Genomic DNA, 72,089 nt, shown 5'->3' on the forward strand with positions numbered 1-72,089 from the left:
GTGGGCCAAAGTTTACAAGGAAATTTCTGGTTCTTGAAAAGAAAGGGTTGATCATGTGATTATATTTAATGCAAATGTTATTTTATAATGTAGATTTCACACTGAAGATGATTGAAATCATGAATTTCAGCAAGTATGTCTTCTCTGCTATAAAGACATCACCACATTTATTTTAAAATAATGTGCTGGAATACAATCAAAAACTTCATATCTAATGTTAGAATTACACTGTCCTGGATTAATTATAGCTCCACAAAAATACCCTAAACACCCTAGCCTCCAACTGTGCCTAAAGACAAATGGTTTTAACAGAGATTATTTGGATAAAATAAAAACATTCATGGTTATTACACTTACAAACTCATAACAGCCATAATTACTTCACGAGATCTTCACAAAATGCCCCCCCCACACAGCTTTCTGTCATGGAATTGGGAGATGTTTAAAATGTTTACAATGTACCACAAAGAGACATGTTCTTCATTGATGTAGCATTGTTAAATCACCCAAGCTCCTGTAAATATTCCTCATCCTTACTCCTAATAGGATCCCTAACTCATTCTCTTTCTGTCTCTCTGTCTCTATATCTATGTCTCTGTCTCTCTCTCCTTCACTCCCTTCCTCCTTCTCTCTCACTCTTTCATATACAACTATGTGAATAGAAAGAACACTGTTTAGGAAGAAGCAGAATCTTAGTCAAAGGAGAAGGGAGACTAGAAGCATTACTTCTCCCTAGTATGAATATGATCAAAATATATCGCATACATATATGAAAATATCATAATGAAATTTACTGTTATAATTAGTATATGCTAATAAAATCAATGAAAAAATAATGGAGATTAAAAGGTACAAGAAAGAAATATCAATAATGGTTTCAGAGTGGGTCCTAAACAACACAGTTGGTATCTCTTTAAGAAGACAGCATTAGGACTCAGGATGGCAGAGGCATCATGTGAGGATCCAGAGGCAAAAAAGCTAGTTGTAAGCTAAGAGAGAGAGTCTCAAAAGAAATCGATTCTGCTAGGTCCTGGGTCTTGAATTTATAGGCTCCAGAGCTGAAAAAATAAATTTCTGTTATTTAAAGCATTCTGTCTTTGGTGCTGTCTTATGGAAGTCATGGCAACCTGATACAGACAGGAATACAAATTCAATTTGAGAGTACATTAGTTTTATTCAGGAGGATTTTCACCTAGAAAAAAATGACTTTCTTTACTAATAGCACTGTATATTGATCCTTACCAAGAAGTCAACTTTATAATGCCAGAGACACTGCATTCAACATTGAAGTGCCTGAAAATAAGACTTTCCCCATAGAATACATCGGCTATATTCTGAGCCTTACGACATGAACTTTCACCAAGGTAAAGATTTTCAGACTATCACATACTTACTGCCCATTCTTTTCATTTACATATGTCCACATATTATAGCAGATATTAAAATGATGCTAATGAAGTTACACAGTAATGCTAGTGTCTTCTGTGGTTATACTGTAGCACAAAAATGCTTGCATGTGTGAACCATATGATTGTATACTTATTATCGGTTAACTGCGCATTCCTTGCTGAACTACAATTGACACCTACTTGTTCATTTCAAAATGCCAATCCTTTTTAATCATCTTGCATTGAGCTTTAGCTGTCTAATAACTTTAAAACAGCAGCAATGAAGACACTTTATTCAAAGTATGATTGAATAAATAATTATGTTTGGTCCCAAGCATCTAGCCTTGTTTGTGATATTCTGTCATATATCTTGGTTACTGGAAATCTATGGCTTTATGTCCAACATTAATCAAGTCTTGGTGCTCACAGTCAGTATATGTATTGATAGAACGTGCTGTCTGTTCCCTGGACTGCCTGCTGCCTGATCCTGCTTGCCCACGGAATCAAAGGCACAGACTCTGGGAGAAGGTGAGAATGGCTGCTGCAAGCTCCTATGAACACTGCTGCAAGCACCTTTAATACACACCCCCTGCCCATGCCACATTGGTCCCCAGCAAGCACCTCTTTCAAACGGCAATTCCTGATTGGCTGGCATTGTCTGTGTCACCAATCCTTGGTCCCTCAGGCAGTTTTCAATTAGGTCCTCCTGCAGGAGTTACCTTTGAGGCTATGAGGCTCCTTACCATGTATGCAGAGGCAGCCATGCCATTCCTCCCAAAGCAACTGAGTCTGAAATGTTATGTGTTCTGCATTTGAGATAAATTTTTGTGTTTGTACTACTCAATCACTGTGACATGCTAAGGAAGTGGATGTTGAGAACAAAGATACTAAGTAAACCCCAAAATAACAATACAAATCAATACAATACAAACATTTTAAAACATTGACAATATAAAGTTTTTAAAACATATTCAGAAGCTGGAAAGAATCCAGATGTCCCTCAACAGAGGAATGGATACAGAAAATGTAGTACATTTACACAATTAAATACTACTGAGCTATTAAAAGCAATGGCTACATGAAATTCTTAGGCAAATGGATGGAACTAGAAAATATCCTGAGTAAGGTAACCCAGTCAAAAAAGAGCACACATGATATGTACTCACTGATAAGTGGATATTAGAATGGGGAGCAAAATACTCACAGGAGGAAATACAAAGGTAAAGTGTGGAGCAGAGACTGAAAGAAGGGATATCCAGAGGCTGCCATAAATGGGGATCCATCCCACATGCAGTCACCAAACCCAGTCACTATTGGGGAGGCAAAGAGATGCATGCTGACAAGAGCCTGATGTAGCTGTCTCCTGAGAGGCTCTGCCAGAGCCTGACAAATACAGAGGTGGATGCTCACAGTCAACCATTGGACTGAGAACTGGGTCCCCAATGGAGGAGGTAGAGAAAGCACTGAGGTAGCTGAGGGGGTTTGCAACCCCATAGGAAGAACACAGTATCAACCAGCCAGATACCCCAGAGCTCCCAGTGACTAAACCACCAACCAAAGAGTACACATGGAGGGACCCATAGCTCAAACCGCATATGTAGCAGAGTTTGGCCTTGTTTGACATCAATGAGAGGAGGCTCTCTTGGTCCTGTGAAGGCTCTATGCCCCAATATAAGGGAATGCTGGTGCAGGGAGGTGAGAGGGAGTAGATGGGTTGGGGGAGCACCCTCATGGAGGTAGGGGTGGGGGATGGAATAGGGGGGTTCTGGAGGGGAAACCTAGAAGGGGGATAATATTTGAAATGTAGATAATGAAAATGTCCAATAAAAAATGAAAAAATACTTGTATTTCCATCTCCTTTTCTACAGAGTTACAAAAGTAAGCACAATATACACAGAACTCTTGCAAACTAATGACAGGAATTTGAGCACTCTGAAAACAGAAGAACCACAAAATAAGAGTTATTTCTAGAAAATTGTGACTCCTCCTACTTTTCAGAATATCTGGTCTTTGCCTTCTGAGGAGTAATATCCATGTCAAATTTTCATTCAGTTACTCAGCTGGTAACAGTTTGATTATATCCACTTATGAGTGCCTCTCAGCTCCAAATTCCTTACCTGTAAAATGAAGATGGCCATTTATCAAGCTTCACAGTATTTTGTTCTGGAGAATAAAATATGGTCTACTTGTTATATAAACTGACAACATAATTCCTCGATGGTAGAGTTTAGGTGAAGGGTTTTATTGTAGAGAGAGAAACCAACAAGATGCATTTGGAAGAGTCCATAATAGAGAAAGAAAGAAGTATATTGAACATCACCTGCAGACTAAACTTGGCCATGAGAGGAGAGAGAACAGAGAGATAGAGAAGGGGAAGGAAAAGAAGAAGGGAGGAGAGAGAGAGAGAGAGAGAGAGAGAGAGAGAGAGAGAGAGAGAGAGAGAGAGAGCACATATTAAGAAATTAACAAAGTAATAAGGAGAATGAGTACCTGTGGGTAGGGAAACCAATGAGCTGGACAGAGTTTAGGGTACAGGAGGAGAGAAGGATAGGAAGCATATACTAGGACTAGCATGTACTTTGAAATGAAAGACAGGTACATGTGATAATTAAAGAGCATGGAGGCCAGCATGGACTTTGATATGCTAATAGGCATCACAGTGCCAGTGATAGGAAACCAACTTCTGTTGGTAAAGGGAACAAGCTTCACAAGTTCCTGAGGAATTCCATCTAACCACTGGATATCCTCCTATAGTCCAAGTTGAGCCCATTTCTGGATACTTGAACTACCCTTTGGAGTTTGCAAAACTGAGTCTTTTTTAAATCTAACACGTATACCACGTGGGTAACATTGACAATTGATGTCATTTCATAATTTCATCTTTGCACATCCTCTTAGGAATATGTAAATAAATGTACCACACCTAAGCATGATCAGGTCCTGCTTAGGCACAGCTATGTAAAAGATTTTGTTCAATCTTGGTGTCAATTCATTGGCTCAAACACTAGCAATTTCACCAAATTTAGATGACATGAGAAATTAAAAAAAGAAAACAATCTTTATATTGTGGGGTTTTAAAGGAAAATATCTATAGGAAATAAAACCATTTTGTAGACTTCAATATACTGATGAATTTCAACATAACCAACTGAAGCAGAAAGATAGAGATGCATATAACACATACAGTCATAGGATGTGGAGCTAATTGACCCATTCAGTACAGAGTGGTTTAATCATCTGTTCATCCCTGCAGTTATGTTAATAGAAAAGCCTGGCTCCTGACCAGCTATCATGTCTCTGCCTTTTGTTGCTCCTTTCTTCACTATCCTGATTCATTACAACAACCAATGGGGAGAGACCCGTGTGAATCACAGCCCTAAATGCAGACTAAGTCACCTTATAAATCAGCAATGACACATTTTTTCCAGCAAAACTATGGTTGCCAGGACTTACCTGGTACACTCATTAACACATTCATTTCTCTAGCTCTAAATTGCTACCAACTCTGTTTTATCAAGGAAGCTCCTGAGGTGGGAAAGAAAAGGCATGTATCTCTTGACCAATAAACAGTCAAGCTTGATGAAACCTACTATCTGTTGTGGATTAAGAGAAGAAAAGGAAACCTACTACTAGAAAAAATAATAAAGTTATTCTTCCTGTTCAATTTAGAAAACGAAAGGTTAACTTTGAATCTAAGAGTTGTTAGCATGTCACTGGTAAAACATGCTTTAGGGGTCCATCTTCCTCTCGTAGTTTTGAATAAAGAGCATCCATTAGCTTTTAGGTCATGGAGGTTACTACCTTTCAGCTTTCTGTAGTCTTTCACACACCAATTATTCCCGATTTCCATTTTTCTCATCTATGAGTTTTTTCTATAAATGTTAACGTAGACACATATAAGACTTAGACTATACATGTGCATACACAAACACACACACAAACACACACACACACACACACACATTCTAGAGTACTTCAGTAAGTTTTTCTGACACTCTCTAGTTATTATTTTCAAAGAACTAAGCAAGTTCCTGGATTCCCTTGCCCTATTGCAAAGAAAACCTGCAACACTGATAGTCTCCAACTACCCTTTCAATTAATGCCAACCTGATCCCAGTGAACTCAACTGGATAAAATCAGTAATTAATTTCAACAGTTTCCCTGTTGATTCCTTTAACAGAGCAGCCAGGCTATGACACAAAGCACATTCATTCTACCCTGAGTAATTGTATCACAAATGACCAAAGAGGAGGAGAAACCATTAGGAAAGTGAAAGGCCAGTTAGATCAGAACTCTGAAATTATAACCTGTACTCAAAATTGCATGTTTTCTCTCCTGTATTGACTATTTCTGTTATTTAAAATACAAGTACTTCCCAGAGTGGTTGTACCAGCTTGCAATTCTACCAGCAATAGAGGAGTGTTCCTCTTTTTCCACATCCTGGACACCATATGCCATCATTGAATATCTGATCTTAGACATTCTAATTGGTGTAAGGTGAAATATTAGGGTTGTATTGATTTGCATTTCCCTGATCAATACATGTTATTTCTTTAAGTGCTTCTTGGCCATTCTATATTCCTTTGTTGATAATTTTTCGTTTAGCTCTGTACCCCATTTTTAATTGGGTTATTTGGGAGGGTCTAACTTTTTAAAGTAGGGTTAGTGAAGATCTTCTGCCAATCTGTAGATTTTTGTTTTGTCCTATTGACTGTTTCCTTTGCCTTACAGAAGCTTTGCAGTTTCATGAGGTCTCATTTGTCAATTGTTGATCTTAGAGCCTGAGCCATTGGTGTTCTCTTCAGGAAAATTCCTCCTGTGCAAATGCGTTCTAAGCTATTTCCCACTTTCTTTTCTAGTAGATTCAGTGTATCTGCTTTCATGTTGAGATTCTTGATCCACTTGGACTTGAGCTTTGTAAAAGGTGATAAATATGGATTAATTTGCATTTACTACATGCAGAGAACCAGATACTCTAACACCATTTGTTAAATATGCTTTTTTCACAACTGTATGATTTTGACTGTGTCAAAGATCAATTGTCCCTAAGTGTGTGGGTTTATTTCTGAGTCTTCACTTCTATTCTGACTCTGTACTAATACTATGAGGGTTTTATCAATATTGCTCTGTAGTAGAGCTTGAAGTCAGGGATGATGATTCTCCTAGAAGTTCTTTTGTGGTTAAGAATTGTTTTCTTTACCCTGAGTGTTTTGTTTTTCCATATGTAGTGGAGAATTCCTCTTTCCATGTCTCTGAAAAATTGTGTTGGAATTTTGATGGGTATTATATAGACTCCTTATATTACTTTTAGTAAGATGGACATTTTCACCACGTTAATCCCACAGATCCATGATCATGGGAGATCTTTCCATCTTCTGAGGTCTTCTTCAATTTCTTTCATAGGGGACATGAGGATCTTGTCATACATACCTTTCATTTGCTTGGTTAGCATTACACTGAGATATTTCATATTATTTGTGGCTATTATAAAGGGTGTTATTTCCCTAATTTCTTTCTCAGTCCATTTATGATTTGTAAAGAGAAAGGCTACTGATTATTTTAATTAGTTTTATATCTAGTGACTTGGCAGAAATTGTTTATCAACTGTTGGAATTTTCAGGTAAAATCTTTGGGATCACTTATGTTTGCCATTGAATGATCTGCTAATAGTGATACATTGACTTCTTCCTTTCTAATTTATATCTTTTTGCTGTCTAATTAATCTAGCTAGAACTTTGAGTACTATACTGACTAGCTAGGGAGAGAGTGGGAAGCCTTGTATTGTCCCTGATTTTAGTGGGATTACTTCAAGTTTCTCTGGAAGTTTCTCAGAAAATTGAAAAACCTGCATATGTAGCTATACCACTCCTGGCCATAAACCCAAAGGATGCTCTACTATACCAAAGGACACATGCTTCACTATATTCATAGCAGCCTTATTTGTAATAGCTAGAAACTGAAAACAACCCAACCCTCAACTGAAGAATGGATACAGAAAATGTGGATCATTTACACAATGGAATACTATTCATACTAAAAATGAGTACATCATGAATTTTGCAGGCAAATGGATGGAGCTAGAAAATATCATCCTGAAGAGTAACCCAGACACAAAAGGGTATGCATAATCTGTACTCATTGAAAAGTGGATATTAGCCAAAAAGCATAATGCCCATGATACAACTCAGACTGTATGAAGTTTAACAAGAAGGAAGGTCCAAATGAGGATGTTTCAAGACCACATAAAAGGGGAAAGGAAATAATCACAGGAGGCTGAGGGAGTGAAGCATCTGGGTGGAAGAGGGTACAGGGAGGGGAAAGGGGAGCAGGATCAGGTATGTTAGGAGACAGGAGAGAGACTCAGAGGGCCAAGAGAATGAATGAAAATATGCAAATAGGAGGTGTGGGGGAACCTCTAGAAATTCCCAGAGACCTGGGTTTTGATAGGATTCCAGAAATAAATGGGGATGACCTTAAGCAAAATGTCCAAAAGAAGGGATGGGACCTAAAGATGCCCTCTGCAGTAGATAGAGCCCACATGGAGGGATGGGGCTACCCACTTACCTTAAAATTTTTTAACCCAGAATTGTTCCTGTCTAAAAAAACACAGGGACAAAAATAGAGCAGAAACTGAAGGAAAGGCTATCCAGTGACTAGCCCAACTTGGGATCCATCTCATGGGCAGGCAGCAAACCCTGACACTAATATTAATGTCACATTGTGCTTGCAGACAGGAGCCTAACATGGCTGTCCTCTGAGAGGTTCTAACAGCAGCTGACTGAGACAAATGCAGATACTTACAACCAACCATTAGACTGAGATCAAGGGACCCATATGGAAGAGTTATTAAGAGGACTGAAAAAGCTGAAGAGGATGGCAACCCCATAGCAGGAACAACAGTGTCAACTAACTCGAACCCCTCAGAGTACCCAGAGACTAAGCCACCAACCGAAGAACATTCATGGCCCCTGGCACATATATAGCAGAGGACTACCTTGTCTGGCCTGAGTGGGAGAAGATGTGTCTAATCCTGTAAAGACTAGATGCCCCAGGAAAGGGGCATGCTGGGCATTGTGACATGAGGGAGGGTGAGACAGGTGGGTGGGTGGGTGAGAGAGGACCCTCTCAGAGGCAAAGGGAGGATGGGGTTAGGAACTCTGGAAGTGGGGAGCCAGAAAGGGGGGCAACATTTGGAATATAAATAAACAAAAAAATGATATGATATAAATAAATAGATAAATAAATAAATTACAAGTAATTTGTTTTCTTAGAACAACAGAAATATCCTTTGGAAGTAAGATTTTGACATGGTTCTCACTGTGCTACCTTCGGGGTATACAGAGGACAGGTCATAGTTTAGATGTGAAATATGCATATACTGCCTACTTAGGCTCATGAGTTTAAATAATTGGTGTCCAGCTGGTGATTCTGTTTTGAGACATCAGGAACTTAAACTATCTCATAGCTAGCAGAAAGGTTCATTGCATACAGGCTGTGGAGATGAATTACAGTTCTAGTCACAGACTGAGACCTTAGCCTCTAATAGACTAAGAAGTGGAAAGTGGTACCCATAAGTGCCCACCACGATGCATTCTCTCACAAATTCCCTAAAACTGTGAGCTAAAATAAACTTCTCCTTCACCATGTCACTTCTGTCTGATGTTTTCTCACAAACACAAGACTATCTAGGTAAAGCTAACCCAGAGTAAACTCCTGGATGTTCTAGAAAGAATATGTTTCTTGTATTTCCACTGTGTAGACTATCTACATCTTTGGCTTATGCTCTCTACATCCATCATATCGTTGGTTCTGTCCCATCTGACCGCTCAACCAGTGATTCTAATTCCTTCGGTGATTTTTCTAAAGATGCTAAAATTATGTTTGAGGCCACCCACATGCAATATAGTATTTGTTATAAAAAAGATTTCCTTCTTTGTGGTCAGATGATTAGCAAGCTTGATTCTATCCCTCATATCCATTCCTTTTGTTTTTATAAACCTATTATACTCAAAACAATCTGGGGATTAAGACTGAGATATCTGTGAAGGGAAAGAAATAGACTAGCTAACTTATGCCTTGTGTGTAATCAGTTCTTCTGAAAATAAAGTTTTGACAGCCCAATTATAGGAAAAAGCTAGAACAAAGACTTTTTCCTACAATGAACAGGCTATTTTTAAAGCCTGTACAACAAGGTCTAGCTCCTTTTATAGCCAAGTCATAATTTCATTTCCTCATTAATAATGGAAGCAAGACTATAATCAGTCTCAAAAGGAGTACTAAAGAACAGATCATCACATTTTAAAAATACTTTTCCCGAAAAACATCCAGAAAGTTCAATTAACTAAGCTAATAAGAAATTTCTTATTTCTTAAGAAATACACATGTGACTTGCTTTTGCTCCATCTCATTTTTCCAAAAATAATTTTAAAGAAAGTTCATTTTTTCTATAGACAAGAGATAAGACAGAGCTTGGAAGAGACCTCAGTACAGAGAAAATGCAGATTAGTGAGGATTGTCATGCTCGTGGCTATGTAAGGAGCAAAAGTTTCAAAAAAGAAGGAAGTCTGAAAACTAATATACAAGTCACATCATATCCTAGAACCTATATTTACTAAAGAAATTTTTATGTTGAGCAGTAAAGGCAAATTGAAAAACACATTAAAGGATGAAGTGTGAGATGACTAATTCGAGCCAGAGCAAGGAAATGCAAATTCGATTATACCAATCCCTCCCCATGTGTGTGTCTGAATGTTCCAAGAGAAAGTGCATACTCTGAAGAGAAATTCTGTGTTCAAATTGGAACCAACTCATCTTGGCTTACTGGCTGTGCCTTGAAGGAGCAAAATCTGCCAGTGAATGTAGGTTAGTAGTTTAACACGCAGCAGTATTCTAAAGCAAACTAGTGATCTTACTCTCTTATCCTAAAATAATCTGGGTCTGAAGTCTGAGACAAGTATAGAAAATGTATCTGTTATCTTTCCTAGAACATTTCCTAGTTAAGTAACACCTAAGGCTATATGAGTATGTGGTCAATATATCCTTTTATTTTACTCACAATGATGAAGTGATGGAATTCTTCTCACTTATTCCTCCAAAAGATTTATAAGTGCCTAAAATTTTGCCTGGAATAAATCTTTGAGTCACTGACTGGGAGCATTTTTAAAATCAAATATTTCTGAGATTGCATTTTAGAATAATAAACCAGTGCTAAAAACAATAGCAAATGAAACAATAGAAATAGTTCCAACTCATTGGCTAAGGGGAACCATGGTAACTTAGGAATTTTTAATTTGTCTTCCACAGAACCCAAATAAAACAGTTCTTTAAGGCTTTTAAATACAAAATAATTGATTGGAATACAGAAGTACAGTTTATAAAAAACATACTCTAAGGGCAGCACAAAGTGAAATACTGAGTGAAAGACTGGAGATATGATCAGCTGGTAAATTGCTTGCCTGGCATTCATGAAACCCTGGATTCAGTCCCTAACAGTGAATAATGGTGGGATATGCCAGTAATCCCAGAACTCTGGGTTTGGAAGCAAGAAGATCAGAAGTTCAAGATCATCTTTAACTAGGTAGCAAACTTGAGGCTAAAGACCTGGAAACCCCCTGGTGCAATCCTCCATCTGATGGTGGACTGAACTTCTGATTCCCAGGAGCAGGAATAGATAACTATCCCACCTCTAGAAGCATGCAGACTCTCATAAACATCAAGGTAAGTCAAATGCAGACAACAGATCCCCCTATACACCTACTAAATTGAGCAAAGTATAACATACTGGACATATTGTCAGGAAGTTAAAATACTAGATTTTTTTGTTGCTTAGGGAATATCAAAATGGTGCATTTACTAAGAAAGAGAGTTTGCCAAATTATTCAAAAATTACCCACACTCTTACAGTAAGTATTCCAGCTATCATATCTCTTGGCCTCTTCTCAGAGACAAAATCCACACTGCCCAAACTGTGCACCTCAATATCTGTAGTGGCTTTATTTACAACGGTTGGAACTTTTAAGCAAGCATGCTCTCTTGCTCGGTATGGAGATGAATAGATGTTGATAATGTCAGACAACAGAATATACTTAGCAGTAAAAATAATTGAGAAGTGAAACCATGCAAAACACGGGAAAACTTGCATAATATGAATAATTAACCCATTTAAAATGTTATATAATATGTGTAATATATGCATATACCTATATTCATGTAACAACAATTAATGAAAAGGGAGACCATAAAATTGAGACAGGAATGTATAGGAGGTTTTAGAATGCTTGAAAGGAAGGAAAAATGTGATTATATTATGATATCAAAATTAAAAATACTTCATAATTGGAGCTGGAGAACAGTCTCAGCTGATAAAAGTGCATACTGTACTTGAAAAGGAAATAGTTTTGATTTTCAGCACATACTTTGGTTGACTCAAAATTGTCTGTATCTCTACTTTCAAGGGAGTCAGCATCCTATGCCTCTGTGGGCTCCTACAGTCAAATGCCCATTTACGTGTATTCGCTTACACACAATATGAAAAAGTCTTTTTTTAAAATGGCATATTACATAAGTAAACCGATCTAAGCCTAGAAGAATAAACATCATGTATAAGAAGTTAACAGAGAAGCTGTTTCTTTGAGAAAATCAACAAGATAGACCAACCCTTACACTAACTAAAAGGCAGACAGACATTACTCAGAGTTTTAAAAAAATCAAAAATGAAAAGGGAGACATCACAATGAATATTTCTATAACTTCAAGAGGAATCATTAGGTATTACTTCAAAAGCCTGGACTCCACAAAATTGAGAAATCTAAATGAAATGGATGTTTTTCTAGACATACACTACTCAACAAAGCTAAATTAAGATCTGGTACACCATCTAAATAGTCCTATAACAACTAAGGAAATAGAAGCAATCATTAAAAAACTATCAACCCAAAAATAACAGATCTGGGCCAGATGGTTTTAATGCAGAATTCTACCAGACTTTCAAAAAAGATCTAATGCCAATACTCCTCAAACTATTCCACAAAATAGAAACAAAAGGAACACTTCCAAACTCATTCCATGAGACGACAGTCACCCTGATACTAAAACCCACAAAGATTCAACAAAGAAAGAACTTTTCAGACCACTTTCCCTTATGAACATTGATGCAAAAATATTCAATAAAATACTCACAAACAGATTCCAAGACCACATCAAAAATGTCATCCTATAAGATCAAGGAGCCTTCATCCTTAGGATGAAGGGGTGATTCAATATACAAAAATCCATCAACAAAATCCACCATATAAACAAACTGAAATAAAAGAAAACACATGATCCTTTCATTTGATGCTGACAATGTATTTGACAACATCCAACAATCCTTGACACTATAAATGATTCTCTGTTATGTTTCCATAACAGCATAACTCTCCTTTGAGTGGCTCCACCTAACAACCAATGGAAAGAAATGCAGAGACTCACAGCCAAACACTAGATGGAGCTCAGGGAGTTAGAAGGGTTGAGGAACCCGAAGAGGACACAGACTCTACAGGAAGACCGACAGAGTCAACTAACTTGGATTCTTGGAGACTCCAAGAAACTGAATTACCAAACAAAGAGAGAGCACAGGCTGGATCTAGGTCTGCACATATTTAGCAGATGAACAGTTTTGTCTTCACACTGGTCCCCCAACAATTGAAGCAGAGGCTGTCCCTGAGCCTATTGCCTACTTGCCAGCCTGCGGATCTGCTTCCCTAAATGGACAGCCTTATCTAGCCTCAGTGGCAGAGGATGTCTCTAGTCCTGCAGCAACTTGATGTACTGCACACACATACATGGGTGTGTATATAGGTGCGGGCGTGTGTGACCCTCTCTGTTTGTGTGTGTGTGTGTGTGTGTGTGTGTGTGTAATTGGGGGGATGATACCCAGAGGGGGCTTTCCCTTCTCAAAAGAGAAGGGCAAGGTGGAATGAGGGAAGGACTTGTGTGAGGGGGTACTGGGAGGAAGGAGACTTATACTGGGATGTAAAATTAATTAATTCAGTAATAAATTAACAAAACACAGTTATTCAGAGATGAATGAGAAATATAAGTAACATATTTAATATTTTTTATTTCTTTAGTAGGAGAGATTGCAAGGATAATCAAGAGAGGAATTTGCATGGAACCAGGTAGATTAAATCCAAATCTGTTTGAAAGCACAAAGGTCCAATAGCAGTCATGACACTTTGTAACAAATAGTTGGAACATTGAACATGCAACTCCACACCACACCATTGACTCAGTTAAAATGTCTAGAAGTAATAAAACAATCCTTTTTGGGCCAAGAAATGACTTCAGCATAACATAATGAAGTACTCATAGTGTAGATTTCTGTAGTTGTTTTCCTGTGAGAAATGAAAATGGGTAAACATCTCCCACTGGTGTGGATGTACTGCAGTCTTTGTGTGAAATAAAATATAACAAATTCGTCTGTCATTTTGTGAGGAACCCTTTCTTATTTTTTTCTTAATAAAGTCATACTTATACATTAAAGTAAGATATCTTTCATGTTAAAACAGTATGAATGGACCAAATAATACATTACAAATGAGAAAATTTTATGGAATAAGGTCAGTATTTGTTTCTATGATATATCAGTAATGTTTCAAAAATCTATTTAAATCAAGTCTTATAATAAGAAAGAACACATTACCTAGCATTTATTAGAAGAAAAAAAATCAAATCCTGGATCTGGAGAGATGGTTCAACAGCTAAGAAAACTTACTTCTCTTTCTAAAGACCCAAATTTACTTCCCAGCACCCAGGCATTAGCTCTTAATCACATTTAACTGTGGCTTCTAGGAATTCAGTGATCTGTTCTATTCTCTGCAGGCACTGGAACACATGAAATTCACAAGCATACATGCACTGAAAGCATGAATCCACATAAAATTAAAATAAAAATTAATCTGGAGGAGAACCTACAACCACTACTTTACTAAACCAACACAATCCCTACAAAAATCTGAACTTTTGTCTTATACTCACAGACAAGTGTAGTCTTCACTCCTCACCAGGAGTTTTTGCAACAGGTGGAGACCACTACAGAAGACCACAAGGAGTCCAAATGCAGAGTTGGTGAACCCAGACCCAGTGGATACATCTACAAAACACTCCCACACCCAAGGCTCAGGAACCACTGTAGAAGGAGCAGGAAAAATGTGGATCAGGGGATCAGGTAGTGAGTGTACTGTGAGAGTCAACATGGCTGCCGACACATGAGCCGAATAAGGATGACAACATAGACACGACAAGGTAGTTGGGAAAAAGAGCCCAAGGCCTCAACCCTACACAAAGTTATATCGGTGACTATGAAAAGCTGGGAGTGGGAGAGGCGATCTTTCTCAGAGAAGAGCAGACCGATTTGTTGTCCAATACCAATCAGTTTTCCCTGAAAACTTACATACAAATAATGCTATGTAGAGTAAGCATGTTATACACACACACACACACACACACACACACACAAACACAAAATTAATAAAAAGAGAAGCCATGAATTTCAAAGAATAAGAAAGGGTGTATAAGCAGGTTGCTGGAAAGAAAAGGAAAGAAAGAAATGTAATTATGTTATAATTTCAAAGTTAGAAAGTTTAAAAAAAAAGGGAGCATTATCTTGGTCACTTTTCTATTACTGTGAAGAGACATCATCTCTGTGGTAAGTCTTATAAAGGAAAGCATTTAATTATTTAATTGGAGGCTGGCGCACAATTTCAGAGGCTTGGCCCATTATTAGTATAGTGAGGAAGACAGTGCCAGGAATAGCAGACATGATCTACCAGCAGAGAAAGAGCGAGAAGTGTGAGAGATCATGAAAAAAGAGAAGAGGAGAGGGAGAGGGAGGGGAAGAGGGAGAGAGGGAGAGGGAGGGGGGGTGGAGAACTGGTCCTAACTTGGTTTTTGAAACCTCAAAACCTACCCTGAGGGACAAACTTCATCCAACAAGGCCACACTTACTCCAACCAGTTAACACCTCCTAATCCTTCTCAAATAGTGCCACTTCCTAATGACCAAACAGTCAAATGTATGAGCCTTTAGGGCTATTCTTATTTAAACCACCACAAACCTTGAATCTTCAGTTATACAGTAGGAGACATACTTCAGAATTAGCTATAAAAATATAAAACATTGGCAGAATCTGGAGGGATGAGAATGCTCACTCACAACAATTTGTTGTCATTTCATAAATTTTACCACAGATATCGTCTATGTCCCTGAAACTTTATCCATAGTAAAACTGCCTATAGCAAAACCTCACAGTGTGCCTGGAGTTGCATTTTCAAGTTTGGTTTTGGATACAGCATATGTGTTTATGATATATTTAGATCGTATCCACCCCCAACCTTCTCAACTCTTTCTGAATTTTCACAACTCCTCTCAAGCTCACAAACTCTTACCCCCTACTCCTTAAGGCCCTCTGCCTTTTCTTTATAATCCACTCCCATAAGCATATTCAATGCTTCCCCTCTCTCCATGGTGGGGTTTGACTCTGATGGTTCGATGCAGGGCTTATGCAGATAACCACAGCTGCTATGATAAATCAAATGTGATAAGTGATAAGGAATATGGATTCATTGGTACATATTGATACTCAAACATAGATGGTGTTGAAAATCTTCTCAGTTGACCCAAATATACATGTTGGTTTGTCATTGCAGCATAGAGATGTAGCTCGGGTGGAGTCTACACACAGTCATTAATGTCTTAAAAATATGACCTGAGTAAAGAACCTTTAAGAGGTTTATCCTTTTAATCTATTTCCTTTATCCTTTTTAATCTATTTCCAAAAGAAAAAATCTATTATATTAGTTAAGGATAATAGCATGTGTAATAAAACTACCAAAACCAAAGGAATAATTAGTGAACTTTGTAGAGGGTACTTAGATACATAGAGAAGGTAAGTGGGAAGGAAAGTAAGTTTCTAGTTTGCAATATCCTACTCCTGAAGCTAGATAGTGTTTACAAAAATTCAAGTGAATGCTTCTTCATTATTAAATTGTAGGTTTATAGGATATCTTTAGTGCATACACTATAAAACATATACTTAAGGAAAATATGTTTAAGGTTAGATAAAAGCTTAATTAGACTCTCATAGAATCACTGGGAATGTTGACTACCAAATCTGAAATGTTCCTTAGAAACTGGAATAGTATTGAGAAAACAGAAGACTTGTAATTCATAAATGCTAGTGCAGCACAGCAGATAGGAAAGCTTGCTTTCAATGTCTTCCTCACTCTTTCACGTTCCCTCTGTCATGCTCTCTCACTTCCTCTTAACATAAACTTTCAATGTCTTCAAAACAGTAAACTTCATCTAATTCATCTAATTCTTCATATACCTATTTAGCTTAAGTGTTCAGACACAAGCTTTGTCAAAATACAACAATGTCGCTGGTTGGGTAATCCCAATTAAATGGAGAGGACTGTGGGAAACTGGAGAGTGCTTATTTGATACAGACAAGGGGTGTGGTTGAGTCAGCAGGCACCACACTTGCTCATACGTGTTGGGCATTTTTCACCACAGCTTTCTGATTTACATGCCAGGCAACAAACATTTCTTTGACTTCAGGGAACATCTTTTTATAACAGGAAAAAAATCTCTTCTTTCAGAAGCAATTTATACCCTCATGTTCAGATACACAAACTTATACATGTATATACACACCCATTATTTTGTATATGTTTTTAATGTTGTTTGATTATAAAGACACTTCTCTAATACTGTTATTTTAAAAGTTTGTTCTTTATAATTATTTTTATATGTATACATTTATTTAGAGTTTTCATAATCAGTAAAATAGTATCATTTGTGTTATATTTAATCTGATATGCACATTTAGGCATGTATGCTGAACACACACATACACTTCTTTGGGGACATGAGTGTTGTTAGGACCCACACTTGGGCAGACTTGATAATGAGTAACTTCTGTTTGAGTGTAACCTTGGTGATGGTAGTTATATGTTTTAGGCACATAATAAGGCTCTTGGAACTGATTTTTCTCCAGCTTGAGCATAACCGGGGTGTGCAAAAAGATTCAGAATACGTTATACTCCTTTTAGTGAAGAAGTGCAGCAGACCACAGACTCAGTCAGAGATCTCTGCGTCCCAGGAACGGAAGCCAATCTGCCTGACAAATGAGTTCTTAAGTCTCTTTAAAGACTCAAGTGGTATCATGGGTATTGTAGCTTTTTTCCTATTATCCACTTATCAGTGAGTACATACCATGTGTGTTCTTTTGTGATTGGGTTACCTCACTCTGGAAGATATTTTCAAGTTCCAAGTTGTTTTTAACGATTTAATGTATCCCATTATGTAAATGTACTACATTTTCTTTATCCATCCCTCTGTTGAGGGACATCTGTTTCCAGCTTCTGACAACTATAAATAAGGCTGCTATGAACATAGTGGAGCATAAGTCCTTGTTCACCTGGACCCCATTGGAGGAGTTGGGGGAAGAACTGAAAGAGCTGAAGGGTTTTTTGCAACACCATAGGAAGAACAACAATATCAACCAACCAGACCCCCCCAGAACTTCCAGGGACTAAACCACCAACCAAAGAATACACATGGAGGGACCGACAGCTCCAGCTGAATACCCAACAGAGGATAATCTTATTTGGCATCAATGGGAGGAGAGGCCCTTGGACCTGTGAAGGCTTGATGCCCCAGCATAGGGGAATGCCAGTGTGGGGAGATGGGAGTAGGTGGTGGGTAGGGGTGCACCTGCATAGAAGCAGGGGAGGGGAGTGGGATAAGGGGCTTTCAGAGGGGAAACTGAGAGGGGGGATAACATTGGAAATATAAATAAATAAAATAACCAATAAACTCTTAAAAAAGGACTCAACTGAACTCCTGGCAATGCATCAGCAAAGGCTAACATTGTATAAAGATACTAATTAATAAAATCATCATCTCAGTACAAACATCTTCCTAAGGCTAAGACAAATTAGGTAGTACAGAATGGCATCCCTTGCCCAACTGTTATATGCCACACAAAGGAGTACTTTTCACTGTATCATGGAAAGACCATGAGAGGTCTCATGAGAACCGACAGAACAGCCTCTGTGCTCTGCTCTGTGTAAAGATGGACGATAGATGACACCCGGCTCTGCTGCAGTGCTAACGGCATTGGACAGCATACAAGCACAGCTTCTTAAATGGATTTATCATATTCAATTAGATGCAGGAATAATAAATGGGCCTTTCAGATGTGAGTCAATTTGCCAATACATCTTCAGTGAGACTCTAATAGCTAACCTCTTTCAGTCACACAAAACGACATCAGGTGAAGGCAAAGCACATTCTTATTTATAATTGCTTCAGAAAGAAAAACTGTGCAGTACTAGAGTTCTATACACAAATAAATAAAGCACACTACAAACTAATATCATGGGACGTGTTTTCAAAATGAATGAGAAAATCAATAGTGGTAAAATAGTTTCTAAAAAGTCAATGTAACAGTCAGCTAGGACAAGTACATGTATTTTAGTTTATTATATTAAAAATAAAGTTTAAGCACTTGGTATTCTCTCATTGATGCGGATATTAGCCAAAAAGCTCAAATTACCAAAGATGCAATCTACAGACCACAGGAAGCTCAAGAAGAAGGATGACCAAAATGCAGATCCTCCCACTCCTTAAAAGGGGGAAAATATTCATAGGAGGGGATATGGAAGCAAAGTTTAGAGCAGCGACTCAAGGAACGGCCATTCAGAGTCTGTCCCACATCTGGCCCATATGTATACAGTCACCAAAACTAGATAAGATTGATGAAACTAAAAAAATTCATGCAGAAATGGACTGGATATAGATCACTCCTGAGAGACACATCCAGAGCATGTCCAATACAGAGGTCAATGCTAGCAGCAAAACACCGAACTGAGAATAGGACCCCCTTAGAGGGAATTAAAGGAAGTATTGAAAGGTTTGAAGGAGCTTGCAACCCCATAAAAACAACAATGCCAACCAAACAGAGCTTACAGGGACTAAACCACTACCGAAAGACTATGCATGGACTGACTCAGGGATCCAACTGCATATGTAGCAGAAAATAGCCTTGTTGGGGCACCAGTGGAAGGGAAAGCCCTTAGTCTTGCCAAGGTTGGACCCCCAGTGAAGGGGAATATGGGGGAGGGCAATACAGGGGATATATAGGGGGAATACTTGTATGGGGGAGGGGTGGGGAGGGAATTGGGGCTTATGGAGAGGAAACTGGGAAGGGGAATAACCTTTGAAATGTAAGTAAAGAAATATATAATAAAAAATTTTTAAAAAGAAAACACAAGAGACACATGTCTATGTACAAGGAAAAATAAAGTTTAAAATGTAACTATATGTGTATATGTACATTTAAAAACATATCAAATTCAAATATACATAAATGTATACATATACTGTATTGTTTTGAACAGATTGTATAAGATTGTATTTGGTTGTTAAACTCTAATTTAGTTAAAAATACACTTTATAAATAATAAAAATTTCACACCTTATTTACTTCATAAGTGCTCTTATCCCTCAGTATGTATATATATATATGCAAATCCATTGAATACAATGTTTTCCCTTAAGATGGAAACTTAGTGTGGTCTTCTTATGTTTTCAGACATGTAGGCTAGAGAGGCAATTCTATAGCACCGCACATGCTGAGCATGCATAGGACCTTGTATTCTATCCCTAGGACCATAGGGAAAATGACAGACATGAATCTTTCTCATGGTTGAGTGGTGTAAGAACAGACACAACTTTAACTCTCCTTCCACGTATGGGCCTTTATTTCAGCATGCCTCAAGGTGAGTGATCAAAAGAAATCATGGCACAGGGGAAAGCTATATGGTCACAGAGATTTGCTGGGTTGATTTGTGTAGCACTCCTGTTATATATAGGTGTGACATACCTATATATAACCTCAGCTATGTGAGTTTCTGACCCTTTCAGAGTGAGCTGTTTTCTCCTGATGGAGGTCAATTGCTCAAGAGCACAAACTCAAGTTCTTCCCCTGTGTCCTGGAGAACTAGTTAAGTAAATGTCAACGAGGGTGCTGAGGGTACCTGAAAGAGAATAGGGGACAAGAGACACAAAGAAGGACGCCAAGACAAGAGTCTGATCAAGGCAACAATTTTATTTTTTTCCCAAGGCTGAATTTATACCATAACAGGGGTAACAGAGAGAGTGAGGAAGTGGGAAACATTTACGCAGGCCAAGGACACAATATTCATGTGGTCAGCTGATGCCAACAGGATATTGGTTTCTCAGAAAGGTTACAGGTTATCATATTGGGCATCTTGACGTCAGATGTATTTCTCAGCAAGGTCACAACTTTATCATATCATTATTCATTCTGACCACCAGATTTGTATGGGTCTTCTGCAGCTGGCTGGGGATTTTCCATGAACCCAGTCATACTTAACTCTAACCATAATATTAACATCAATAATGGAGGATTTCAAGGGCATCACTCCCAACAGGTAAATGCTGATTAGATGAGTTAGGTGTGAATTGATGGACCGACTCTAAACTCTGCATTCCTCTCCACCAAGATATGAAAACCTGGCTGTTCCAATCAACCCCTTAGCTAACCTTCATCATAGTCAGTTTTAACTACCCATTTGTAACAAAAAGGTGAAGTATAATGTATTAAGACACCAAAATAGAGATATCATTCCCACATTTCCATAACTGTACTGTTAATTTCATTAGAAATTATTAACATCTTACTATCCCTAAGTTAGTATCTTAGGATTCAAGTTAAAAAAGGATATATAGGATGCTTCAATGTTTGATGTTTCAAATATCCACTGATGCTTACCACCGTATCCCTCTAATGCCAAGGACCAGCCTCAGCTTGGAGAGGGGTTCCTGAAAAAAGGGGTATTTGAGACCTGTGAAGAAATGACTCAGAGTCAAATCATGGGGTACAAGCTGACAGACTATGTTCTGCTCAAGACAGCTTTCCAAACAGCCCTCTGCTTGATGCAGCTCACTCTTGTTAGGAAAGAAAAACAAAATCTAAAATCTCTCTGGATAGCTCATCTCTTGCAGGCCAAAAGCCAAGTCTTCTATTTACATATCAATTCAATAATTCAGCCTAGGTTCACATTTCATTATTCCACAGATAAGCATCCCCTGACACCAGTCCCCTGGTTCTTAGAAAAAAAGACAGCAAACATATTGTTTTTTTTTTTTCTTTCTAACACTGCAAATGAATTCAGAGATCTGCCTGCCTTTGTAAGCACAGACAATAAGCTAGCTGGGTGGGGATCTTACTCTGAAATCACCACTCCCTATATCTCTTTATCTCCTTCCTTAATATTTTCCTGACAAGCTGATTCATAGTGCAGCTACTTCTGTTCTTTAAGGCCAGTAAAACCCTTCATATAATTCATATTGCATCCTTTTACTTCACATAGTTGAGAAATTATATATTTTGAAGTCATGTTTTAAGCTCTTTTCCACAGCTTTAAGGGCTGTCCTGAAGGTCACAGTGTTCTACAATTTTTCTGAAACATTACACATATCCTTGCTTCCCAGACTTTGTGCTGTCTCTGATTATCATGAAATGGTTAACCTTGGCAGAGAGGACATTCCTCAAAGGAAGAACACAAAAATATGTATGTATTATTGTACAAATGGGCCTTAAGCTCACAGTATCCATCAAGAATCATGGAGTATCATGCCCTCCTGGCTGTTTCAGGGGCAGGATGCACATCACTCCATCCTTTGCATGGCTATGAGCTCAACACTCTAAAATTATGAAAAGGGAAAATTACCAATACTGAGCATTTTTATACCATTGTAATATGGTCCTCAAGCAGTGACAATAATATGTCAGAAGAGAATAGGAGGTAACCAAAAATATTCATGTGGGGAAGGAAAGCCAACACTAAAGGACAGGGAGAAAGGAAAGAAAAATAATATAAAGGATAATCAATAATACTTCAGGACTCATTATTTTACATTTATGCTTCCACAAGAGGCACAGATAATCTAATAAAAATTCCATTTCCACAATAAGAAACCTCCATTCACACAGGACTTAGAAGATTCAAGCTGGATCTGATCTGATAGCCTCCTTCTTGAGGTCTGGCTTTCATGGTATCAAGTGTTATGCAAGCTACCAAGATATGGAACCAATCAATACTTCTGCCCAATTGTAACACTATATGGACTATATGATACCAATGAACTATAACAATAACAAGCATAGCAAGATATCTTTAAGAATACAATTGTGGGGGTTGGAGATTTAGCTCAGCGGTAGAGCACTTGCCTAGCAAGCGCAAGGCCCTGGGTTCGGTCTCCAGCTCCGGAAAAGAAAAAAAAAAAAAAGAATACAATTGTGGCACCCGTATCTTGGTGGTGACCAACAGCTGTCTAATTTGACTTAAGGCCAATTGAAAAGATGCTGGTATAGAAACCTATCCACCTCCCTGATGCTAATAGTTATAGGGATCCTAAAAGAAAAACTGCTACTATCAATTTAATAGACCAGCATAATTCCTAACTGTATTCTAAAATGTATCCTTATACCTACAAACACCTTATCAAAGAAACGTCTTTTGCAGTAAATGGAGACTGTTACATAGAAACCACAGGTGCTAATTCAGAAATCAACACATCATGGGGAGCCCATCCATTAACAGATACAACTAGGATACGACTGCACCCAATACTCACTGAACATTAAAGAGGGGGTGAAAAGATTGTAATAGTCAGAGGATTAAGACCTCCGCTGGGATGTTGTGTTTCCTAGAAACAACAGGTAAGGTATATGCTACTTTGAATATATGGCTACCTAAAAAGACCTGGAAAATGACAATTGGCTTACTAATGTGTAAAGAGGAAAACTCACTGGGTCCAACCTCTCGACAAAGAATTACAGACAACTAATGATGTCTGAGAGAGGGAGAATTAGCATTTCCCAGGGTTAAACCCATTAATTGTTCAGCCTGACACAAATGATACTGAATGGACTCAGGTTATAGTCATAAATTTAAACATTTATATAAATGTAACAATAATCATCAAAACTAAGCCATCAATTTGAGAGGGAGTAAGAACAAAGGTGGGAAGGGTGGGAAGAGGTTGGAGGGAAAACTGGTGTGGTGAAAATGATACAATTATACTTTAATTTTAAATTTTTAATAAAAGTAGGATTGTAACACCAAGTATAGGACACTATGGGAATGAGATAGGGATGTCTTTCTTGATACTGGGGACACTCACTACCGGTCTTGGCTGACCACTAGTGAATTCTGAAATAGGTAGGTACTGCTGCCAGTATGAGTTAACTTCTGTGAACACTGACATGGCTTAATGGAGCATGTCTTAGTGGTTCCATTGCTGTGATAAAATATGATGACCAAAATCATCATGATGAGGGAAGAGTTTATTTCATATTAGGTTGTAATCTATTATCCAGGGAAGTTAGGACAGGAATTCAGATTAAGATCCTAGAGGAGAGGCACGTATTTACTGGCTAATACCACATAGGCTTCTCATTCTGCCTTCTTATACTCCAGGACCACCCACCCACGGGTGGTGCCACTCTCTTTGAGATTGTCCCACCCACATCAATAATTGATCAAGAATATAGATCAAAGGCTTGCCCACAGTCATTCTGATGAAAGCATCTTTCCGATAGAGGCTTCCTCTTCTAAATGGTTCTAACTTGTGTCAAGTAGTTGTATTTGGTTACACTGTCTTGAAGAGAACAAAAAATAGATTCTCTAAATCTAAGAACTTGTCCTTTAGCAGTGTACCTGCCATAGACACCCAATGAGAAATATACTGAGAAGAGCTATTTGGAGGGCACTTGCCCTGGCAGAACCACTGGGTTTCTGCCTTGATACTAAGTTTGAATTAATTAATAATTTTGTATACATTAACTAGTCATTTAAGCCACTGCACAGTCTATATGGTCAAATAGCCATATGGTCAATCTATGCACAGTAATATACATTGGTGTCAATGAGGAAACATCTCTTAACAAAACTTAAGAGCAGGTATGAGAAGAATCCTACAGAGATGACTTTAATGGGATCAGAATCAGGGTCTAACCTTCTAAGGGGAATGGAAAGAACACGCATGAGTCCATGAATTCAAGGAAACATTGAAGCTTCTAGATTCTATTTCATAACAGGCTCAGTAGAAAAAAGAATTGTTAAAGAAAAAGCTGAGTGTGCCTCAGTGTGCTGTAACTTCAATAGGTAGGTAAGGTAGGAAAGCCCATTCCCTCTGGAGGTTGTGCCTTTGTGGAATCAAACCACCAGGACGGTTACAGGGAGCATGTTAACAGTTATTGTTCATGCAAACGCCTATGAAAGCAGGATGAAGAATACAAGTAGACCATTAATCAGGAAAAGGCAAGTGACAGGACAAGGAAGGGAAACATTTTGGAGGCTGTAGGTGTGAAAGAAGGAATGCTAAGCCAGCCAGGCAAAGAGAATCTTAAGATTCTGGCCCGTTGTGCCAGAGTTGTTAGGGATGTGGTGACATCCCTGTGCTCGACACAGCCTTTGTAAAGGAGACACCTATGGAGAACTGCAGTTAATCAAAAGGAAACGTCTTTGAGTGGTACTGGTTCAAGCAAAGCAGACTGTATTTAAGTTGCAGAATCCGTCCAGCTTGAGAGTCTCACACAGTCACCATTGGTTTCTTCTTCTTCTTCTTCTTCTTCTTCTTCTTCTTCTTCTTCTTCTTCTTCTTCTTCTTCTTCTTCTTCTTCTTCTTCTTCTTCTTCTTCTTCCTTCCCCTTCCCCCCTTCCCCTTCCCCCCCTTCCCCCTTCCCCTTCCCCTTCCTTCCTTCCTTCCTTCCTTCCTTCCTTCCTTCCTTCCTTCCTTCCTTCCTTCCTTCCTGCTTGTGTTTAATATTCTTACCCCATTGCTACTCTTGCTAATCTGACTTCTCTTTTTCTCTCCATTCCTATCTGATCTTCAATCTCCCGAAGGGTATGATGAAGGATGTACACTGTAGCAGGTTTTTCTTTAGATTTGCTTCTGCAGCAGTTTTTGCAGTAAGATGGTAGGCACAAGAGAGCCGCAAACACTAGATTTTCTCTCAACTGAGTCCTGAAATGATTTTTTTGAGACCGACTGCCTTTCCCATTGTAGAAAATTTAGTTTGGCTCACACACAGTGAAAAAAGGTGGCCTATATTGCCTCCTGATGGAGATTTCTTGCTAGCAGACATGAACACAGAAAAAGCAGCTGGAGACCAGTCCACAAGAAGGAAGCCAGATTGCCAAGTCAGAAAGGCTTCTTAGAGAGGGATGCTGTCCTTACCTCTTACTAGTGTAAGGAGAAGAAAATGCTGTTTATAAATTACAGAAGGCACATGGGCCTCCTGAGATTCCACACCATCCCCAGTGCTGCACAGCTAGCTGAAACGCCCAAGTCACACTGCTTTACTGCAGTGAGCCTGATGCTGCTGTCTGCAAGGACTCAAGCTTATACCATCCATGCTGGGAGTGAGATTCCTCTCTGTGTCCTCTGCAATTGCAGTTCCAAAAAGAAAGATGGTTTCTTGCTATTCAGTGCAGTCTCCTCTAAATTGAAACTTAGTCAAACATCTGTAGATGGTAGAGGCAGGCTCCCATGTAGAACACCAAAAATAGCAGAAGAGAGAGAAAATAAGGAAGTCTTCACATGCCCAAGTCTTTAAGTACTAAAACTTCAATCCTGTATCAAATGTCCACACTTAAGAGAAGAAGCAAGGAAAACCCTTTGAAATTACATAGATTCTGAAATGTGTTAATTACCAAATTGGTCATCCCAGAACTCTGGCTTCTCTGAAAGCTATGTGAAGCCAGTGCTCTGAATCAGCCACATTGACAAGTACATGGAGGATGCATGAGCTGCCAGTGATTCCCCGAGGCATCAGCAGCATAACTGGAACTACACTTATGCCTACCATATGTATGTGACCTTCATGCTTACTTTTCTTCACAAGTCATATGCTCCATAAATATTTGTATCTGTTGGGTTCTATTTTCATTCTTACCAGCTCCAGAAGTCGTAGATTCTTTGTTACTTACATGAATTTCCTCCTGGAGCCCATTTTTAGCTCCTTCATTTGGTCCTTCTATGAACAGTTGTACTTTAATTCAAAAGTGATATGTTGTTTGCATTTGTACATTTGTGATGTGTGTGTTTGAATATGGTATATATGTATATGTGTATACAAATGTGGTGTGTGTTTGTGCATGTATGTGTGCATGTGTGTGTGTAGTATGTATGTGTAATATGTGAGTATACATATGTTGGCATGAATGTCATGGATAAGTTGTTTTTGTGTGTGAGTATTGTATATATAGATGGTGTGTGTGATTGTATATGTGTGTCTGGTGTGTGTGTGTGCATGTTTATCTCTATGTGTATTGTGTTGATGTGTGTGTTGTATGTGTGTGTATGAAGGCATTGCACATGTCTCTGTGTGTATGTGTATTATATGGAGGGCCAGGTGCTTGTGCTCACACAAAGGTTAGAGAATGATGTTGGGTGTCTTTACTACTTTCTCCCTATTCCTTTAAATCAGTGTCTATATCTGAACTTGGGAGTTCAGATAATCTGGAAGCCAGGAAGCCTCATCAATCCACTTGTCTACACCCACTTCAGTGCTGAAGTTACATGCATGCCTGTGAACCATGCTCACTTTATCATATGTGTGCTGGCAGGTGAACACCCATCCTTAATCATGCCTGTGCGGCAAGTCCTCCAACCACTGAACCGTCCCTCTATATCCAAAGGTAATGCTTTAAAATAAAAGTTTTGAATTTTCCAGGGCTAAATTGAAAGTATAAAGGAAATGACTTCTATCACGCTGGTGTGAGGCTGTAAATATGTGGGTAAATAGTGAGCATCACTGTATAATGTCATAGTCCATTAACTGAGAACACTGAACTACAATATATAAGAGATAATCAAAACCCGGGGTGTGGCACAACTTTTCCTAGGGAGGCCCAACACACACATTTACTCACCGCAAATAGGGATGTCCATGACAGACCAAGGTAAGGATACCATCGAAGTCCAACATTGTGAAGCAATGAATGTCACTGTGATTATCGACAGGGATATGAGTCAGAGGTTACTTACAGGAGCAGAAATGACTCACAGACAGCAACATCTCCAAGGCCCATGCCAGCATGGGTGACAGCTCACAAAAGCTGGGAAGCCTGGAGCACACTTCACGGCAGGAAGTCATTTCAACAGTTTGAAAAGGGTCCTTTCCAAGTTATTCATCTCTAAATGAATAACATCCAGGCAGCTTGGCTGGTTTCTGCTTCTGTCAGGCAGCCTGTGTGGTCTCCTTACAGCTTGGCTTGTCTAAGACTCTCAGAATTTATTCCTTGTTCTGGTCAGTTTCAGTTTTGACCTAACTTCCTAACTAAAGAGTTTCTATGTGGGATGGAATGCTTCAATCTGAGGGCAAACTATCCCACACCAACATCCGTAGGTCAGGCCTCCTGTACAGCCACACTCACATCATCATCAACACTTGAGACAGAATTTGGAGAGTAAGAACAACTCCCATGCATTTCTCACTCCTATTAGATGACAAACCTGTGAAGGCTTTTAAGTCAAGGCTCTTGACATAAAGGTAATTGTTACAGGCTTCAATGGGGATATATAGTTAACGTCTCCGTTCATCTCACTAAAGGATTTTGTCTTTTGCAGTTAAGCAGAAACAAGAGCTGTCTGGATATTTTTAAAATACAACTTTATTTTGCCTCAGAAAGGAAGTTTCATGTTTGTAAACAATCATGCTATTTTTGCTATTTCTTCTGTTAGGAGAAGGAATGCAAAAGCTAATGGCTGAGATGCAAATCTAAATACTAATTAGCTGGCTGGAACAATACATAGAGTTCTTGTGCAGAAGCTATCATCCCCTGCTGAACTGGGAAGTTAGAAAAGCAAAGTGATAGAGGGCGTTTAAACATGTTAATCTGGGAGGCACACAAATATTTTCTATACCACTTTATGAAACAAAGGGCATGAAACATTTACTAAGCTATCTAAAAGGTTGATCAGACACACAGTAAGTCTAAGTAAGGGATGCATTAAACATATACTTCGCATTCCACACAAGCTAAAATCGACATTAATTAGATTTGAACTTTGTTGACCTCTAGAAGCAATTCATCCTGGGTTACTCCTCAGGGCTGCGGCCATACATACGAGTGTGTTGCCATGACTATTTGACCATTATTGCCTGTGAATGCTTGTAGTTCAGTTGTCAGTGTAATTTTGTCACTGTCTTTTTTTTCCTTAAAAACTTATGTGCTCTGAAATGTGGCAATAGAATTTTGTGGGATATATATCACCATTCTGGCAGAAAGGAAGAAATAAATTCAGTGACATTGGTCTTTGTGGAACTGGACAAAAAATACATGAAAATAAAGTTTGGAAAGAGTTTCTCTGTTTAAGAGCAACACCTTGTTCTTAGAGAAGACCCAAATTTAGTTCCCAGTCACCATACTTGGCAACTTCCTGTTAGCACTTTTGTCAAAGCTCCACCTCACAGTTACCTGGTATGCCAGGTATGTCTGACTCATTATAAAAGGGGCTACTTGCCTCCTTCTCTCTCTCTCCTCTCTCATTTTCTCTTTCTTGTGCCTTCCAGCTGCCACTCTCTCCCCATTCCCTTACCTCCTCTTTCCATGTCTCATGGCCAGCCTCTCTCTCTCTCTCTCTCTCTCTCTCTCTCTCTCTCTCTCTCTCTCTCTCCCCCTTTCTGCCTCTACTACTCTCTTGACTCTCCTCTCCATGCCCTGAATTAACTCTATACTACAATATACTGTAAGGCACCCTGTTCCCCTACACCTCACCACACATCCACTAAAATGTGCCCCCCCCTTTACTTTTTATAAACACATCACTTAGAATTGTTAGTAATTGCAGCTGTAGGGCAATTCAATGTCCATGGCCTCAGTGATTGATTTCACGTGTGTGTCCATACCCACACACAGACCCACAGAATTAAAAACAATAAAAATATTTAAAGGGAAATGAAAACAAATTTATGAAGTTTAAGAAACCATGAAACCAACAGGAAGATAAATGTCCTTGTCAGTAGGCAGCAGTTACTGAAAACACTCATAAATGGTCACAGTGATTGGGATAAGACATCTCTCAGCTACTCGTGAACATTAAAGAAGAGGGGCAGAAAATATCATCCTGAGTGAGGTAACCCAATCACAGAAAAACACACATGGTATGCATTCATTGATAAGTGGATATTAGCCCAAATGCTTGAATTACCCTAGATGCACAGAACACATGAAACTCAAGAAGGATGACCAAAATGCGAATGTTTCACTTCTTCTTTAAAAGGGGAACAAGAATACCCTTAGGAGGGAATAAGGAGGCAAAGTGTAGAACAGAGACTGAAGAAACACCCATTCAGAGCCTGCCCCACATGTGACCCATAAATATACAGCCACCAAACTAGATAAGATGGATGAAGCAAAGAAGTGCAGGCCGACAGGAACCGGATATAGATCTCTCCTGAGAGACACAGCCAGAATACAAATACATAGGCAAATGCCAGCAGCAAACCACTGAACTGAGAACGGGATCACCGTTGAAGGAATCAAAGAAAGGACTAAAGGAGCTGAAGAGGCTGGAGACCCCATATGAACAACAATGCCAACCAACCAGAGCTTCCAGGGACTAAGCCACTACCCAAAGACTATACATGGACTGACCCTGGGCTCCAACTGCATAGGTAGCAATGAATAGCCTAGTAAGAGCACCAGTGGAAGGGGAAGCCTTTGGTCCTACCGAGGTTGGACCCCCAGTGAACGGAATTCTTGTGGGGAGGGCGGCAATAGGGGGAGGATTGGGAGGGGAGCACCCATACAGAAGGGGAGAGGTAGGGGTTAGGGGGATGCTGGCCTGGAAACCGGGAAAGGGAATAACATTTTAAATGTAAATAAGAAATAGCCAATTTAATAAAGATGGGGGAAACAAGATGAGGGGCAGAAAGAATGTAAGAGCCAAGGCATGGCGAGAAGTGCCTGGCTTTAGGATGCAAACACAGTCATTTCACTGGTGAACTTGGAGCAGCTGCAGCTACCTGAAGCCCTTCATAAGAATAAGCTTGACAGTGGTTCATTGTGTGTAGGGAAGCTGTCCTGTGGCCCAACCTCTCCATGACGGACTATTGGAAGTCAATGATTACTAAAGAAGAGGGTGTGTCATTTTCATCTGTGATATGACCATTGACAAGTTTCCATGATCTGGTAAATACCTCCTACCCATGCTCACCATACCAACCTTTATTATATTCATTGCTTCCAAAAAAGGAGGTGGAAAGAAGAGGAAGGAGGGGGAGGGGGAAGGGAGAGGGGGAAGAGTCATGAATATAAAGTGAAGCCTGTTTGGAAGAAAGATTTCCACAAAGAGAAAGAAAGAGAGGTAAAGTGGTGAAAAATGACCAAAAGACATTATGGGTTATTGAAATTGTCAAAAAAATACTTTTTTAACATTAAAATTTTCACTGGTGTTGGTGCTATGTAGCCAAACAGAAGCTATATCTCCACACAGACCAGAACAGCATCCAATGTCCTGAGAGGATGTGACTGTCACGTACAGATGCCTTAGACATGTTCCGGGTTTCAGACTCAACGAGAAAACACTTCTGTGCAATTTAGCTGGAAGCGCTGTTTTGTCTCTGAGTGGAACAATCTCTATCCTATAACTGATGGAGGCTCAGATTCAGTGGAATGCCGAAGCGTCCATCTGAGAAAGCCAAGTAAAGTATGAGGACTAACGATACTTCATTCTGAACTTGTGGAGGCCGAAGAGCATTTTAGAATGTATTCCGTGTAATGGGCTCACCGTGAAGACTCCATCTTCTCCTACTTTGCAAACTCAGTCACGTGTCCTACCGGATCTGGCAGCGTGCTTGCTCTGTGCAGTGCACATTCTTATCCAGTATCCTCATGATGATGCCTGACTTCTAAGGCACTGAATGAACTGAGTCATGGCCAAGGACAGAAAACACTGAACCGCAAAGGTGAAGCTTCCAGCTCTACTAAACTCTGCCATCCTGAAGATGCCATAAGCAAACTCCAAGTAAGTATTATTGTTGGGCAGCAGTGTGGGACCTCTCTCTCTCTCTCTCTCTCTCTCTCTCTCTCTCTCTCTCTCTCTCTCTCACACACACACACACACACACACACACACACACACAAATGTTAGCTTTTGGTGGATGACCTAAATGTTACACTTTACCACATTTTAGAGAAATTCAGTTTTTCTCTTTCACTTCCCCAGGACCTACAATCTAGAGCCAATCATACTGGGGTTTCTTAAAGCATGGGTCATGGGTATTTTTATCTCACCGGCTTCAATGTTCATCGTCAACAAATGCTACAGTTTGTGGACGCTGATTGCCAAGAACTATCTCTATTTCCAGCAAAGGGGAGTGTTGCCATTTCTATTTTTAACTTATTTTCTTCCAGGCTTGTCTGGTAAAGTACCCGCAGGTGTTAAAATTACTTGGGATGTAGAAAAAGCCAAAATATTGCTTGTGCTCTCTGCTTGCAGATCAAGGGAATTTGCTAAGCGATCAGATGCTTGGCTGTAGAACCAGCTTTGGCACTGGCTGGCACCACACTGGAAATCAGATGTTTGCCTTCACAACCAGGCTCGCTACCTGCTAGTTCTACACCCGAACTTAATCCCACTCAATCCACTCATTAATCACTCCACAGATACTTACTTCTGACACAAAACACTGAAATGTTAATAGTCCAGTGACTCCTAAATTATATACTCCACAAACAGAAAAGAAACCCAGGAAAGAAGGAATTAAGAAATGCCTTCTTAATGATCTAAACATCTAAACAGTGATGGGATTAATTTCATTCTTGAGTAGAAGCCAAAGAACACAATCACCCAAATAAAGGAGCACCCTATATTGGTGCTGATTTTGTGCTGATGAAATTCAATATTCCAGTCAAGTAAATGCACTCTTTCTCTCCACTCTCCATTAAACAGCCTGTTCTCTCTCTATCAACACCTCTCAGGCATCACTTTGAAGTCTCTCCAGCATGATCCATAGGAAAAATTCTAAAGATTAATCTGATTCCATGAAACTTTAAATAGAAAGAACAGAAAACTAAAGGAAAATAGGGGAAAGAACACAACTTTATTTAAAAATTTGGGCCATTTCTGTTCCTTCTCTAAATTGTCCATTTGCATAGTGCCATGTCCTCTGAGCACACTGGCAAACCAGAGTTTTCCTCACTGTTCTCATTTCAATATAGATTGCTAATACAGTCAATAGTATTCTATGGTATTCTTCAGATACAATGGACTTACTTGGTTTCTTGCTGTAGGTTTTTTTTCGGTTTGAGAACATATCTACATTATATATTATGAAAAGCCACTGTGTTAGTCATATCAGATGATCCACATAGAAACGCTCCATGAATTCTGGAATATGGTACAATGAATACTCTTATGTTAAAATAAAAAGTAAAAAGAAAAAAAAAGAAAACATAAAGGTCCACAAATCTCACCCATGTAAGACTTTTCATGATTTGTTCTCATTCTGAAACTGTATTTGTGTTTAGAAACTTTATTCCCTAAAGCAAACTTCTCAGTGCCAATCGCATAATAGAATAGATAGAGATGGATGAATATCCTAATAAGTAGTCCGATGCCTCCTTTTTATAGATGTTCACAAAGATCGCTAGATGTGTAAAGTACACATGCGTGATACAACAGTGTTGACATTATGCAGGCTAACAATGTATTTATTAATACATATTCTCTCTATATTCTCATATTTAATCTGCTTATTCTTGGGGCTCCCCAATTGGGCTAGGCTGGCTGGCTAGTGAGTCTCAGGGACCCTTCTGCCTCTGTCCTCCAAAACCTGAGATTGTAAGTGTGGGCTGCTATGCCTACTTTTTTAACATGTATACTGGTGATGAAACTTAGGTCTTCATACATGCATGGCAAGCATTTTACTAAGCAATAATTTGAATCCCCCCTTTTCATTCTTTGGGAGGCTCCAACTTGCATGGTCATTTGTATGATGCACCTCACAGTCCTATTAATGGTAGTAAATATTTTCCATTTTTCTTCTTTTCACAGAACAATTCAGCAGTGGCTTGTAAGAGTCCAGTCACTTCTCTAATGCAATGAGAATGGGTTCTGGGGAACTTCCTGGAGAGCCAGAGGAGTTGTGTGTATCATTCTAACACTATGCCCTATCCTATGCATCATAGGTGGTGTCTTAGTCATGGTTTCTATTCCTGCACAAAACGTCTGACCAAGAAGCAAGGGGAAGAAGAAAGTGTTTGTTCAGCTTACACTTTTGAATTGCTGTTCATCACCAAAGAAAGTTGGGACTGGAACTCACAAAGGGTAGGAACCTGAAGACAGGAGCTAATGCAGAGGCCATGGAAGGATGCTGCTTACTGGATTGCTTCCCCTGGCTTACTCAGCTTGCTTTCCTATAAAACCCAGGACTACCAGCCCAGGGATGGAACACCACCCTTGATCACTAATTGATAAAATACCTTACAGCTGGGTGTCATGGAGGCATCCTCAAGGGAGGCTCCTTTCTCCATGATAACTTCAGCCTGTGTCAAACTGACACACAAAACCAGCCAGTACAGGTGGGAGCAACAGCTGTGCCATGAGCAGCCTGGCCACCATCTTACTCTGTGGCCCCTGCAATACGGGCTCCAACTGTATAGAGGCTGCTGTGAAACACAGAATGTGGACTCTGAGAAGAGTGAGCAGTTCACCATCTCTGAGACTGACCTGGACTTCCAGGACTTGGAACCTGTTGCAGAAGATGCATTCACACCTTTATGTCCACACTACCTTCACTAGCAACGAGAGTCACATGGATACCTTTTTTCACCCTTGGTGGTGCAAGCACATGCCTCTCACTCTCAAGAGCAACAAGAACTGCATGGACTTTATCCACATGGTGATCGGCATGCCCATGCATATCTGCCAGATGCTCAACAGCAGCCTTTGTCTATGTCAGTCCTTGCAGTGGGAACCATTCGAAGGCTGGAACATGCCCTTTGGGGAATTTAGCTACCCACATTTGGAAAAGATCCATTTGCAAAACAGTCAATGCTACAATTGGACTCTCTTGATAGGCAATCAGTGGAAAACTTTTTTTTTGAGACTGTCCATATCTACCTACATGGTCAGACACAGCTACCCACCCTACACAAGGAGACTGGCAGGGTCTGGTGGACCTGTCAGATCCCTACAAAAGGCAATTCTATGTCAAGATCTCCTATGTGCAAGTGTCTTCATACAGCCTGAGGTTCAATGGTGACCTATGAAGTGTCATGCAACAGGTGAATCAATCCTATACACAGGATGGTCAGTTCTATTTCTCCTCATCCATGATGCTTCTCATGCTGGACGTTCAGGACCAAATTAACCACCTTTCCCCAGGAAAAGCCCACATGGACTTGTTTTTGGGTATGCTGAAGCACCACCTGAACTTCTATATTCTGTCACGAAGATGGCTCTCAGAATTTTGTGAAGCTTTGAGTTGGAGGCAAGTGTTCAGAAGACATCACTTCACGGCACTTACTCCTGTCATTCATTGTGTCTCTTCTTTTGGTGTGCTCTCAGCGTCTTGATGGTGTGGTGGTCGTCCTGGTCATGGTGGTGGTTGTATGTAGAAGGGTGTGATGTGGATGTCCCATTTAAGCATGAATACTTTAGCTCTTGTTTTCAGTAATTTGGACAGCGATGATTCTTTCTGTTCACTATTTTCTACTCTACAAAGGAGCTTCTCTAACCAAACTTGAGAACATCTACATATATAAATATAAATATAAAAAGTCAATTTGACATGACCAGATACCTTACTACTTACGACTTCTCCAGCCAGCCTTTTTGACTAGTATTAAAGTGCCAGTAATGGATTTCACCCTGTGAACAGACCTCAGACCCAAAGAAAGTACTTAGTTATTCTATAGCAGGTTGGTAAAACAGCACACAGAGTTCAGTACTAGATAACAAACCATCGATGTCTTTTCCCTACCAACAGCCAACCTATCACATTCTGAGACTGGGATTGGGTATTGATTTCTCTATGTAATGTGGCCAAAATGTGTGGTAACTTACAGATCCTTTCAACCCAAAGTCTTTAGAAAATTTCTCTTAAAAATCTACCTCCTTAGTGTCTAATACATGAATGGTCAGTATTTCCTTTTCACACATTCAATGTCTCTGTTGACAGAAGTAGACCTTGGTTCAGACAAGGGAAGGAAGAAGAAAGGAAAGAATGGTCCATCTTAACATCATGAGTCTAGGTTGGCCAACGCAAAACAGACTCAATGGTACTTTTGAAGAGTTTTGTTTTCTTTTTTGTTTCCATTTCAGCTCATAATGCTTTGTATCAGTAATTTTTTTTTGACCTTACAAGGCTTTTGCTTACATGTTATGGTCTCTAACTTTGTATTTTTGGAGTATTTCTATGTGTGTCAATGTGGTGTGTGTGTGTGTGTGTGTGTGTGTGTGTGTGTGTGTGTGTGTTTCTATATGTGTTTCTTGTACTTTTCTTTGGTATTTTGTTTTCCTTTTCCTTGTTTTGTCCTATACAGGTTTGTTTGAGTTTTATTTTCCTTTATAGATGCCTATTTGTTTTCTAATGAGAGGGAACAAGAAAAATGTTCAGAATTCGATGTGTGGGGATGGCAAAAGGATCTAGAAACTATTAGGGAAGGATGAACCATAGTCAGAATACATTATATGGAAAAATCTATTTTAAAAAATCAGCCTCAGCCTCAGAAAATTCTGATGACTGTGCCAAGGTATTACCTGGAAAATAATGAACAAAGGAGTCTGTTCAGCTTGAAACATGACTTAGCTCTTTCTGTTAGAATTCCAGGAAGAGGTATTTGAGATCTTCTTCATATGATAGTCTTGCACTGTTATTCATGAGAATGACCTGGACAAGTGCTAATACAGGCAGAGTTGTGTTAGCTGATGATGACTATACCATAAACAGGAGCAAGAGGGACTTGGGCAAAAGAAGAGAGAAAAGGAGAGGAGAGGAGGAGAGGAGGAGGAGAGGAGGAGGAGAGGAGAGGAGGAGGAGAGGAGAGGAGAGGAGGAGAGAGGAGGAGGGAGGAGAGGGAGAGGAGAGGAGAGGAGAGGAGAAACAAACAAACAAACAAACCAACAACAACAAGGAGGTAAAGGGATGGAAAGAGCAAGAATTTCTACCAGTGCTTGCCAAGGACAGAGTTACGGTGTGGTTTCTAGATCTCACTGATTTAGACCAATACAACAACAGAAAAAGCTTAGAGTCAATTCACAGAAACAAACAAACAAACAAACCAACAACAACAAAAGAAAATAGAACTTTGCTGGGAATGAAACCTGTGTTGAGAATAATATCGTTAGCCTATTTCTCATTAACTTTACCTTGATTCGTGTTTCCAAGAAATAAAATAATGCCTTGAGACAAAATTTACACTTCTTTCTCAGACACCTACCAAAAAGGGAAGATTTCCACTTACAGCTTTTCGTGGAATATCTCTGTCTCATTAATAGTAGTTTTGTTTTTTTTTTGTTTTTTTTTTTTTTTGGAAAAAGAATATTCTTTAGTGTGGTGAAATGAACTACACTCGTTCATTAAAATTATAAATTAATTTTAAAAGTAAATTAAGAAATTTTTTGGTAGAATGCAAATTTGTATAATTAGTAACCTTCTAACTTCATGTAAACAATGCTCTCTCTACTGAATTCCATTCTGCACGACAGATGATTGTGTAAATTTTCTATACACATTTTAGCTGGGGCATTACTTCCATGCTGGTTGTAATGCTTTTCAATAATCAAAGAGTCAGACCAAAAGGTAAGTGACTCATTGTCCATACAAACCGATCACACAAGCTGGCTTTAACTTAGATTGAATAACATGCAGTGGCAAACTCTTAAATGTCCCTACCAAAGTGATTATTTTTTTCTCAGAAATATTGTTTTGAGAAAATCTTGGTTGTCTTATTTATAATAAACTGCATAATTTATCTGTAACCCCATACACATTGTATTTTCTAATATTTATTCTCTATTATGTATTCTCTGAGGATTCAGTCTTTGCCTAGTAGTAGACTGTCTTCTCCCTTCGTCTCCACATAGTCCCTCATAGGAACAGAATCTTCCAGCAGCCTGATCTTAGGCATACAGCCTTCAGAACAGTAGGAAAATATGTTTCTCATGTTCAAGACACCAAATGATATGTTATTACCCACCCCTAGCAAATCAATATGGTAAAAGTTATGCATGGATGTCTACAGCAGTATTCATCACAATAGCCAAAAGATAAAAATAACCCAAAATCAAGACTCAGCAAAGCACATTACATCTATACAGGGAAATGTTAGTCAACTTTAAAAATAAACTCATGCCTCTTGCAAAGTGAATCAAAGTTAAACAATTAGTACATTGAAGAAGTCAAAGAAAAAATAGTACATCATAGGTGATTCCAATTGAAGAAATTGAAGTAAGCCAGGGAATGTACATTAGATGCAAAAGAAAAATATGGCAGGAAAAATAGGATATCAGTCAATTTTTACTGCAGTAAATGAAGAGATGCGTGACAGAACTTGTCCTTAACATCAAAACACAAATCAAGTGTTTGTCTTTTCCAAACCACAGAAGTGTGGGAAGGTAGTGACTTTGGAGTTATTTATGAGACCACGATGTTGCTTCCAGATATGAAGACCTTGTCCTTAAATTCAAAGCATTTCTCTGTAAGTACTTGAATTTGGATTCCTTATGGATTGCATATGTATGGAAGATGCATTACAAACTCTAGTCTGAGAGAGATCACCAAGGAAAGAGAAAAAAATCGATAAATATATTTAATAAATCAGTCTTGATTTGGCAACTACCATAGCATGAGCATAGCCCATCCTGAGAACAGATGTCCCTGTAGCTTCTTTCTTTTGCTTCAGCTCTGACCGAAGAAGGTAGGGCTGGTCTTTTTAATTTTATAAATTTATTGAGATATAATATATATGCCTTACAATTTAATCTTTAAATTGTTTTCTTCTATGATGTACTTCTTTAGAGCTTTCCTTTTTCTTTCTTTTTTATTTTTTATTGGATATTTTTATTTATATTTTAAATGTTATTCCCTTTCCCAGTTTTCTGTCCACAAGCCCCTTATCTCCTCCCTCTCCCCAACTTCTATAAGGGTGTTCCCCTCCCCATCCACCACCCACTCCTCCCCCCCGACATTCCCTTACACTGGGGTTCCAACCTTGGCAGGACCAAGAGCTTCTCCTTCCTTTGGTGCCCTACATAGGCAGTTGGAGCCCTGGGTCAGTCCATGTATAGTCTTTGGTTAGTGGTTTAGTTCCTGAGAACTCTGGTTGGTTGGCATTGTTGTTCTTGTGGGGTTGCAAGCCCCTTCAGCTCTTACCTTTTTCATTAAAACATCTCTTTTGTAAAGAAAGACTGTTTTGGAGGGTCACTGTTGATGTTGGAAGATTACAACTGCCATCTTTGTCTTGGCTACCACCTGACTGATGCACTCTGGACTGGGACATCACATGACTGTGACTAGACTGTAAGAATAGCATTCTTTTCAGAATTAGAATCTTTCTCTGCTCTATCAGTTTTATTAATATGACCACTGGTCTCTTGGCCTTCTCTTTGTTGACATGATTAGCTCTCCCAATCACATTTAGGGTCATAAAAATATATCTCCATAAGTTAGTGATGGTAACACACTTGAAAATCATGAGAAATATGAAGATGTCTTATGAATTATAAAAGTTATTTTTCAGATATTCTTATTAAATACCACTTTTTAGAAAATGCCAATGAATATTAATTATGTGCATCAAGCATTTGTGCAAGACAAATACAGTAAGTACATCCTCTATTTTCAAGAAGTTCGTCGGATATCTTTTCTGTCACGTAGTTAAATTGCATCTGCCTTCGCTTTTGCTTTGTTATTGATTTCTATTAAAAGATGCCAAAGGGTGTTTATATAATAAGTTGCCCCATAAACAGCTTTCTCCTCAGACAATGAAATGAGATATATTCACCTATAAACAGCCCAGACGCTTCTGTGAAGATGTGGAATTTAATGCACTGAAAACTTATGGTTTCTGAAAAGAAAATAAAGCAAACTAAAGGCAGCTTCCCTTCAACTGCAACACTACAACTTACGAATCCAATGCTACTTGTATTCTAGAACCAAATCAAAATGAATGTGACAGCTGTGGGGGATGGGATCTAAGAAAGCCCTGATGTTAAGATATTGAAACTTTAAATCTTTTAGTAATTGATGGCTGAGATTAAACTCCAAATAGGATGCAGTTCCTAGATGCCAATAAAAATTCCATTCATAATGCAAAGATGCATGGAGATCTGAGTTAAGTGTTTTCTACTCCGTTCTTAACACAGAATTGGGTATATTGTTTAAGCTGAATGTTTGATGAGATTTAAAAGACTCTAGACACACAGAGAGTCTTGTAACTAAACAAACTCCACTCCAGAAAAACAATGATCTTAGCTTCAAGGACAGAAGAGCAAAACAGGTTTGTTATAAACAGGTTGCATTCATCTGTGCAAATCACTTAAAGCCGTGAACTGTGGAGTTTCTTATAAGCTATTTCATTTAAAATATGTGAAAATCCATTCTTGCTTTCTCTTTGCATGGCCCAACACGCTGAAGGAAATCTATGCCATACTCCTGAGACACTAAGATGTCGCATAGTTTCCAAACAGGTGTCAGAAACATACTAAACCCCTACTTATTTTTCAATAATTGGGAATCTTTTTATCACAGTGAACTAAATTTTTACAAATAAAGTACCAAAAAAAATCTTCTTCCTGGAGTAAGAATGGGTGGGAAGAAGATGTGTATTTATAAATGGTATGGAGAGGGTCATTCTAATAAAAATGCCAACTGTAAATAATTAAAATGTGATACAAATGAAATGTTCTTTATATAGAGATGGCTTAATAAATACATCAACTATAGCATTATCAATATTACATTCAGAATAGGAGAGAAAAAGTGAGCATGTAGAATGTTCCCCTCTTCAACTAATAAGAGCATATCTCCATAAAGCCAAGTCACAGACACACTAAGAGGTTGTGATAAGAGCTACTATGAAGTTCTCTTCTGCAGATGAAATTCCTCCACTAGAGTTTCAAGGAGACACATTAGTGGGGAATAGCATTTCAAGTCATTCAGTGAATATTCATTATCACCATATAAATGAATAGATAGATAGATAGATAGATAGATAGATAGATAGATAGATAGATAGGATTCTACAGGTTAAGAGGGTTGCCCTTAATTTCAGAATGACTCAATTTCTGAGGACATTCAAAAATACTTTGAGTTGTATCCATGGTACTTAAGAGTTATGACTGCTTCTGTCAACTATGTAACAGTCCGTGAAAACCCAAACCAAAGCACATGGTATGTGTATGTGAGTTAGAATATACTTGAATTCATGTTGTGCTGGCTGACAGGTTCTGAAGATGGTAACAGCCCAGTAGCAAAAAGCACAGCTACATCTGGACTTCAGTTCCTAATATTCCCCACCACAAAACCTATAACAAGGTGGTGAGAATGAGATAACAGTAGGAGAGATGAGTTCCATCACTGTCACAAAGTAAAGAAGTACTGAAAGTAAAGCCACACTGCTGTGGCAGAAAGATAAAGATCTAGGCTATCCTGGGCTACATAGAGAATTTCAGGCCAGGCTAGGTAAAATAGTAAGAAGCTATTTCAAAGAAAGCTTTAATTATAAAAGTAAGTAAGTAAGTAATGGTGCCTGATAAAAAGAACTCACAAAGTTAAACCTGGTATGTGGGACACAAAATGAATAGAAGAGAAGAATGAGGAGAAAATAGAAACAATCTTAAAGAAATTAATTATTCAAGCCAAAGAAAAGTAAATAACATAGTTTTACATTATAACCCAAACTATAAAATAAACAGCTATTAAGATCATATTGATACAAATAAGTGATCAAATAATGAACAATAAGAGGCTGCTGTCATGGAACACAATACCAAATAAATTACATAGATACTACGAGCTCAAAGAAGTGCAGCATATAAATCCATACTCTGCAAGTACTAGCAATGCTAAGGCTACCATAGCATGTACTACGGTGTCAGAAAACTTACTTGGCATGCTAAAAGCCCTGGTTCTAACCCCAACACTGGAAAAATCTACTTATCCTATATATTCAGAATTCTTCTTCCTGTTGTTGAACTACCATACATGGAGCAACTCAAACAGGTCCATGGAGAGAACAGGTCCATGGGGAGAATTCATGTGGAATAGTCATGTGTATACTATGACCTCTCTACTACTAAATGTACTCAGAAAGTTTTAGCCAGAATCAAGTGTTAGAGACTGTCTTCCCCTTAATAAAAAAGGAAAATTCAAGATCACATTGTTAGAAATGAGTGTGGGTAGAAGATGTCGTTAGCCCTATTTTGGAAAATCCAATCTACTATGAGTAGAAACAAAAGAGAGAGGGGGGGGTTAGAAGAGATGAATTTGTCTTAAGTGAAAATGATGTAAGCAATTTGGCGGAAGGTTTTGTTAAAATGGAAAACTTCAATATATGCTAGGTAAGATGGGTCAGTCATATAATGTCCTTGTAAAGGCTGAGAAGGGGACCATGACTATTCTTTGGAACAGAAAACAGCACCTAAGATTACTCATTTACTCTGACAGAATATAAGACTATGGGATATTGATGAAGACTGAGATGAGGTATGAAGAAGGCAAATGTTTTACATCTTTTTGAATTGTTTTATTTCTTGGATATTTTTATTTACAGCTCAAATATTGTCCCCTTTCCCAGTTTCCCGTCCATAAACCCCCTATCCTATCTCCCCCCCCCCTTCTATGAGGGTGTTCCTCCTTCCCAACCACCTTAACCCAATCACCAAAAAAAACCAAAAAAAACAAAAAAAACCAACCAAACAAAAAAAAAAAAACCACATGGTATGCACTCACTGAGAAGTGGATATTAGCCAAAAAGCTCGAATTACCCAAGATACAATCCACAGAGCACATCTTTAAGATATATAATTTTTAAAAAGTAAAGTACCAAGTATGAGGGAAGAGAGTGGGGAGGGTTTGCAGAAGAAAGCATCTGCAAGAGCCATGTAACAATGTGTTCACTGTAACAGACTGCAGGTAAAGTCCATGTTTGGGTATTCATCATAAAACCACTCCATCTCTAAGAATTCTTTCAGAAGAATGGGACTGCTGGGATGAGAAAATGTGATTGGTTTGTTCTAGAATAAGAACTTCTCTAAACAGACTAAACTAAGTTCTGACAGAAGAATGTTAACAACATTGCCAAGAATATCTTCAAAATACCAGCCTATGACATCAAATAAGTCAACTAAGGAAAATTAACAAATTGAAACAAAGCCAAGAGCCCAAATACTCAGAGTGATTGAGGGTGATGAATCAATCCCAGAGTCGGGTGAGTTGAACAAGCCAAATGGAAGAAGAGGTGGTTGTAATCAAATCATGAGATGTACTCACAATTTCAAAGATAAATTACCTGTATGGTCCAGAGTGTGATGTTGAGTGTGGCCACAGAGATGTACAGAATACAGTAGAGAAGGACTTCCTATAAACACAGAAGTCATCAAACACAACAACTAGGACTTGCAGTAGCCACCATGTAACCTCAGTTGCAGCATGGTGACAAGATTTAAGCTCAAGGTCATAAAAAATTAATAAATGTATGCCTAGGAATCGAGTAGATAGTAACAGCGCAAATTATGGGGATTGAATGGTAACATTATTGGTCTTTAAGAATTTGAAAATAAAAACCCAGTCTAAGTTTCACTGTGAGAAACATGTTCTGAAAACACATTAAGAGATAACCTAATTAAAATAGCATAGATCCTGGAGAGTCTGATTAAAGGTTGTAAGTGCTACTTTCCTTGCAGGGGACCTGGGATAGATTTTAGGACCCACATTGGCAGCTCACCTATAACTCCATCTACCAGAGTGTGCAGGCATTTGCATGCATTTGGTGTACAGACAGACAAGTGTATACACACTCACACGTACACATTTAAAGAAAGAAAAGGGGTGTGGAGAGCAAAAAATGGGCTCATCAACCAATGGGTAAGCATCAAAATTCTATTAATAAGTCCATGCATTTTATCAATTGATGCTTTCAGTATTGTATTAGGATTATTTATTAGTACCAATATTTGCATATAATGAGGCACTACATTGACCAAGCAATAAAACTTAACATTACTAATGATGGAACAAACTATCATAATGGGTTTTTCACTATCTCTCTTTTTTATTATTTCTGTGATAATGTCAAACAGTGTATTTCAATCCCACTCATTCCCCTCTTCCAATTCCTCCTAGGTCTATCCTGTTCTCTACCCACCCAACTTTTTGTCCCACCCCTGCTTCTTTTAAGGCATCAAGTAAATAGAGTTTCTTATGTTCTTGGTTATGTGACTTTTCTCGCAATCACTGTTTACTGTCTTTACTTGTCACAATCACAATCATTATTTACTATCTTAGTGTTTCCTTGTGAATTTAAGAACTCTGTTTCCCACTATTTCTCTTTAAACATTACATTGGAATTACATTGAACATGTTGATCATTTTGAATATTATAAACAGTTCACAATATCAATTATTGTAGCCTACTATGGGCTATCAATCCATTTGTTTATAATTTATTCTGTTCATCCAAGAATTACAGCTTTCATAAAACGTATCTTCCTTAATTTAATAGTTTTCACTATTGTAAATAGATGTTCATTTCTCCCTGAAAAAGTTCCAGAATTTGTAAACTCATTGAATAATTTGATAAACTCATATTGATTTCAAGTGACCATTAAAAGACATTATTGAGCAAAATGAATCCCTTGTGGGCATTTTGGCTCATAATTGGTGGAAACTTAACCTGAATAATAGCCATACTATTCAAACAAATCATATGTTATGTTCACTGGCTATAAAACATTTGAAAGAAAAAGTTATTGACACGTAGGTAGGTAGAGAAAAGTGTTAGTATTTTGGAACGTTGTATAAAGTTGATTGTCCAGGAGAGCACTCATTGCAAAAATGACATCTGAAAAAGATTCTCCCTGATGCCCAATTAGCTTGGCTACAGAAAAGCAGTGTTGAACAAGGTAAAATTGGCACAATCTTTCACTTTTGTAAATGCAAAAATATTCCAATGACAAATGACTGTTTTAAACAAAAGAGTTCCAATTACAGTATTCTGTTCTACCCTCACATCTCTCTACATTGACTCCATCATGTGGGGTGAGGCTATGCTGAAACATTTGTCAAATGTCCTGAACAGCCCCAGCTTGCTATACAGGACATTGCTCTGCTCTTGTCTTTTGCTCTATATTCTAATGTGTACCAAAACAACCAAGGAGAAAAATAAAGTCTAAAGAATCTTGAAGTCCAGGTACAGCAAAGACCTATGATCAAAGAAGATATAGAAAGTAGAAAGGATGGTGCAAGTTAGAGAGGTAAAGGTAGCTCTTCTCTCAATAGAACACCTCTTCTGCTGAGGGCCAACCCAGCTTTGGAGAATGAACATGTGTCTCACTGCTTTGGTTAGTCAGGAATCCAGGGACAATTTGCCACATACAGAAAGAAAGAGAACAAAGAATGTTCCAAGTTTTAGTTACATTTACTTGGTTATCTAATGTTTGACATACTTCTGCTATAATCCTTTTACTAGGAGTACATGCAGACCATCTTTGAGGGAGGGAATTACTGTTGTCTTACTGTCTTTTAAACATTTCGGCATACAATATATTTTGATCATATTTTTACCCCCTCCTAGTTTCTTGTATACCCTCCCTGTCTAGCTGCTCATCTGCAGGACAACTTCCAGTTCTTTTCTCTCTCTCTCTCTTTCTCTCTCTTTCTCTCTCTCTCTATCTCTCTCTCTCTCTCTCTCTCTCTCTCTCTCTCTCTCTCAAAAATAAAGGATTTATACTAAACAGTTGAAACAAGTATACAAAAGGACAAATAAAATAAGCAAAGAAAAGTACAGAAAATGTGGAATCTCTCTTCTCTTTCCCAACTAATCCTGAGCATTCAGCCTGCCCTGTAGTAAGTTTTTAAATATCCAGAGAAACTCCATTTGGAGAAAAAACTTATTCGAGAGAGGAAATGAGTTAAGTCTATCTTACCTCTTGATCTTCCATTCTTTGCTCCTCTAACCACTTCTTTTTCTTTCTTTCCTTTCAGAAGTTTGGAAATAAATCCCTGACCCACACCTAGAGGAGTGTGTGAATGAGGCATACTGGTGATTTTGTTGAGCAGAACGTTTCCCCTTCAAAACAAGCTGGTTCAATTACCTGGAATACCTCAACTCTTTCCAGCATCCTTAGCATGAGGAGAGCATACAGCAGGTTTCATTTTATGGGCCCCTGTTGAACATAACATTCCTTTATCAAGGCTACTCTAAAGCTGCAATTCTAAGAACAAAGAGAAAGAAAGGTATACATCAATTGATCAGGGATGGGATAATTGTTCAAATAGCTTCTTTCACTTAATCAACCTAAGGATTTTCTATTTTTCTTGGCCATTAATTACCTTCTTTTAAATATGTCTCAGAAAAAAGGAGGTACACTTTTGTACTGTTTAATTTGGACACTTTAGAGACCAAAGTCTATTTCAAGTTACCTGTTCACATTGGGTCTCTGAAAAATCACCCTTGTGACTAAATTTCAAGGTAAATTAATATATGTTTGATTTTTTTCTACCAGCTTCCTCCTCTCAGGTGTTCAGGGTGCCATTCCCGCCTTAGCACCCTAAGCTCAAATGCCCTGCATAGATATCAACATGACAAATAGCAACTTATACCATTGACATCAGAACCGTTCACTTGTCTTCATGCTTCAGCATCTGCCATTCAGGCCACTGTCATTCTGTCTGAACATACCTTGTATTGGCATGTTGGAAACATATGTTTAAATAAGAGATTTATACTGAAGAGCTGACTAGAGACAATTAAATTAAGGTGGGAGATTATACTTTTTAAAAAGGATGTATATGTGTATCTGTGTATATATCTGTGTCTATGTCTCTGTGTGTGCAGTATTGTATAGCAATACAAGTATTTGAGAAGCCTAGAAAATATGCAGGAACTAGAATCCTAGAAACTAGGATTCTAGAGACCAAGCTCAGATCCTCTGCAATACTCATAGCTGCTGATATATCTGTCTAAACCACAGTGAGTCTTTGACGATGAATTTTGATAATATGTCTTCAGAATGCCAATGAATCAAGAAGCATATGGTCACACATATCCAAAGACTGTCCCAAAGACACATTGGTAATACATTTCAAAACATGTATAAAATAGCTTCTTTTTCAGTACAAAACTTCTCATAGACCATTCATCTAGTAGAATGAGTTGTCACTGAACTCTGATTATCATAGTATCGGGTAATCTTGTGAAATATGAAGTACATTAATGACTGAAGCAGTTTAGATGAAAAATGGCATAGAATGCTAAAGAAATCATAATGAAAGCAATAACTCTAACAACGATCACTTTCACCAATTAATGCTGGCCACATAAGTCTGTGCTGACTTTGACTTTCGAATGTCCTTGGCCCCTTGGCCAGTGGGAGAAAAGTATAGAATAAAGAGACACAAGACAGAGACTATTTAGCTAGGACAAGTGAAAAGTCAACACATTGGAGAGCAAGGGCTACTGGAACAATCCAAACCCCTCTAGAAAATCAAACAAACAAATAAACCCAACAACAACAACAACAAAATCAACAATAGCAACGAAAAACAGTTGCTACTTTACTTCTATAATTTCGAACATGGCATAATTTCACTTGGATGCTAACTAGGAATATCAATAGTGTGGTTATAAGAGGCTTATTTCTTATTTGGGAACATTTTGAATCAATTAATTAATAGAAGTCTCAATTATTTTCCCATTGTCTGCTAAAAGAGTGCATGCTGTGTGTACTGTTTTAAATTTCCTTGGATTCAGGTTACTCATATTTATATTCATTTATTCCTTTTAATTATGAATTTTATTTGTCTTCATAGCTATAGTAGGTTATCAGCTGATGCTTCTTACCTAATATAAAACTGAGTCATTACAAGTAGGCTGGTCCACACTTCTAAAGTCAGTGGAAGACTCTCTACACAGGCTCTGAAATGTGTCTGGTTGCTCCTGAGGATCAGAATCCAGCCTTATTCATTGGCTTGTAGTTGAGTGTCAAGAGGCAAAGAATTTTACCAAGTCAGCTGATGCTCAGCCTTGGATCTACTTCATTAGAGTATCACTCAACTCTTCATCACTGCAATGAAACCAACGGGAGCAGATAAGTATTGATTTTGGCTTACAGCTTCATGTGGCTCCATTGTTTCTGGGCCTGTGGTGAGGCAGAGTATTAGCACAGACTTGTGAGGTAGAGCAAAGCATTTCATTTTGATAGACAAGGGGAGAGGAGAAAGGACCATGGGTAAGCTATCATTCTTACAGCACATGTCTCACTAGCCTATATGGATTCCTAACATCTGTCATTTCTCAGCAGTGTAACTAGCTGGGATTAAGAATTCAAAACAGGAGCCCTTGGAGAACATTCTAGACTCATAGTCTAACAAAAAAAGACATCTGAGGCTAAGGAAAATATATTGTACTTTTAAATGAGGAGTTACATTACAAAGGGTACAAATGTAGGAGTTTGTAAGGAATTGGGGGAGTAGGAAGATCCTTCTCCATATATATATATATAATTTATTATAATTTATTATGAAAATATTATATATTAATGTATGAAAACTAAATTAAACATAGGTGAGTATATGACTTCCCTTCCATGAATGATTCCTGCCATGAAGTTCTCAGAAAATTATTTCCTGAACCTTGAATATAATTCATTCAAATGACCAAGAGCACTTGTTGCTATATCAAATTAAGTGATTGTTTTAGTTTTGTTTTGCTTTTACATTCTAGAGTTCTAGAATGTAAGTTTCTGGAAAACAAGTGTCTTCTTGCTATTCATCTCTAAGTCTTTAGCACTAGAGATGTGCCTGGAAGGTGTTAGCTAGTCAAATAAAAGCAATGGGGGGGGGGATGGGGAGGGGAAAACCCATAGAGAAGGGGAGGGGGAGGGGTTAGGGGGATGTTGGCCCAGAAACTGGGAAAGTGAATAACAATCGAAATGTAAATAAGAAATACCCAAGTTAATAAAGATGAAAAAAATCATATGATGTTTGTTTTCTGGGATTTCTTCTTCTCCACTGATCAACTGTACATCAGTACATGAACTCTTAATCTAGAAGCAGACAATGTGCCAAGACTTAGTGAGCCTTTAGGAGACACTATGTAGATCTCAGCTACTATTAAGCACATTGCCCCACATTGCACCTAGTCACTATGTCTTTTTTTCTATATATTGTTGCTTAGAAAAAGAAACCTCCTCTCTGTTCCTTTTTATGTGCTGAATTTTGTCTCCTCATAAAACACACCTGATCGAATTTTAGCTCCTATCATCTCCTGAAACAAAAACTTAAAGAGATATTTTGTAGTAGTAGTAGTAATAATAATAATAACAATTAAAATATAATTTGATATAATATTGACCACTATCCTTATCATACAGGAAATTAAGGGAGAGACACATACCAAACAAACAAAGAAACATGTGGGGAACACCCATAAGGAAGGGGAGGGGGGAGGGGGATGTTTGCCCGGAAACCAGGAAAGGGAATAACACTCGAAATGTATATAAGAAATATTCAAGTTAATAAAAAAAAAGAAAAAAAAAGAAACATGTGAAGGCATGTAAAGGCCAATCAGAAACTTCATTTCATACTTCCAATATACAAAATGACAAAAGTTATATATCTCCCTTACATCAACATACAGATACAAAGTACAAATGCTGAGTGGATGCTGCCTTCCAAATTGTCCTTTGCTTCACATTCAAGCTATCAGCATAGATAATGACTAGGTAACACGAGAAATCTCTCTTTTTAAATTATTAGCACTAATAATCTAGATTGCCGTCATCTTGTGTCTAGTTGTCACACTCAATATTCTTGTATGACACGAGATGTCCAATATATCTTAATTGGCTGGGTAGACAGATACAAAAACATAATTTATTAGCCTGGGGTGTAGATATGACTGTCATAGCATAAGGAAGACAATAGATAGAAAACCTGTCAAAGCTGCCAACAATAATATTTGAGTTACTTGCTTGAATCTTGATCTGTTCTATCCTGTATGAGGGCATTTTTGATTTATGTGTTTAATGAAACCTGCACTGAAGCAGAAGAGTAACATGAATTTAAAAAATATATGCTTCATAGAATAAAATTGAAGGAACTTGAATCCTACATTTATTAGAAAATGATAGATAATCTTAATAGATGACATAATGGTACTATAATAAATTAGAGTTCTTCAGAAAAGCACAAATCAGATAAAATGTCTCCCAGAAGATTAACCAGTGATCTAATGGGAAGTTTTGAATCAAAATGTACAAAAAAGTGGGAGACATAAATTATAGAAGAGCATGAATTTTTCAAGCTTGATTTTAAACAAACTTACATATCCTGAATAAAGTAATTTAGTGTTATAACCTATGAGAATAAATATAAATAATAATAATGAGGTATCATACAAACATGAAGTAAGTACAATATTGAGGGAACAAATTATTATCATTCATGGAGGCCCCTGGGATGAGACTCAGATATAGAGATCTTCACGAAAGATTTTATTAATTAGAAGTCTTGAAGGAGTGAAAGCAATAGGGATGGGCAGAAAGAGACATTGAAGTCAGGCCAAATTACAACAGAACCCTCAGCTGACCCTATGGCTAGATATGAACTAAGTAATAGTGACTTTAGGGAATTTTTTATTTTTATCTCATATTTATGGAAATTTTAATTCCTGAATAATTGCCTAGAGCAACATGGCATAGACACATGGTAGAAGCAAGCTGTTCACATCATGGCTAGGGCAGAAAGAGAAAGAGAGAGAGAGAGAGAGAGAGAGAGAGAGAGAGAGAGAGAGAGAGAATTTCCATACCACCTTCAAGAACATACATCTAATGAATTAAACTCTTACTCAGGATTTCTACCATCTACTAATAGTACAATGATAGTTGAGGACAAAGTCTTTCCTATGTGAACCCCTTTGTATTTATAGATTTGAACTCTAAAATTTCAAATACTGATGTATAACCCAAAATACAAAATACCTTCAGTCAATGTCTAAGAGTCCCTTATGTCTTAACTTTTCAACCTTTCCTTCCAAGTTAAAGTTAATGTTGCTATCCAGGATTCTTTTCCATGTTTACTTTAAAACTCAAGGAAAATTCGGTTATTATATCATATAAGAAGCAAAACAAAAGCTATGTACTCAAAACAGCACATGGAAATCACCCATTCTGAAAGGTAGAACAGGAAAATTCTAGGGAGGGAACTGACCAAAGCAGGATTTAATTGACATTAGCAGGACTAACATTCCTATATTGGCAGCATGAGGTGTGCCCTAGAGTGGAGCTCCTACAGACATGGATGTCATGTCCCTATAGCCTTTCTGGCTGTGATAGTCATTAGAGACCAACTTCTGGAGAAGGCATATATAAACTTACAAACTTCACCTGAGAGAAGAACTTAGCTTTAAACTGCAAAAGACATCATACTCAGGAGTAGGAAGGAGAGCTTTGATTACAAGGGGATAGTCTTTGCAGTATACAGATTACCCAGTACAATCCTCCCTTGTCATGTAAACTACTAATTGTGTTCTAAATAAGTTGAAGCTCACCAGATTCATATCTGTCTCTTTTCCTAGAGTAAATTCTAGAAGACATAAACTTACACAGACTCTGCCGCAGGTGGTCAGAGATCTGTGATTAGCTATCTGCTTCTCCCTCTATTATCCACTTTAGATTCTTTCTCAGCATTGGCTGGCAACATTCCATGTCCACTCAAACTGTATGGTGGATAACCATATGTGGTTTGAGTTCACTCAACATTCATATCCTAAGTTAGGAAGACTTCATCGGGAATGAATCTCTCAAAAGAGAATTCAATGTACATCAATACCAAAATATATTCCCTTTGTTCGTATTACATGAGAGAAGTCACAGTTATCTGTACATTTTCTTCACCAGTTAAGTGGTGAGACAGATACTACACCTATAGTTTTGAACCATGTTAAAACCTATTAGTTGGAACTCATGTAAACTTCAGTGAATTGTCCTTTGATGACAACAATGCTTACCTTAGTTTGAAGTTCTCACACTTGTCTATCACCATTTTTTAAGCAGCTCTCCATCTCCAGTGCAGTGTAAAGAGGCCAGTACTCTAACAACAGCTGACCTTTGGTCCCAGAGTTCCAAGTGAAGACATTACTGTGTTTCCTCACAATATTTTCTGATCTCAGAGTTCTGAGAAATTTTAGTCTTCCATTTTAAACAGCATATATAACTAAGAGGATGGAGTTTGAAGTTTCCAGAAGACCCAGTTATCTCATTTCTTTATTTTTATTTTTTTAATCCTCCATGCTGTCTAATTTATTATTACCAAAGATGCTGGAGTAGGCATCTGGGGGAGATAAGAGTTCAATGGTCTTAATGCAACTATGAACCCTATGAACCACAATGCTGACTGCAAGATCATTGGTACAAAAGTCACACTACTATTATGGAAGAAACCAACTGTTCCACAGTTGAGTGCTTTTTACCCAGGCAAAAAAATTGTGGTTGCTGAAGACAATAGTCCTATATGGTGGAGAATTTTTTTAGCTACATTGAAAAGGTACTAAACTGCATTCTAACTGTTTCTATGTATTCTCATACACAAATCTCTTAGCCTTAATTAAAGATACTTCTCTTTTCAGGGAACAGTGGTTTGTTCAGATAGGCATGGATGTTCACTTGAGCACTCAGACATAAACAGTACATTAATACCACTTCCTCCAAGGTTCATGGAATAATCCAGGAAAAAAAAGACTAGAAAGAATGTACAAGCTGGAAGACAGAGAGATAGCTACAAAATCCTCTCTTCGGCTAATAAAACGTTCATTACAAACACAATCTTACATCAGCTACAGTTACCTACACTGGGCCTACACAAGACTGACCTTATTAATAGTCAGTCACAAATCAGAGAAGGTCTAATGGGGCCACCAAGCCATTACTATTCAACTATTGCCACTAATGGATTCTATGGGGACAGTCAGTGTCTTCAGCTGTATGTACAATGGTGACCAGCCACACCAACTTTCATAAAAATTGTCCTAGTTAAAATCAAATAAAAGGGTTCTTACTAGGTTCTGGATATGATAAATGAAGCTAATATAATAGCCAGAAGCTACAAAGAACCCAGACATCCCTCAACAGAGGAATGGATACAGAAAATGTGGTACATTTACACAATGAAGTACTACTCAGCTTTTTTTTTTTTAAGGGTTGATTTCCTTTTGAAAAAACTTATACAACATTCCCCCATTTCACTGAGCATTTTTACTGAGACACCTTTCCTAACTCTGAATGCTATAGCACCAATGTAGGGTGCTATGACAGATAAACTACACTCATAGATACTACTATATCACACAATGAAATGGTAGTATCATATACCAAACACAAATAACTAAGAAACAATTTCATTTATTTTCAAGTTTCTCATATCTGCCTACCTGGATGGTTTGTGTGTTTGGTAGGCTCATTGTAATACTTCTATTGTTGCAAAAGATGAGCATACTAGAATTCATTTATAATATATTTCAATTTTAATAACACTAGACTTCAGTATAATAATAATAATAATAATAATAATAATAATAATAATAAAAATAATAAAAATACTCAGCTTTTAAAAACAATGACTTCATGAAATTCATAGGCAAATGGATGGAACTAGAAAATATCATCCTGAATGAGGTAACCCAATCACAAAAAATAAACACATGGTATGCTCTGACTGACAAGTGGATATTAGCCCAAAAGCTCGGATTACCCAAGATACAATCCACAGACCACATGAAGCTTAAGAAGAAGGACAACCAAAGTGTGGATGCTTCAGTCCTTCTTAGAAGAGAGAACAAAAATATTCATATGAGGAGATACAGAGACAAAGTTTGGAACAGACACTGAAGGGATGGCCATTCAGACCCTGCCCCACCTGGAGATCCAGCCCATATACATAGAGCCACCAAACCCAGACAATATTGCTGATGCCAAGAAGTGCATGTGGACAGGAGCCTGATATATTTATCTGTCTTTTGAGAGGCTCTGCCAGAGCATGGCAAATACAGAGACGAATGCTCACAGTCAACCATTGAACTGAGAACAGGGTCCCCATTGGAGAAGTTAGAGAAAGGATTGAAGGAGCTGAGGAAGCTTGCAACCCCGTAAGGACAACAATACCGACCAACCAAACCTCCTAGGGATTAAACCCCCATCCAAAGAGTACACAGGGACAGACCCATAGCACCAGCTGCATATGTAGTAGAGGATGACCTTGTTGGGCACCGATGGGAGGAGAAGTGCTTCGTCCTGCCAAGGCTGGAGCCCCCAGAGTAGAGTAATGTCAGAGCAGGGAGGCAGGAAGGGGTGGATGGATGGGTTGGGGAACACACTCATAGAAGAAGGGAGAGGGTGTCGGGGTAGGGGTTTTATGGAGGAGACTCTGGGAAAGGGGATAACATTTGAAATGTAAATAAAAATTCTCCAATAAAAAAATCAAATAAAAGGAAAAGGGATCTCTATGGATGAGAAAGCGTTGACAAGAATAAGGAAGAGATAAACAGGGGTTGGTACAACCACAACGAAAATACATTATTATATGAATGAAATTACCAAAAAATACAAATTACTTGATTAATCAGTAGAAATAAAAAAGAAGGAAAATTGGTTGCATTCAAATGTAGAAAATTACAAAAAGCAATAATAATTTATGCCACACTTAGAGAACATCCATTGTGTCAAAATAATTACTTTTGAAAGCAGATACATTTTGCATTATACATATGAATCAGTCTCCACACATGTATAAAAATGACCTAGTTGATATTTTAAATGTAGTTTACCTTACTGTGTTTTCTTACTAAATATGTAAAAAGCTGTATGACAGTGCCTTCTGATGAGATCAGAGCAAAGTCAAGAAATAATCAATGCAAATGTGTTCACTCTGTTAATATGTAGTAAATTTGTAGCCTGAAACTGCAATTTCAAAGTAGTGTTTCATTTTCCTGGATATATATTTATAACTATCTGAATATATATAGGCTGATATGCATTTCTAGAAGAATGTATACAGAATTTGGAAAAGGTGAAATGGAGAGTGTTGGGGGGCAGGAGGGATGGATTTAACTAGATACAGACTGTTCTAAGAGCATTAACTGATGAAAGGGAAAGAAAAGAGAATTTGGGAGAGGATGGTGGAAATTAAGTGTTACACTTCAACAAGTAAAGTTAAAAATTCCTACTATACCTTTATGTTTATGGGCTAGATAGTTACATACAGGATTAGCTGCTGGTGGACAGGGTACAAGTATTTGTACTTGAGAGTAGTAAGAAATATGGTATGTAAGCAATACAAGTATAAATTAGGACAGCATATATAGATTATAATATTGAACCTGGCCCAATAGTAAGAATAGCTATAGTTAGGTAGAAATCAATGCAAATTAAAAAGAAAGTGGATTACCAACTGGGTAGAATGAAATTTAAAACAGTGTATCAATAAGTACAGGTTTCAATTAGTCTGAAGTAATAAAAATAGTTATCAACTAGAAAGCACTATAACCACAGTTAACTATACACATAGACATACATACATACATACATACATACATACATATTCTAATAGCACTGTATGAGTAAGCATGATTATTTCAAACACAACAAAATGAGATAACAGGTTATTTAGCTTGATGTGACCACTGGATTTAGCAATATGGAACTCTTACATTGTTGTTTATTGTGTCTATTAGAAGGAAGGTGTGGATTTTTCTTTCATTGTTGTTGATATTGGTGCTGGTGTTGTTGTTTGTTTACCTAGTTTTTGATATTTCTTGTTTTGTTTTGATAACTCAGGCATGGACTTTAGTGCAAATCAAAGCCATAATAAGATGGAAAATTGTTAATTGTCTTGGCTTTATAATGATCTAGTTGTTCATATCTATCACCATGAAATAAGACAAAATGTGTAAAAATGTCATATCAGTTAAAAATAATTAATTTATTGTAAAGAGTGTTGTGGGAAAGGGATGGTAGGTGACAATATTGTATAGTTGAAGAGTAGAGAAAACTGAGTACAGAGGACCTTTCTGGGTGTTGTCTCTTACATATAGTAATTAAGACAGGTAAAATAATATTTGTCTATTTTTCATTATTTTATCCTCTGCTAATGGATGTTTTCCTTACATGCATGTATGTATACTACCTATTTGCCTGCTGCATTCAGAGTGTAAAAGAGGGCATCCAATCCTTGGAATATAGTTAATAGATAGTTGTGATCCACCATATGGGTGTTTTTACAAGAGCACTTTATATGCTTAACCTCTGAGCCATCTTTTTAGTCTCCGGCTAATTTGTTTTTAATGGTTCCAGCCCTATAATAATTTGTAATGGAAGACAATAAATACATTAACTTTTATTTGTTCATTCATTCATGAATGCATTCATTCAAGCATCCATTCATTCATTGTGAATGAGGAGAGAGCATGACACACATTTGTATGTCAGAGAATAACTATGGGAAAAATTCTCTCTTTTACCACATGGATTCCACAGGCCAAACTCAGAGAGTCATTTTCACAGCAAGGGACTTTATCTGCTGAGCCATTTCATGAGTGGTAAAGTATATTTTTATAATAATGAGAATGGGGATACTTGATTTCAGTGAGAAAATTAGTTTTCAAGAAGAAGAAGAAAGAGCAGAAAAAGAAGAAAGAAAAAAGTGAAGAAGAAGGAGGAGAAGGAGAAGCAGAAGGAGAATGAGAAGCAGAAGCAAAAGGAGAAGCAAGAGAAGGAGAAGGAGAAAGAGGAGAAGGAGAAGGAGACTGAGAAGGCAACAAAGGAAGATGTTTGCATTCCTAAGTTCCAGAGGTAATTATTCTACATAATAGAAGGGAGGATAAATTGTTTGCATAGGAAAAAGATTTTGGTTTGGGTAGAAAGAGGAATACATCCTACTCCAAAAACTTCTATTGTCCTCATTACCTCCGTTCCTTGTATCATTCTCCACTGTCTTACTTTCTCCATGAAAAGTGGAGGAGCAAAGTTGAATAAACAAGTAAGGGAAAAAATCAATAGGACTGAGAGAAAAGATATCAACACATAGCAGGAGTTTCTCTTTTATATCTTCATGCTGTTTGCTTTCCATTATTATAGCAAACCTATGAGCAAGAAACTTATAGAATATTTACTTTTGGATTATCATTTAGAGGGTTTCTTCCATGATGGAGTGCTCTGATTGGTCAGGACAAACCAGCACAGCATGATAGGATCACATGATGGAGCAAATCCTCATCTCTTGGCAGAGAAACGTAAGTGAAAAGTGTTACTGCGCCTATTGACGCCATGAACCTAAGAGTGGGACCTGAGAATGAGGCAGACTGAAGTCCCATGCAATAGCCAACTTTACTCAGAGCATCGGACAATTTATATTGTGAGGGTGTTCTTGAGGGTTAAGCAAGGTCGTATGCGGAAGTGATTCATGGGTTTAGTCTGTATACAGTAACTAGTGCATGGAAACATCATTCTGAATATTCATGGGTATTTATTGAAAGATTATGTACTATAATGTAATAAAAGATGATGGGTAATGTAAAGGAAAACCCACCCATGTCATTACAGCTGGGAGTGACACAAAAGCACATTCCAACAACAATCTGCATTATGGAGGAACAGAGATTATAACACTCTTGTTTACTTGAAGTTTTCTTACAAATCCAAACAGCTTCATTCATGAACTGTGTTCCCATAAGGAGGAAGAGGTCCCAATCCCATGATTTAGCACAGAGGTACTAAGTGAGACCCAAGCACTTCCTGTGGAGCATCGCCTTTAAAGTTGTCACCAGTTCCCAGCATAGGAAATCTGGGTATGAAGTCTATAAGCATGTGGGCCTCTGGGAGATGATGATCCTGATCCAAGCTACAGCATTTGTGTTTAAAGAATAAAGTGGTACAATTCTAAGAAGCTGAGGATTATAGACAACAGTGAAAAGTTGCTGGGAGACATACTTGATGACACTAAGTCTTTCCACGGTGTTTTACATGCCTAATCTGTGTTGTTTTAGTTTTAACAAACCACGAAGCAGACATGCTTTCACCCATTTTCCAGTTGAGGATTGCTGGAGCTAAGTGATGTGAAGCAGTTTTCTTCGGGCTAAAATCAACGAGTCAATAGTAAGCTGTGATCCATAATCAATGTAAAACTACATGCATGTCTTTTAGACGCAAGAAGTTATGAGATATTTTAATTTAAGAAGGCCTGTAAAGGTGCAAGGGATGAAAGTCTGGTAAATGAAGAACTGACTGGAAGAGCAGAAGTAATCCGAAGCAAACCAGTTCGAGAGTGCCGCAGTTGGCAAGTACTTGACAAACTGTGAATCAGCGTAGTACATAGACCAGAAATGTGCAGGCATGCAAGTGGGATTGAGAGGACCAAGCAATATGCAGCCCCTTGTTCCCTTTCTACCATGACAGATCACTCCTATCCTCCAAGAAGTCACCACCACATCTCTCTGCTTTTGTTTTTCCACCATTTCCCATGACTTCAATGGAAAGCGAGAAGCGACAAAGAGAACATAACAGAATCCAATGGCATCATACAGCCTAAGACAATGCCAGTTACTTTGAATAAAATTCTAAATAAATTTACCTAGGCCACCCTGATATTACAAAGCATAAGGAGGGAGTTGTCTGATCCTCTAGGATAGGAGGCAACCAGTTCAAAACCAGGATCCTCATGGACTCATAGTTTTCTCAAAGCACACTCTTCCCTTGACTTTTTGTATACTTTGCATATGTAAGGAGCATGAAAAATTTAAGAGTATTTGAAGGAGAATAATCCACTATTAATTTTAAAACAACTGCCTTCTGTGACAGTGGCCTCAGTGTTCAACAAACGTTTGCAATAAGCAGGAACATTCTCTGAACAGGTGCCGTTTCCTCAATGAATGTCACAGGATTTTATGTATGGTTGGGCCACTGAAACAAAGTGCAGAATAATGAAAATATATGACTGTTCAGTTGTGTTCAGAGAAAGCCATTTGCCCAATGGTAGGCAACGCTTATTGAGGACCAGGAAATACAAGGGAAGAATTGTGAATCACCCCATATTTCTGTTGCAACCTATACTAACAACAAAGAGACAGAACTTAATAAAATGTGAATTTGTCTTTAGGGCAGAATATAACTTCGTGTACCTTTTGTCATGGGGTTCCATTTATTCCTTTTTCACAAACAGCCTCTTTGTTTTTTCTTTAAAGTGTGCTATATAGTATGCATTTATTTCTCTTCTTCTCCCCCCACCTGCCCTTGTGGTACAAGTAGGAAAATCCCTGAACAGATGTTGTGTTAAGACTGCCAAACTCATTTTGCTCCTGATGTTTCATGCTGGAAGCTACTTTTTGGAGAACGCATTGGTAGAATGAACCTCATGCTGTATACTGTACACTTAAGAGCAGAAGGGCAGTTGTTGGAGAAATGTAACACAGCCATCTTTTAAAAACAACAATGTCGTTGAGCATTCAAAGATAAGCAGAACGGAGAGGCTGGCAATGTCCCCAAAAGGAGACACATAGCCTACATTTCCAATATCCTACTTATCCTGCCATTAAAAATCATGTATTAAAGAATAATCATATCAATGAGATATTCCCACTAGGGAGAAATTTAACCTAAGTCCATAAATGCACCCTGACAAACATTAAAGGTTAAAACAAACTGCACAAAATATGGTCAAAGCAAACAAAAGGCAGCAAATATCCCCTACAGCCAGATGACAGCAGAACTGCAGAGGGTCAGGCTTCATCTGCTGAACATAAACATTCATTTCTTCTGATTGAACAGCCTCTGCAGTAGAACAGTACACTATAATAAAGCCTTAGAGCAAAGCAGTTCTCTGCTTAAACACAGCACCCCCAGCCTGAGCAGGGATTCTGACTGTTAGTGATGTACTGACAGCAGAGAGATGAGAAGCAGCCAGGCTCAGATGCCTCCGTGTTTATGAGGAAATGTCTGCCACACTCCTGCGTAACAACAGATGATGCTGGAATTTATGGATTTCTGGGAAGCTGTTGAGAGGAACATGGATCGTTTTCCAGAAGTCTGGACTTGTATAAATATTCACTCTGGGATTCTTAGATCTGCCATTCAAAGTGGTATCGACTTGGGACCTTCAACACTAGAATTTCTCTTAGGGTTCTGATGTGAGAAGTCTAAGATCAAAGTGTTCCATGGGCAAGACAGGCTTTCTTCTGAGACCTCTGCTCGCTCTCTCTCTCTCTCTCTCTCTCTCTCTCTCTCTCTCTCTCTCTCTCCCCTTACCTTCTCACATCAGTTTTATTGTTTTTGGAAGAAACTGATAACTTTATGATTCTTGTGATTTTCAAAGTATTGTTTGCTACTTCATAGACAGTTGGCTTCATGATCTCCCTTGTAGTTCCTGTTCCTATTCTGACAGAACACAAGAGTAGATGCACTGTCTCCAAATAGTGTCAAATCCAGAAACATTAAGGTTTGGATCTTCCATGTGATTTTTGAATGGGGCAGGGTTATAAGATTCAACTCCTTATTCAGAAGATGAACTGACCTGACACTGAGCACTTTTTGAATTCCCAAAACTGAGTTGAGTGCTTGGAATACACAAAGTAGTCTCTGGTCCTTGTCCTCTGGAAGATTCTGGAAGATGTATATCCTAGGATGTTCTATAAAGCCTTATTTTAAAACCTTCCAGTCATCCTTCGAAAGATAAGAGTCCACAAATATTAAATAAATACAAATGACTTGATAACCAAGTCTGTTTATAAAACACAGCAAGAAATGGAGTATGTGACATTTCAGCTATGGTTTGAAAAGTATACAGGAACTCACAGACAGAAAAATGATAAGGAGAATGTCAATTGCAGTCTGTAACACATGTCACATTGTAGTGAGACATGGTCATGGCTCGTGACGTCTCGAAGGAGCCATCAAAGCACAAACCAAAGAATCAGAGATGAAAGTGACTGAAGTGCTCCAAGAGCTGTCACACATTCCAGAGAATCAAAGGAAATTTTAAATGACATATAAAATTCATTTTTAAAATTGAATCTGTATGGGTTTTTCATAACAAAATTTAATTCTAACTGCAAAATCCAAAATCAGTATTCCAAAAATCCCAACAAGGATTTCTGTACAGCTAGATTCGTGATTCATCCCCAAGACAGCTATAACTCAAACATGAGGATCTAAGTAAAAAAGATATAAAACAAAGCAAACCACAACAGAAGCTTCAGTGTTCCTGTAAAACTGAGCATTGGTAGACTGAGGCAGAGAGATCCCTGACTCACTAACCAACTAGCCTATCCACCTGTCATTGCACACTGCATTCAGAATCTATCTCAAAATATATGGTGTAAAGTAATAAAGACAGAAACTTGATATCGATCTCTGGCCTCTACACACACAAAAACCACAATGGTACACACACACATACACACACACACAAAGAGAGAGAGAGAGAGAGAGAGAGAGAGAGAGAGAGAGAGAGAGAGAGACAGACAGACAGACAGACAGACAGAGAGACAGAGAGACAGAGACAGAGAGAGACAGAGAGAAACAGAGAGAGAGACAGAGAGAAAAACAGAGAGAGAAACAGAAACGGAAAACCAGAGACAGAGAAACAGAGACATAGACAGAAAAAGAGAGAGAAATAAACACAGAGACAGAGACAAAGAGGTGGAGACACAGAGTAACAAATGGATGGAGAGAATTATCTATCATCAAAACTGCTGATCTCCTAAGAATTTGTGAGCAGAAATATAATTGGGTGAGAGTTAAGATCACATTAACACAATCACACATACATGCAGAGGGAGTTTTATGTACAAAAGATATAGGCATATCAGGGACTCTCTCTACAAGTAGAAATTACTCAGGAAGGTTTGTCTTCATTCATCTAAGAAGAGAAAGCTCAAGATACTTTTTCCTGGTTCAGATAGTATAAAAGATGTATTTTTCAGTCAGGACAGTTAAATTACTATCATATGCAGCTGTGCATTTTGTGCAGTCACCACCTGAGGACAGTCACTCTTTAGGAGGATCCATTCCGACTTAGTTTATTTTCATAGTCAGCTCAATCACATAGTCCTTGAAATGGCACTCATGTAGCACAAATGGAATTCAGAGAACTGAAAAAAGGAGAGAGCTTTTGCACTAAGATGCAATTACGTCTGACTCTCACAGTTATTCTGCCTTTTAATGCTCCATATTCTGCCTTTGTCTCTCAACACTACTGGACTTATTTGTCGCGCATTTTATATCAAACATCTAAGGCGAAAACAAGCTTTGTTAACAAATGCCTAAAAGTGTCTACCCCATGATTGACCTATCCCTGAGGCATGCAATTCTTTTTCAATGTGCCTATTCTTATGTCCTGTCTATCTAGCGTCGTACCAACCAGCAAGCTCAGGAAGCCAGCTGTGTGCAAGGTAACAAATTACAGTTTTAAAATACCAAGTATCAGAAAGATCTCATCTCAACAGACTGTCGAGAATGCACAGGAAGTTCTCATCTTTGTCCCCAGGTTATGTTCTTTTAAAAAGGGGGTGTTACAAATGCCAAGGTGTAAATGCTGCATGTTTCCTGTTTTCAAATCCCCTTGCTATGTAAGCACAAGTGTCCTTGTTTGGGAGTAACATAGTGTGCTCAAAGGTTTTGAAAATGCACTTGATCAAGACTTTGGACTGCTAAACAGCTACACAGGAGCTAACAGGAGAACTTGCCTCCATGCAATAAACTTTCTAAGTTAATGAATGTCTTTATATGATGCAAGGTTGCCCCTATTCCTCAACCCTCTGGACCTTGGTTTCTTAAACCTGGCTAAAAGAAAAGAGGACAAGAGATCTGTATAGGTTAAGGATCAAAGAAAGATGCTGTTATGAAATATCTTACGGTCTCTGTCATTTCCTCGGTGTCTCATTAAACATGTCCCCAGAAGTATCATAACTAGAGCTTAGAGTTTGGTTATTTTACCCATCGTCACTGCTATATCCAGTCACCAGGGCTCAATATATTATGTTCAGTAAAGCACTAATATATGTTTTAACCTTGGCTAAGTCTTGATGTCTACCACAAGTAGAGACATTTCAACTATTTCCATGGTAGGAAAGCATCGCTAAACCATCCTGCCTTGTCTTTATGCCAACACAAGATATTTTAAAATGTTAACAAAACTTTTGTGAGCATTTCACATCCTGTATAGCATTTTGCATACATCTATACATACACAATAAAGTTTTATTTTCAAAATGTGATGATAGTTCTATTGGTCAGAAGAATAATTCCAACATGTTAATTAACGAAATTACAGACATACATAGAGGTTTTTCAAAATTGGCAGTTTCTAAAGATAATTGAAGATAAGCGCAAATTAACCATTAAGTATTTAAAGTCTTTATTTAAGAACATGGGATAGAAATTGTAATAACAGCAGAATTGCCTGTGGTAATGGTCTTCTGATTTGTGCTATTATCCATTCTTGTTAAGCATTATTCTAAAGCTGCATTTCCACTTAAAAAATAAAAGAAGAAAAATGTGTGGACACGTAAACTGAATTCAGAGAATGCTCTGATGAGAGAATGGTTTCTAGTTGCCAAGGAAACGTGATCTTCTATATGCTGTGCTTAAATGGCTTTCTACTTGGCAAACTGATCCTGGCCTTGTGACATTTAGAAAGAAGTAAAAATTGAAATTATAATGTTTAAATGTATATGAATCAAATGAACATCAAAATGATGTTGTCAGATAATGAACATGTATATTCAGTCACCACATTGAATTATCTCACTGCCATTCCTAAGTTAAAGCAAACTTAACAGAGTGGCTAAGAATAGTATGGAGAGTTATCACTGGGGAGCATGAATTAATAATGGCATGAAGAACAGAAAATTTCAAAATATAATTAGGTCTCACTTTTATACTTTAAATGTGTTGGCTTTACTTGGTTAATTGATTAGCAAATGTGTATGAGTAATTATTCTACAAAGGTAACAGAATTAATGATTAAAGATGTTATTTTCTTCCTTCGTCCTCACCTTTTTATCATATAAAATACAAGAAAAAAGAATCTGGGTCCCACAAAGGCACTGTGTGTAGCACTTGCTACGATATAAGGAAATAATGCCATGCTTATTTTTCATAGGGCCAGGCAAAGAAGCCCAGAAACATTGAATGAGTAAACAAGGTCTGTCTGGTCATTTGTCTAAGTTTTTATTTTTTACATATAGATAGCATGACTTCTGAGAGTATGCAAAATGAATTATTATGAAAAGAAACTGTGGATAGCATCTGGATGGCTGTGTTGTACTTTCTGACAGGATGTCTTCTGAAGGCTGGATCAGTCAAGCTTTTCCATTCAAGTCTGACTCTGTTTGAACTGATCTACTATAAAGCCCTTTTTGGAGGCACCACCTGTCTTATTTGACTCACCATGCATGAATTAAATTTAAAAAACGTATTTATTCTATGCTATACTTTTATTTATTTAAAGTCCACTTTTTAAGAGAACTAAAATGTGGAGTTTCACATGACCTAGGTTGGCAACCAGAGGTTTTCAGAACTAAATAATTGCCTGCTGTGGTTTCATGGATAAGCTTTTGTTGGGTGCCAGCTCTCCATTTTCTCCCTCAGGTTGTCCAGGTGCTGATGCATACCAGGCTAGGAAGAGAAAACTAAGTCTGGAATGGGAGCGGTCACAGATTTTTTAGAGGAAGGCCTTCTCTTTGAAGATCTTCAGTGAAACAGCTTGTTTGCAGTTTGTTTGAGGTGAACAACTATTCACCATTCGTGGGCTATATATGAATCTTAACTAGTGGGATGGGTTCTTCTTAAGTTGAAGTTTCTTTGGCTAACAACCTCATTTACTTAGGGAGACATTATAGAATCCCAGGTACTTGCTGGGCAGATTCTTATTGCAAAGAGAAAGTTGAACCTGTAGGTTTTAAAAGGATTTTATGACCTTCCTCAGTTAGAGGGTGTGGGAGTCAGGCTCTTCAGGTAAGTCCAGGCAGAGAAAAAGAAGCCCTGCTGTAAAAGGGGATCATCCTCTTTGCACCTAGCTCGAGAGCTGTCCAGACATGGTAGACTGGAACCTTAAAATAGCAGGGTTTCTCCAAGCCCTGCAAGTGGTCCCTGAACTTTGAGAATCTTCACTGTCAGGGTTACACACACCTGTCTGATCCATGGAATGTCCAAGACAGAGATGGAATTCACTTTAGATCAGTCCTGTTTACACTGACAATTGACCTTGACCTTTCTTGTTAAAAGAATTTCTTATGTGTTTTGAAGGACACACACACACACACACACACACACACACACACACACACACACACACACACACACACACACCAGTTAGGCTCTCAACTCAGTTCCAAGATCCAGGAATCGAGGTATACGGAGATTACAGAAGAAAGCAAGTATTGTCTGCCTCATACAGCAGACCCTGCAGTTTCAAAATTCAGCTCGCCTGCTATTCAAATACTAAGCTAAACACAAAGAACATCCACAAACATAACCAATTTTAAGGTAGAGGGAGCCTATGCATCCCGAGTCTCACACAAGAACTATAGGCAACTGAGTAGAACCAGAAATTAAGAGGTGGCCCTCCCTAAGAAGAGCACACAAATCACTGTCCAATGTGCAACAGCCACCTTGTAAAACATTATACTGGTAACATTTTATGGAATCAACAGACTATATCTGGGACTATAAGCATACATACATACACACATACATACATGTGTAGGTATACATATACAATAACGATTAATAAAAAAGAGGCCATGAACTTGAAGGAGAGCAGACATGGGTATATGGAAGGATTTAGAGGGAAGAAATATAATTAAAACACAATCTCAAAGATAACAAATAACAGCAAGAGCTCGTCTAAGGAAAGCAGCTGACTTTCTATTCCTAGTGAATACTCCTTCTTGGTCCTCAGTTACAAAAACTGCAGCTTGGTGTATGTAATTTGCATTCTCCTGAGCTCTGGTCCTTATGTCTCTTAATCTTATGTCCTGTTCATCAAATAGGAAGTTACCGCCTAAATAAAGTTGTTCTAACTGGCGACATTTTCTTTCTTTTTTTTTTTTTTTTTCATCTTTATTAACTTGGGTATTTCTTATTTACATTTCAATTGTTACTCCCTTTCCCAGTTTCCAGGCCAACATGCCCCAAACCCCTCCCCCTCCCCTTCTCTATGGGTGTTCCCCACCCCATCCTCTCCCCATTACCAACCTCCCCCCAACAATCACGTTCACTGGGGGTTCAGTCTAATTGTCATTATTTGTTTCTCCAAACAATTCTCATATAGTCTTACAAGGTCAAGTTATGTGACCCATGTATTTATGGATATCGACATTTGGTAAATGTCCAGTGAACTTTGAACTGTGTGTAGGGACTTATTTTTCTTTACTAAGAATGCCTATTTGCTGTGAGCTATTAGAGGAAGCTTATAAAGTAGGAGATTTCCACACGACTCCTTCAAACATCTTTATGGTTAGAAAATGGCTTCTCCATCAACATAATAAATTGAATTGAACCGAATTTATACAAAAAGTTAGGATTATTGGGGCACTTCTCGGGCAGCTTTACTCACAAGAGGGAATCAGGGAAATCACAAGGATAGGCTGGAGTATGGGCTTCTTAAAGGGGAGTACAGGGCAGTTATTGTATAATGATGAGGTATTGGGGTTATAGCCTTATTTGGTGAGATTAAGACCTTGCAGATGTTGTGTAGATATCTAGTGGTCTCTTTGAAATCTGCAACTAGGTGGTAGCTTTGTACAGTGTTTTCTGCAGTCTTTGCAGCACAGACCCTTGTTTCAGAGCATCTTGCTTTGTCCCCAAATCCCCAGCCTAACAGTTAGTGACCTCTCACCCCATCCTCTTCTCTTTGCTACTCTTCCATACACCCATCTCTCCACTCAAACCTCCCTCCTATTATTTACCACTCCTCCTTTCTGAAGCATGTAAGCATTTTACTGTTCAATTCTGCATTACTAATTTGTGTTTTAATTGCCTGAAAATTTGAAGCGCTGTTTACTGATTTCAAAATGCCACAAGAATACGTTCACGTTTTCATCATTTTGAAAATCCAATACCTTAAACAGAAACATAGAACACTGGATGGAATTCCTGAGCTGTCAGCAACAGCCTCATGGATTTATTAGTTTTAGTATTGAGGAAGAAATACCATTTCATTTCTCCAGTTTTACCTTTAGTTTCATTCCTAGTGGAAAAATGGAGCCTGGACTGACATGTTTCACTATCTCTTCCACTTACCAGCTGGCTGAGGGCAGGGACGCTGGCTGGCATGCCTTAGGCTCAGTATCAGCACTGCTGAAGTGTTTACTCCCTTGTAGAACCAAAACCACTAATCGTTTATGGCAGAAGTTTGAGAGCCTAGTACAGGGGCCCTGGTTTTTGTCTTATGACATACCCTTTTGAAACATACAGGTAGTTTTAAAATTAATGTTAGTAATCTTGTTGGTTAATCTTATCATTTTAAATAGATGAGAAGACTAGAGTACTTCATATATTAGTATCCTTACATATCACATAAGCTTACTAAGAGTATTTTGCACCAATTATAAATAGGATTGTTTTATTGTTTTATGTCTATTAAGATAATTTACTGTGGACATATAAAAAGGATATTAAAATTTTAAGTAATTTTTTTAATTGTGCAACTTTGTCAGATTTACTTCTTTGTCCTAATAGTTTGTCAGAGTCTTTAGATTTTTTCTTTCTATAGAAATCATATCATCTTCTGTGAATGACAGCTGTGGTATGTTTTAGAGCTTTCAATGGACTTTTTCTTCTCTTGATTGCTCTGGTTTAGCTTCTAGATATTTGTTGCTGAAAAGCAGTGCAGATGTGCTTCTTGCCTGTCCTGGATCTTACAAAGACTTTAACTTCTTTCTACTCAGTTTCATTTATCTGTTGGCTTACCATAAACGGGCTTTATATCTTGATATATGTCCCCTCCTGTGCCTAATTTGTTCAGAGTTCATGCAGTGAATGTTACCTAATGTCCTTTCAGTATCCATTGAAATGATATGATTTTTGTATCTTATTTTGCTAGCACAACGCAGTAATTTATCGATTGGTACATTCTAAACCTCACATACGTGGCCAGCTTAAATGCTGCTTGGTTTTAGTGGATATTTTTTAAAGGGAAGCTGAATTCAGTTCAGTAGTAATTTTCTGATAATTTCTACCTGCATATTTTCAGGGAAATCCATCCCTCATCCACAGTGTTCTCCTACACTCCTCTGTTACTTATCATGTCTTGTTGGGGTATCTGAGTAATGCTGGCCTTCACAAGTACATTGGGAAGAATTGTCTCCTATTGCAATACTTGAAATAGCATAAGTAGATGAATTTACACTTTGAATGATTAGTAGAATGGATGAGCGAACCTGGTGAAATCTATGAGTATGTTTTTTTTCTGCTTTGGGTATGAGAATTCCTGTTACTGATTAAATTTTATTACTTGATATTGGTCCACTCAGGGTTTCTATTTTTCATTTGTCGTTCTTAAAATGGAGCACATGTCCCAGAATTTCCCTATTTCTGTCAGACTACCAAATTCATTTGAATAAATTGGTTCATAGTTGTTTTATATCAATGTATAATTAATAATACCTAGTGATCTTTTGTATTTCTGTTAATTATACTGCCCATTTTCATTATTATTCTAGTCTCCTATTACTCTAAAAGTATATCTATTGCAGTTGTTCTTTGAAAGAAGCATAACTGTTTCATTCATTTTTGTGCATTTTTATTTATATTGTTATAATCAATAAATTTCTTTCCTTCTATAATGTGGAGTGTGATTTCTGCTTGTTTCTGTGGTTCTTTGATATACAGTATTTTGTTTGGTTTTGTTTTCACTTGATATATGAAGTGGAAATTTCTGGTTTCTTTGAAGACTCAGTTGCACTATGTGGTGTTTTTCTGGAAACTGTCTTATAAGAGCATGTCCCACTGAAGCAGACAGGTGGGAGGATGTTTTGCTGAAAACACGCAGATAATGCTTTTCTAGAAGCATCCTGGATGAGGGGCATGTGATATTTTGTGATAGCAGATGCTTGAGAGAACACATGATGTTTGGAAAGAGTATAAATATAACCCAATAGACAGTGGATGACACTGTGCAGTATTGATTCACCTTGCCATTTTTGCTGAAATTGGTCTTCTTTGATAATGCTTCATGGTATTGGATCATCTTGCCACTCTTTGCTGGTCATCATTTATCATGGATTCATAGAAATACCACCAAAGAATTTATGGCGGTGTTCCCAAGGCTTCTTACTGCTTCTACAGGCCGATTGACAGAGTCTCAGGGTTTCTTCTGGCTCAGCCTGTGGTTGCTGATTCCTGAATGATGTTTGTGAGTAGACCAAGCTACCACTGCTGACTCATGTGAACTGAACTGCTGATATCCTGACAATGCAAATTGGATTCACTCCAAAAAATCTATTTCTAAATAGGTCTTCATCCTACTTGTCCTATTAACCTTTCCTTTCCACTACCTCTAATGAGTAGTAGACTAGAACGCTGGTTAAATCATTTAAGAACCCTTATTAAAAGTAGATTTTGAAAATTAAAAGCCTATAGATATCTTTCTACTTAATTTGTTTTTATTTTGTGGGAGTGTGTGTGGAGTTTGTGTGTATTTACAGGTACATGTGTGCACCTAGAAGCCAGAGGAGAATATGAAGTGTCTTGCTTTAACGCTCTATGCCTTATTCTCTTAAACCAGTGTCTCTCACTGCACCTCAGGCTCATCATCTTGAATAGGCTGGCTGGTCAGTGCACTCTCAAGATCTTTCTGTCTCTATTCTCCAATGTTGGGGTTCCAAGCACTTGTATTCATGACAAATGTTTATGGCTGTTGGAGATTTTAGCCTAGCACTCATGCTTGCCAGGCAATTCACAGAAAACATCCATCTATCCTCAGTGTTGTAGGCTAGAGTATGGGCCCTCTGCTTTCACTCATTGAATAAATATTTTTATTTCCTTCCAGATTATCTCCTCAATCTGTTGATTGGTTGTTCAAAAGTAAAAATTGTACTTCCTAGTATCTATAAGGCTTTCTAATGTTTCTTGATGTTGCGGTCAGTGGGTGCTGTGTGAGTCTTATAATGTAGTCTATAATATAATGTGATGAGGAGAATGTTCAGCATGCTGAAGGAAACAGTGTGAGCTGCGTAGCTGCAGAGAGAATGCTCTACAGACATTTATTAGTTCCTTTTCATCTAAAATGCAAGACATTCCTTTTTTTTTCTATAGTATGTCCATGGTTGAAATCACATTTCAATGTTCCCAATTGTTATTAGAATATGCATATATATGAAAATATATTTAAAGGATATATATATAGGATATATATATCCCCTTTAAAATATTTTAGTAATCCTTTCATATATATGGATATGCCAAGATAAAATAATACAATTCTCTTGTGATTAATTGACTCCTTTGTCAGTACACAATAGTGTTTCTTGTTTTTGTAATCATTTATGATTTTGATTTTCTACAATATAAGTATGGCTACTTTGTCTTTCTTTATTATACATTGGCATGAGTGATCTTATTAATTTCCTCCCCTTACACGTTGTGCATGTCTTTTAAGTGAAACCAGTTTCTTGTAATGATATAAGTTGATATTTTTTTCAGTCACATCTAGGCACTCTTCCTGGTTGTTGTTGGCTTTCTTAGCTAGTTAGCTAGCTAGCTAGCTAGCTAGTAGCTAGCTAGTTAGTTAGTTAGTTAGTTAGTTACTTAGTACTTTTGTATTGGACCAAAAATTATAAAAACACTATTATTCAAATCTTCAGGAGGTCAACTTGTTCCTCCTTCTGTACCTCAACAAACTTTTCATAGAAAAATAGTTCTCAGATCTTTATGTTGCTTAGTACTACTCTCTATCAAGATTTTGGCTTTCTGCTCTCTACCATACACCTCTCACTTCCTTCTCTTCAATTTGTATGCACCACTAAGTCATACACCATACCACCTATCCAGGATCTTGCAAGAACAACTTGTAGCCATCAGAGAATCTTCTCTATTCTCCACTGACTTCTGGATGCTGTGCTCAGCATGGCACAATTTCAAAAGAGATGCTGGGAAAACCAACAGCTGCTTATCTGAAAGCAGTGACAAAATCAGTGATGTATTGCTTGATCTTGCTGCCCTGATGATTTCAATGTTATGTGCCATAAACTCTTCCAGTATAAATACCCTCTACATGGTTCTTTTACTTACAAAATAAACTACCATTTTCTTAAAATGTCATTAATATTTAGTAAAAATGTCTATTGTTTTATTTTTCTTGCTTGTATTCTAGCCAAACTAAAACCCATCCCCATCCCCAGGCTATACCTAAATTGGTATATTGACTCATAATTTCGTGTATCCCCAGAATTCTAAAATCTTCATTTTGTATTGAAAACTTTCTATACTTTTCAGTTTATGATCAAATGTCTCTTCTTTCATAGATACTTCCAAGTTGTCCTAAAGCAAATCATTCTTACTTCTCTATGAGACAGTTTATAACATGTTGTCTGACATTTTCATTATTTACACCCTTATTTTGAACTTCTCTTACATGATGAGCTCTTCTAAGGTAAAGACAGCACAATCCATTTCTGCATCCTTGGCAGTACCTAGTCAAATGATGGGAATAGACTTTATTAGCTCAGAAGTTGGTTAATCAAATAGGAGACCAATCATCTGGCAATATTTCCGAAGTCAGAATGTTCTAAGTATGTGAAACCCAGGGGCAACAGAAACTCTAAGTGGGGAAGAAGCCAAGTGCCAAATGAACTGATTCGGACTTCCCCAGTCAGCACCCATGCAGTCTCTGTTTAATCTTTAACAATCCCTCATGCCTTCAGTAACATATATATGTGTGTGTGTATGTGTGTGTGTGTGTGTGTGTGTGTGTGTGTATACCACATATAAATCATGTCCTCTATAGATGATTGTCTCAAGGAATTTACCTCCTAAAATGTCTAACCCCAGCCATACAGCCTCCCAATTTACTGTTTCATTCTTAAGCACAAAGTCCTGGGGTGCTCAGAGTTAGCATGAAGGAAACTGTTCTGGTCTCATGGTCACAAAACCTGTGACGCTCAGAAGCTCCTCCTCCTGCTGAACCCAGAAAGTTCCCTGATTGTGAGGATACAGGGCTACAGGCCCTGTCTCTTGCCGTGCCACAAGATATCAGACCAAAGCACTTTGCTGGCTCTAGCCAAGTGTAATGTACACATGAAAAGAAAATGTATCTGTCTTCATTGAGCAGTGTACAGAAACAGTATGCCCCAAGAGGCATAGGGTACATGAAGTATGTGGTTTTTCAGCAATCAGATTAGC

General features: G+C 38.0%; 1 pseudogene; it reads left to right on the forward strand.

Moving 5' to 3' along the window:
* The first annotated feature begins 11,081 nt into the window (after positions 1-11,081).
* LOC116895970 lies at positions 11,082-35,053 on the forward strand (annotated as a pseudogene).
* The last annotated feature ends 37,036 nt before the right edge of the window (positions 35,054-72,089 follow it).

Source organism: Rattus rattus, chromosome 3 (genome assembly GCF_011064425.1).
Source record: "Rattus rattus isolate New Zealand chromosome 3, Rrattus_CSIRO_v1, whole genome shotgun sequence".
NCBI lineage: Eukaryota > Metazoa > Chordata > Mammalia > Rodentia > Muridae > Rattus > Rattus rattus.